The sequence below is a fragment of the Cotesia typhae genome, unplaced genomic scaffold (assembly GCF_013202065.1).
Source record: "Cotesia typhae breed Kobodo isofemale line unplaced genomic scaffold, CoteBio_Ctyphae contig_5, whole genome shotgun sequence".
Classification (NCBI taxonomy): domain Eukaryota; kingdom Metazoa; phylum Arthropoda; class Insecta; order Hymenoptera; family Braconidae; genus Cotesia; species Cotesia typhae.
This window is the reverse complement of record NW_027423757.1, coordinates 1,231,145-1,292,092: the sequence shown is the minus strand read 5'-3', so window position 1 is coordinate 1,292,092 and position 60,948 is coordinate 1,231,145. Positions and strand designations below refer to the sequence as shown.

Genomic DNA, 60,948 nt, shown 5'->3' with positions numbered 1-60,948 from the left:
CTAGATATAATTCAAAAACAATGTCCCGTATAATTTGAATTATACTCATTAGAATCTTGAATTATATAATTTTTTCGAAAATTGTGCTATTCAACTTTTTTCTTCTTTAATTTATAAATTTATAAATTATTTTGAAAATTTGTAAAATTTATGAAAATTGTGATAATCAATTTTTTTTTAAATTGGTCATTTTTTTTTTATGTATTTTTCAAAAAGAAATGTATCAATAAAACTAAATAGAAATTTCGTTCAAAAAAATAAAAATTAAAATGGTGACAAAAAAAAATTTTTTATCTGAAAAATTTTAAAGAAATTGAGAAAAAACATAAAAAAAATTTTTTTTTTTCGTTCATGATATCTCACGAACGAATCAACCGATTTTGACCGAACTGGTGGCTATTGACATGGTTTTTCAAGGTTAAGAGCTGATTAGTTTTTGAAATTAATCGGTGAAGCCGTTTCAAAGTTATTTCAAAAAAACCAATCCTCAAAAAATTTTTTTTTCGTAGTTTTTTTCCTTGAAATCTACCTTTTCGAATAGGTTCAAATTTTCAGAAAATCTAAATTTGGGGGAACTATTTGGAACGCTAAAGTTTGGTTCCAATCGATCCAGCCGTTCAAAAGTTATAGGAGATTTACATGCTTTTACACACACACACGCGCGCGCGCAAGAGTAGTCAGGGAAGCTTTGTTTGACCTTAAAACGTCGAGATCTGATGAAAACTCGATTTTTCTCAAACAAAGAAAAAACAAGAAATAAAAAAAATTGTTTTTTTTTAATTAAAATAAAAAAAATAAAGTTAATAAAAATTTGATTTATATAAAACTTTTAATCGAGTTATAATTATTTATTTGTTCTTACTCAATAAGAAAAAAATGATTCATAGGCGAAATTCAGTTAATATCATAAAATAAACCTCTTTGGAGTGAATTTCACTCCCGGAGCAAGTACATTAATTGAAAATCATCAACTCCACATTCACTCTTGTGTTAAATACGGTTCGGACAAAATTGGTGTTAAAATTCAACAAACTTTGTATTATTTTAACCCCAAGTTTGTGTCATTTTAACACAATGTGTGTTGAATTTTAACTCTAATTTTGTGTGGACTCTAATTCGTATTTAAAACAGAAATTGTGTTGATTTTACACAATATTTTTTACTGTGTCGTTTTGCCCAATGTACTGGCTTCTTACTTTGTTATCAGTTATAAAATATACCCTTGACCTTAAAATGTTTTGTCTCAATTGAGTCTCGACGTTAAAACTAAACGCTTTGTTATAAGTGATATGAAAAATATAGAGTACGACGTAGGGTGAAATTCGATTTCGGACTATGAGTCGTTTACTTCGCTCGAATTAACACTCATTCTTGGCTAAGATTGTCTTGAATAATGAAATTATTCAATCAATAGTTAATATTTGTAACCAGTAAACTATGACAGCAAATAAAAAAAATTATTAGCTGCTGTGAATAAAAAATTTATGCTTCAAGCAAATGAGGTGGGAAGGGGATAAAATGGAACTTTCAAAAAATGTTATTATTTCTCACTCGTTGACTTTCATTTAGATCTTTGCCATGCATTTGGTATAAATGTGTATATTCAAAAGAAAATACAAATTTTAAAATGTGAGCCAAGATGACCTCTCGAAAACATTTAAGTTTTTTTAATTCGTTTTACTTAATTTGAGTCTTTTGTTGCAATGATTTGAAATAATCATGATTTAAGACAATATTTTAAACCAAAATTATCATTTTCAATAGGTGAATTATTTTAAATCAAGTATAAAAATTCTTGAATCAAGAAAATGCTCCTTTTGGTTTAAGTAAATTTTACTTGTTTTCAAAATTTTTTTTCTGAATTCAAGCTGATCTTATTCTACAAACTGATTGTCTTGTTTCAAAATTTCCATTTTTGAAACAATTAAATTTTTTATTAGTGTATGTACTTATTATCAATATGCTCCAGAAGTTAAAAATAAAAATTTTAGTCAAAATGGGCTTTGGAAAAAATGGAATAATATCGCTTTATTATACATAGTTTCATTTTAATTAATAACAACAATAGTTAATAAATGTATTAAGATATTGTTTTTTTTGCGCCTAAATATCTTACTCTGAATTGATTATGTAAATTCTTTTTTTTTTTTTTTCACCCAATATACAATTATATTTATTGTCTTTTGTGTAAAAAATAATATGTATATTATTAATCAATGGTTACAGATAGTTACAGGATGCGAGTGGAAAGCTTGGTATACGAGTCAATAAGCTAGTGATTTATAATTTACTCAGCTGTCTTATGATTACTCGTACCATACAATTACGATATTAATAGAGAATACTGAAAGAAAACTCTATAACTTGTCGGAAAAATCTATCATGTTCGCGGTTATTGAATTAAAAAATTAAAAGTTTTACAGTTATACATTTAGATGATGAATAAAAAGTTTGATGATTAAGAACTTTACTCTTATGATATGAAAAATACTTTAAAAAATTGTTTTTATCGAAAGATAAGTTAAAAAAAATTGATAATTCATCTATTATAGTAAAATGAACATTTTTGAGCATGAAAATTTTTTTTTAGTAAATTGCACGCCTCATAGGGCGAAGCCTATACACCCGACTCGTCAAGGTTAAGCAATTTTGTAATCGTCAAATGCCTCTATCACAACCATATTGCACTAATCTAAGTATATAACACGAAAAACGGGCGTCGATATTAAAAAAAAAAAAAAAAAAAAAAAAAAAAAAAAAAAAACTGTAAGAAATTAATTATTATTTTTTTTTATAACCAATTACACAATTTATCTTTTTCTTAAAAAATGACTGAGCGTTAAGAAGCGTCCTTTTTTGGACTTTCTAAACTTTTTTTGTCAACATGTTAAACAAATTGTTAAAAAAACAATTTCAACTATTGATAAGTCTAACTTTACAGCCAGACACCCCACAACAATCCGATTCAAGTTAATCATAAAGGCTAAATATATACTATAAGTTTGATCCCTTATCATGGTAAAATAGAAATTATTCTTTTCATATTATATCTTCAAATTATCAATTATTATGAAAAATTAATCGAGCTTAAGTTAATTAATTTCTTTCACAGCAACTATAAGTTTTTTGATTATATTCTTGATGAACGTTTTTGTTTATTATGCTATTTAGATATAATAGCCATATATAATAGCTAAATTTGTCATTAAAGACAAATTTTTGGGAACTGGGGGAAATAAAGGATAAAGGGGGAAGGGGAGGACCTTTACTCAGTAGGAATTTTCGGTAACTGAAAAAGTATTTATAATTATAACAAAAAAATTAAAGAACAATAAATTGTGACAGGGAAAACTGAACTTCTCATGGTCGTTATCGACCACTTTATTGACGCCTCGATAAATGAGGGTTTTCCCTTACCGTTCGATTTTGACAAGTAGTTCAGACTTGTCACCGGGCGTGCAAATCGAAAGTCCCCACTGCTGTCCCCAAAAAACGAAGCGGGGTTGACAATAGGAAAGTTCGAGAACTCGGAGTCAAGGGTTATAAAAGATCCGACAAAAGAAACATCAAGGCTTTTTGAGCCAGGCCCTGGAACAAGTAACACTTTTTGACCCAGCCCCTGGGGCAAGTAACACCTTTTGAGCCAGGCTTTTGAGCCAGTGACGCCTTGAGACAGTGAGGCTTTTGGCAAAACAGTGAGTCAGTGTAGTGCTGTGTAGTAAATTCTGTCATCAAGATTTGGGACCATCAAGAAGGAAGTCAATGGACGATCCGGGATTGGGAACCCTTTACTTGGAGTCAGATAGTTCATTGAAGACGAGAGAGAGAGACCAATCAGCCGCTGATTTCGCCCGTTTCCACCTGGACTTCACTTAACGTTTGGAGAGTTGTAAAAGTTAAGTCAGGTATTATTATTACAATTATTTCAGGCCGAGCTTGAATTTGGAAATTGAGAGGCCGAATTAACTGTAATAAAATTTGTCAATTAATGATCGCTATTGTCTCAGATGTCACTTTTAATTTAGTAGATTCTTTTATAAGTAAATTATTCATAAATGTCAATTAATTAGTTGTTACAAGCCTTTTAGTTATGGGAAATTATTTAGTTAAAATTATTTGATTAAGTTGAAATAGTAGAAGCAATTGTGTAATTTAGATAGTCAAGGTCACTTTGGAATATATGCAGTTTGAATATTTAATGAGGCTTGTTAAACTTGTAGAATTTGAAATTTGAAATTTTGTAAAATTAATTCTAGGCCGTTGGGCTGAATTTAATTAATTTAGTAAATTTAGTGAATTAATTTTTTGAGAAAATTGTTAAAGAATTTAGTTGAGAAATTTTGGTAATGAATTAAATTAGTGAATTTGGTATTTTGTATTAAAGAAATGTTAAGCGTAAAACTCAAGGAATTTAGTTAATTAGTAATTCGAAGAAATTTGAGTAATTAGAGAAAGTGTGTATTAAGTTAGCGTCCGGTGGACGATTTTTGTATGGAATTTAGTGAGTATTTAGAAACGTTGTATAGACGCCCGAGTCGGGGGTACAACGGATTAAGTTAGGAAACCGCTGCGTAGACGCCCGAGTCGGGGGCGCAGTCGGGAATAGGTTTTAACTGGTATTCCGTCAGGTTGACGAGGTAAATTATGTTAATTGGTATTCCGTCAGGTTGACGAGGTAATTAGTTGGTATTGTATGGTATTCCGTCAGGTTGACGAGGAAATTAAGATATTGGGATATTCCGTCGGAGTGACGAGGTTGAAGAAATTGGTTAATTAGTTATAGGAAAAATTGGCAAGGGCCATTTAACGTAGGTGAGAGGTTCTCACAATTAAGTTAGTTTTAAGGAAATTGTTAAGTTTGTAGATTGATTGAATAAATCATTTATATTTTCTAATAATTTTCTCAGTCTTATTTACAGCCTTTCTCGGACTTCTCACGACCCTGTCCTTTCCTTCTCATGCTCCTCCGGTTTCTGGGACACCGTGTCTAAAATCCCAGTGGCGCCCTTTCTAAAGAGGAAAGGGGTAGCTAACTGGACCTGGGAAAACCCCACGGTTACATTGGCGCCCAACTACTCTAACAACCCCTGAGAAGTTTGGGAAGGGTTACAAATTTTCTGAGAAAAATTTTTGAAAAAAATCTAGTTAGTTGAAAATTAAAGAAAATAAGTAGAAAGAAGAGATTAGAAAATTTTAGTTGTGAATAAAAATAGAAGAGAAAAACCGAATAAGTTAGGGATTAAAGAAAGTAATATTGGTAAAAGTAAAAGTGAAAAATAAAATATTAGAGATTAAAATTCTTGAAATAAATTTTGCCGACAGTTATGAGTCATTTCGTAAAATATATTAAATGGACACAAATCCTCTGAAAAATCTCTTTTAGAAATTAATTTTGTAAAATTTTTATTTTCAAGGTAGATAATTTATCTCTATTTAAAATATTTGGGGATTAATTTTGAATACAAAATATTTAATTAGAGTCATTATAACACTTACTTAAAATTAAAATTTGATAATAATTAGTCTCAAACAATTTTAAGAATTTTTATTATTATCTTTTAAAAGATTGAAAAGAGACATCAGATAATGATCAATTCAAACATGCCAAAGACACAGTGGGATGGATGTAGAATGTTTGCAGGCCATGGGCAAGGCCGGCATACTGCCATGGCTAACCCAGGCTCGACAGACATGTATCCACTAACTCCAACGTTGATAACAGCGACAACTACGACTTCAACAGTCAAACCTACGATGAGTAGTAAAGTTTCTGATAGTTCAATGGTCCAACACACCTCACAGGCCAATAATGAGTCACTTCCACAGAGTACTCTGGCTGGAGGCGCTGTCCATAACTACAATCAATACCTTGAACCTCCAGTGGATCATCGCTCAGAGGAAACGGTTGTACCTCCGGATATGCAGAGAATTTTCGACCGTATGGATCGAGCATCAGATGCGGTACGACAAATGGGCACGGACCAAAGGACAATAAATGAAGAAAATCATCTTGTCATAGGTCGTTTGTCGCGAATGCTGGAAGAGATGTTTCATTCCCAACGGGAGCTGATGAACAAGCTCAGCAGTTGTGACAATTCTGTGTGGTCACATTCACCGGTTGATTTCAACGCTACTGATTTTCAGCTACGTGGTACAACCCTGGCCCCTCCGGGTCAAGGTTTGGCAGGGGGGAAGGAACGGTTCCACCGCCTAGTTTAAGAAATCAATCGGAGAATAACAGGGTCAGGATTGAGGATGACCAAACGATTCCTTTAGCAGAGAGGATCAATTACCTGCAACAGCAACTAAATCAGCTTCAACTGTCCTGGAATCAACAACAAACAGATACACGAGGCGACTCTTCGGTTAATAATCAAGACCACTCTGGACGAGGTTCAGGCAAAGACTCCCAAGGCCAAAACACAGGGCCGGGGATGACTCCATCTCCGTTCCAAAGTCAATACCAAAGCCCAAACATGGGTACCAGGTATTTCCTGCACGAAAGAAGGCGGAAGGACATCTTATCAAGCTTGAAGGTGGGTAACTTGATCTTCCCACAAGATGGAATTTCGGCCGAAGAATTTCTCCGAGCAGTGGAGAGCAGAGCACACCGCGAGGGTTGGACAGAGGATGAAATCCTGGGCTCCATGGGATATATGCTACGTGGAACTCCGGCACGCTGGTTTGATAACAACTACGAGCGATGGGGATCTTATATGCAATTCAAAACAGAATTTCGTAAGGCCTTAGGAAGTGCGTCAACAGATTATCAAATCATACATGACATTGGTAAACTGTGGATGAAACCTGGAGAGAACGTCACAGAGTTTGTGTTTAAGTTTCAAGAAAAATATTTGACCATGATAAGACCTCCACCTGTAGAGGATCAGGTGGCAAATATTATAAACCACCTAACGGACGAACTACGAACTCTGGTCTTTTCCAGGCCGGTCTTTTCCTATAAAGATCTTTTGTACGCTCTACACGAAGCCACGAGGTGTCTTGAAGAGGCTGCACAGCCTTTTCAGAATCAAAAATCAGTAAAACTCCAGGACAAATCCAGATTTGGAATAATGGGGCAGGATGTTGATAAAGATAATTACCAGGAGAAAGAGCTGGAACTGCTAGGTTGCAACGCTTCGGCATCACCGACCACATCATACAATAATAAGTATGGGGTTCGAGTCAGAGCTAACCAGAACGATTATCGCCAGCCTTATAGGCCTCAGTCCCTAAAATTTCCTAGACCATGTCACAACTGCGGTCTCCTGGGACATACTTTTGATACCTGCACTAATTCCAGACAAGATATATGCAATAACTGTTTCGAGATTGGTCATACTAGACAGAATTGTCCGTTGTTCTCGAATGATATTCGCTCAAGGAGTCCTCAGACTAGTCCAAAATCAAGTGAGCATAAGAATGAACCTAGGATTGAAGAGGAGAAAGAAAAACTAACTCCACCTGTCCCGAATTCCCCGTCGGTCCAGGTCATTAAAAGAGCAACATTGGGGTCTAGTAATGATAAAATACAGAATGAGATATCTGGCTGCTCAGAACCAGGACAAGCCTTTGAGCAACATTGCTCTGAAGTAGGCCCATTAATATCGACCGCGACTTTGTCTACGGACACAGGAAACTTTAATCAACGTATCTCTTGGGTCGAAAATGATCAGCACAGCTATCATTCTGCGACCAGAACATCACCTGAGCCAGAAAATCAACCAGCATTTCTCCAACAGGGTATTAGGGTATCTGATGATCCTAGTTGTACTATGATTAACACTGATAGTAAGACTTATACTAATTGCAATTTATTTTCTTCAGGAGTGAATCAGGAGAATAATGAATCCGGAACTTCATGGGAAGATGAACCGGACCGAGGTTTTGAAGTTAAAGAGGACAAGACCCGGCTGTGGTCCCAAAACACAGGCCTCGAAGGCTGGTTTCCGGATCAACAGGCCCCGAATAACACACCGGAAACGACAGCGAGGGCAGTTTTCATTCCTGAAACACTCCAGAGTGAATTTTTGTCAACGAGGGTCAACTCCAAGCTAACTGAAAGAAAGTTTTTTATTCCAGGAACAGGTCCCAAGCCTCCAAGCATTACGGCTAGGGTCCCTGTGTCCGTGTGGATATGTGGAGTTACTCTGAGTGGTATTTTAGATACTGGCAGTGAGAGATCGTATATTAATAGCAAGATATATGAGGCTATAAAAGAACTTGCTTCGGGTGAACTTAGGATGGATCTATCCCAGGAACGATGGATTTTATTGGCAAATCAGACTGAATGTAAAAGTCGGGGTGGTGCGTCATTTATTATCCAGATCGGCTCTGTTGCTGGAGAACAGTATCTAAGTGTACTGGATGATCTTGGTCATCCAATGGTCTTGGGCATGGATTTCGCTCTCCAATTTGGAGTGATAATTGACAGCAAAAACAGGACTTGGCGATTCAGTGGAAGTTCAGAGTTCTACCCATTTGAGTTGATTTCCTGTAAAGAGAGGCTCTCAGACTGTGTCGAAATTATCCCAGAGCAAGACCAAGACTTTCAGAAATATTTCAGACATGAGTTAGAAAAGTCCAAAGATTTGTCAAGGCAGGGACTCACGAATATTATTGAACATAAGATAGCATTGGAACCCGAGGCTATTCCGATAAGGATCAGGCCAGATCGGGGGAATCCAAGTGAGGAACTTGATAAACAGATCGACAAGCTCCAGGAGGAAAAGTTTATTCAACCGAGCGATAAAGTATGGACGTGTTTTCCAGTCATAGCGTCCAAGGACAACAATACTTGGAGATTTTGTGAAGATTGGAGACCAATCTATCAGACAACGACACTTCCAGCGGATTCACCACCAAATGTGCTACGAATAACGAGTGCTCTTCACGAAGCAAGCTGGATGTACACAAGGAACCGAAAGGAAGCATACCACCAAGTCCGTGTGGGCCCCGAGTCCATCCCCTTACCGCTATTTCTGGAGAAGGACGAGGGCTAGTTGAGTGGCTTCGAATGCGTTATAGATTGGTTAAAGCTCCAAGTACATTTAAAGAGCCGTGGATGAGCCGAAGGAGCGGTCTCATCAGAAGCTGGTTAGACGGTAATAAACCCTTGAACGAACTGGCCGCACCCTGACCACCTGAAGTGGGTGTCAGGCCTTTCTGTTGCATACACCCGGGCGAAAGTCTGGCAGGGGGAGTGTGACAGGGAAAACTGAACTTCTCATGGTCGTTATCGACCACTTTATTGACGCCTCGATAAATGAGGGTTTTCCCTTACCGTTCGATTTTGACAAGTAGTTCAGACTTGTCACCGGGCGTGCAAATCGAAAGTCCCCACTGCTGTCCCCAAAAACGAAGCGGGGTTGACAATAGGAAAGTTCGAGAACTCGGAGTCAAGGGTTATAAAAGATCCGACAAAAGAAACATCAAGGCTTTTTGAGCCAGGCCCTGGAACAAGTAACACTTTTTGACCCAGCCCCTGGGGCAAGTAACACCTTTTGAGCCAGGCTTTTGAGCCAGTGACGCCTTGAGACAGTGAGGCTTTTGGCAAAACAGTGAGTCAGTGTAGTGCTGTGTAGTAAATTCTGTCATCAAGATTTGGGACCATCAAGAAGGAAGTCAATGGACGATCCGGGATTGGGAACCCTTTACTTGGAGTCAGATAGTTCATTGAAGACGAGAGAGAGAGACCAATCAGCCGCTGATTTCGCCCGTTTCCACCTGGACTTCACTTAACGTTTGGAGAGTTGTAAAAGTTAAGTCAGGTATTATTATTACAATTATTTCAGGCCGAGCTTGAATTTGGAAATTGAGAGGCCGAATTAACTGTAATAAAATTTGTCAATTAATGATCGCTATTGTCTCAGATGTCACTTTTAATTTAGTAGATTCTTTTATAAGTAAATTATTCATAAATGTCAATTAATTAGTTGTTACAAGCCTTTTAGTTATGGGAAATTATTTAGTTAAAATTATTTGATTAAGTTGAAATAGTAGAAGCAATTGTGTAATTTAGATAGTCAAGGTCACTTTGGAATATATGCAGTTTGAATATTTAATGAGGCTTGTTAAACTTGTAGAATTTGAAATTTGAAATTTTGTAAAATTAATTCTAGGCCGTTGGGCTGAATTTAATTAATTTAGTAAATTTAGTGAATTAATTTTTTGAGAAAATTGTTAAAGAATTTAGTTGAGAAATTTTGGTAATGAATTAAATTAGTGAATTTGGTATTTTGTATTAAAGAAATGTTAAGCGTAAAACTCAAGGAATTTAGTTAATTAGTAATTCGAAGAAATTTGAGTAATTAGAGAAAGTGTGTATTAAGTTAGCGTCCGGTGGACGATTTTTGTATGGAATTTAGTGAGTATTTAGAAACGTTGTATAGACGCCCGAGTCGGGGGTACAACGGATTAAGTTAGGAAACCGCTGCGTAGACGCCCGAGTCGGGGGCGCAGTCGGGAATAGGTTTTAACTGGTATTCCGTCAGGTTGACGAGGTAAATTATGTTAATTGGTATTCCGTCAGGTTGACGAGGTAATTAGTTGGTATTGTATGGTATTCCGTCAGGTTGACGAGGAAATTAAGATATTGGGATATTCCGTCGGAGTGACGAGGTTGAAGAAATTGGTTAATTAGTTATAGGAAAAATTGGCAAGGGCCATTTAACGTAGGTGAGAGGTTCTCACAATTAAGTTAGTTTTAAGGAAATTGTTAAGTTTGTAGATTGATTGAATAAATCATTTATATTTTCTAATAATTTTCTCAGTCTTATTTACAGCCTTTCTCGGACTTCTCACGACCCTGTCCTTTCCTTCTCATGCTCCTCCGGTTTCTGGGACACCGTGTCTAAAATCCCAGTGGCGCCCTTTCTAAAGAGGAAAGGGGTAGCTAACTGGACCTGGGAAAACCCCACGGTTACAAAATAATTTTTTTGTTCTAAACAATCTGAGTGAACAAACAAAATAGGATTTTCATTCCTTGAAAACATCTCAAAGATGGTTGATACTTCCTAATAATCAGTAAGGAAGGCTTTATTCAAATGAGGTTTTATTTATTGTTAAAAATTACTATAAATAATAAATGTTAAAAATGAACAATAGACTAAATTAACAATCGAATAAAAAAGTTCTGCTTTTAAGAAGCTTTATACAATTTCGAAGAATTTCATTAAATTCTAATGCAAATCTAATCTTTCTTGTCTTTGAATTCAAATGAATTAAAAAATATCGATCAGGTATTGAGCGTGATTTGGACTGTTAGGCAGCATATACAGAATTAATCGCTAAGAGGACCAGTTTCCAAACTCAGCAGACACTCAGGATTTTTTCATCGGACAATCAGTTTTCGAATACTATCTCATATCCAAATTCTCATGAGTCTTAGTTAAAAAGAAAAAAAAAATAATTTTTTTGAAAAAAAAATTTCATATAATTGTATAAAATTACATATGCACATTTGGCCATGGCCTAAACTGTTAGATAATTTTCTATACAAGTTTTTATTGGTAGTTATTGTTTCAAATTTAAAGAGTAGACATAACTTTTCAAGTACTTTGTTAAATAAAGACGTAATAACTTTCAGTAAAAAATTGTTTCAATAATTTAGTTAAGGAATATATCTCAATCATATGTATTCATAATACCAACAGTCGGTCATTCAACTTTGGTAGTTTTATGTTTTTGGAGTATAGATATATATTATATAATTTTTAAAATTTAAGTTCATAATTTATCATCAAAATAATGTTGTATTATCTATGTACATAGACTTAGATCTATTGTGGAGCGCAATGAGATTGAATGGTGAATAGATATCATTAAACGTAAATTATAATAATAATAATGAAGGAATTATAATAATACATTGAATTGCTGAGTTAGTGTTTTTTTGTAAAACTTATAAACTGTAGAGCAGGTTGGTTGGCGAGTGGTAGTGAGGCTACAGTACGCATCCTTTCTGGGCCACTACGCGCTGAGAGTATCTCACAGGGATAAAATGGGTACATAGACAAGCGCGACTACATCAGTAGCGAGGTGCTCGATTTCTAGGGATAGGAGAGGATGTGAGTGAGAGCCTGAAAAGATAAGTGGAGGAAAGAGACTGAGGAAGACAAAAACAAATAGCTTGGACGCCGACGCGGACCTACGCTGAGTGAGTTGCAGTGTCGCGACGCATCTCTCATTGATTACGTGAGAAAGAGAGAAAATTCCGAGCTTGAAAGCGCGTAACATGGAAAGATGGCGTAGGCGTGGCGATGTATCGTTGTGGAGATGCCTTATTCGTTGAAAACTTTGCGCAAAATCCCGCCCTCGTTGTTAAAGCTCTCGCTGGTTCTCTCTCTTCTCTCTTTGTGAATGTGTTCTTCACTCCCTGCGGGCTCCTACGACAACGTAACAAGCACACGGGTCTCTATGCCAGCCTCATGTATCACCGGATGTGTGTGCGTTATCCAGAAAGGGTTGCATTACACGTATGAGCTTATTCGTCCGTACTGGTACACTAATACATCTGGGCAAATCAAACCTCGAGGTGGTAGCTCGAGAAAAAGTTTTTAGTGTGTGCACGAGGATCCGCCATCATTCCCGTTGCTGGCTGGAAAATTTTTTTCCCAGTGTCACCTCCATTCCCAAGAGATTTCTACGAGGGCGAACAACCCTTCGCCGTCAGTTTTCCGTGAAGGGTTTAGTGAAGACAGAGGGTTGGATACGATCTTTGCATACAGGGAAGGGCCAAGTAAAATGGGGACGTTAAACTAAAATTAAATACACCCTTTTTAAAAAATTTTATGTATGCTTTTTAAATTAATTTTTAGATGGTAATACTGATGATGAAAAAAAAAAATTTTTTTTTTTTATTTTTCCATACTCTAGATGGTTCCAACACAAAATTTTGATAAAATAATTTTCTGATGAACTCGAAAATTTCTCGATACATTTTTGTAAAGTAATATAAAAATAGAGATAAATATTTATAGTATATACTATGACTTGGTAGTATATAAATATGTAGTATAGAGTATAGAGGATAGAGCGTATGGTATATAGAGAGTGGTAGCGGTAGCCCTCTCTACGTATGTGCTTCTCGGCCATCTCCAATACCTCCAGCCATCGATATCTCGATGCCTGAACACTTTATCGCAACAGGTGTCAATGTCAATATCCGATTCAAGGTCCGCGCCGTCCTGACCTGGTTTTCCGGCATTCCATTCGCCCCTTGAAGGTCACTTCGATACTATGTGACTATTATTGGATTCATGAAATAGTAACCTAGTTTATGTGATCAATTAATTAGATATTTATGTAATTGATTTTTCTGGCGGTACTTTGTATTCTTTGGATGCGATACGAAAGTAAATTTTTAATTAAAAAGAAAATTGATAATTTGGAATTAAAAATTATAATTCGGTGTGCAGGAATAGTATAAGCATACGAGTAGGCTGACCATTCTCGAGGGGGTGTGTATGTGAAGGAAATAAGAGCGGCTTGGGATGACAAGAGTGAGCTAAAGGGGCTGGATATACCAGGCGGAAAAGCGTGCTGCGTAAACAGAGCACATTGCTATGGCTTCCAAGCACTTGCTAGTGCTTTTGCTTTTTACAAAGGGTGATTCCGAAAAGTATGCTCAGGAGGGGGTGGTGTGTATTGCTCTCATGTAAAAAGGACTGGAATGAATAAATTAGTCTCCAGGCAAGGGAGAGCTAGTCTCTATACAAAAAGAAGGGGTTACCCAGCCCAGACCAAGGGTGATATAGGAGATAGGGAGATAGGGATTGGGCGGCGAGGGTGCTTAAAGATCCAAGGGGATTGGTCGGTTTGCCATTTTGGTGAACCTTATATGTTCTGTCATGCTTAACTCCGACGAAAGCGACAGCCAGAAGAAATTTAATTCGTTGAAATATGTTTTTCAAAGAAGTAATTGGGATTTTAAAAGAAAATAAAAAATATATGCGCTCACAGAGAACGCTGATTAGCCTAGGGAGACTTTATTTATTTATGATTAAATGTTAAAGCTAAATGAAAATAATAATTACTGTCAAAGGGACCTACAGCTAGCTTTGTAATTATAGAAAATATAATTAACATCTACAGTTCAAAAACATCTCGTCTTCATCAGTTGTCTCAACTTTTATTTATTTAAGTACGATTCTAGTATTTTTTATTTTTCAGCTAATTATTTACCGACAATCTTAATTTAATACCGCTAGGTCAAATCAGAAATATTTTTTACTCTGATCTAAATTGACCTTTTTTGTATTAAATAATTTTCATTTCAACAGAGTTTCTTCCTAAAAGTTTGTCTGTTGGTTAAAAATTTAATGAATAACTTCTTTTTTTACTTTTTAAGAAACTTCTGAAAACGTAAAAATTAATTATTCAAAGTAAATTTATTCTCTCTCATTATTCACTTTTTTTTTAACAATAATTTTTTAATATTAATATTTCTTTACTTTTTCTTCCAATAATTTAGTAAAATAATATTAAACCTAAAAAATCTTTGGTCCTGCAATAACGATTACGATGTGTTAATGAACATTGTTAAATAATTTTCCAATTAAGAAAAATTTCTTAGTTCAAGAATCTTCCTGCTTCATTTAAGACAATCAACTTCTTCATAATAATGTAATTGGTTCAAAATTTTTTTCATCAGAATCAAGTTAATTTTTTTATCAATACAAAAATAATATTACACTGTAATCGATAGTTTTTGTTTTCCTTAATATTTTATTAAGTCAAAATAGTTAGTACTTTAATAGAGAATTTTTTCTATTCTCTGTAAGTAAAGAAACACATTCGGCATGGTAAAACGTTTTATACGAATGAACGAATTAGAAAGATATTGATTAATATTATATAAGCATCAAATTTTACATTAAAATAGATATGTTTTCAGTATATGTCAAGAAAATTTTTGAAAATATTTCAAGGTTTGGAGGTGTAGAATTTATTGTATTCTACATTATATTGTATACATAATATAAATTAAAAAAAATAATAATAATAATAATAATATCATTATTATATTATAATATATATAATATAAATATAATATAAATAAAAATAATTTTTTATTTATATTATATGTAAATATAAATATAAAAAAAAATATATAGAATATAATGTAGAATTAAGAACATAATTTAATTATTCAGTGTTTGTATAATTACAAAATCAACAAAATTCATTAAAACAGGATTTCTGACTCGATTTATCAATAATATTTTGAATGCATATTAATTCTTATAAAATTGTATTATCCGTTATTTTTTAGAGTTTTTTTAGAAAAAAATAAAATTAATTAACGTAAATGGGAAATTTTTTTTTTTTTTTTTTTTTTAATAAACACAATGTTTGATTTGAGGCTAAAAGTGTTGAGAAAATTGTACACTTTTTTTTAGTGTAGTAAACAAATGAAGTCAATCAATATTAGTTGACTTCGGAAAATATTACTGAATAAATAAACTATAATCTAATGCGTAGTCAAACAGGGATGACAGAGACAATAAATTTTATTAATACTCGATAAATAAAACAGCCGTGCCTACATGAATCAATCTTATTTTTTTAGTTGATTCCTTTCCATATTAATATAATAATATGATTCTTTTAAATACGTACTGTTAGCATCAATACTTGTGGAATTTCATTCATTGCGGTTCACATTCATGTTGTCGAAGGAGAAGTGAGAGGAATTATTGAGTGCAGAGAATGTAGTTCATTGCACATAGTGCGAATACTCAAAATTGATCGATGCAGCAATTACAATAAACTATCGTCTTGGTGGTTTCACAGTATAAGGAACTTTTAATACCTATTACTCGTATATACGTACATTTCAATTAACATTTATTATTCCTTTTAACCTGTACGTTCTAGGTATCATAACTGTGATATGTATGCTGGTGAATAGAAGTTTCGAAACTTTTGACACTCAATAAGCCGTAAACATAATTATGGGTAACGTAACAAAGTACCTTACCAATATTTCAGCAACTACAACAAATTGTTTACGAGAATCTGCTATGATTTAAAAAAAAAAATTTTTTTTCCTCCTTTACCTGATCACGGGTATTTTTTCTGCAGGTCTTATGTCGTGATACCTATTTATGTTAACAAGTTTTTGACCTGTTCGATGTTAAAAATACAATTTCTTGGATGACAAATTGGGACCGATGAAAACTGTGTTGTGTGAAAAAATATATTAGTTAAATCATTTCATCGTAAATAAAATAATAATTCGATACTTTTCGCTGTAAAATTAAAGATATCTTGTGTAAAGATAAAAATGAATGGATACAATCTTATTGTATTTGTAACTGTGATTATCAAAAGACCAGTATAGTTTTCAGAGCAATCCGAGTTTAGTTTGCGATCTATACTCTTTGCAATAATACTACAGTAAATTCCGAGTTTTCCCGCGTATGCTGTGTTGTTTATATTGATGTATAGTGTATATGTACTTATGATATATAGTCAGAAAATAAATTCAAACAATTGTAAGTAATATAATTTTTTATGTAACTTAAAAATTAATATTATTCATTATACTTAAAATTTAAATTTTTATTCATTTCAATACTACTAAAAAATTATATTATGTCAGTAAAGTAAGGCTATGATTATGTCACTTTACATTCGATATTCTGACCTTGTAAATTGAAATATTGTGATAATCAGTGATCAAAATACTACGTATTGTTAGTAGAACAATACAAAGTTTTTTTCTTAGCATAAGAAATATTGTGAGTGGCAAAAAATTTTTTTTTTTTTTTCAGTGAAGCAAATAGAGTGACCCGACTCTCCAATAATTATCAATCTAGTCAATATTTTTTTTGCAAATAAAAAAGATATGATTGTGTTTAATACTTTGACCAGTAATCAGAATTTCGGGTAATCGAATTATTCCCGGAAGTTCACTCAGTTATTCTCTTTTTCAAGCCTCGTCATTTCATGTTTAACGTTTCTATCTACATGTACAATACATATATGCACGGGATATGTCTGACGATGCGGGTAGATGAAAGAGCTAGTTCACATTCACGTTCAAAGAGTTTAAAATTTTATAATGAGATAAAATATTTTAGTTAATTTTTTTGTATTAATATTGCTTGAAAAATTGCATGTACAATGAATTAATATCGTACAACTTTATGAATTCCGGGAAAATGAAAATTTTAAAATTAAACAAATTAAAGTAAATTTATTTTATGTGACGTTAATTTAATTCTGGCAATTTATAATATTCTTGACGTGATGACTGTGAAATTCGTTCCTGCTTAAATCCTTATGAAGATAAAAACGAACTAGGTAGAAAGGTCTGATTAATGGTTGAGAAATGTAAATGGAGTTTGCGGGGCGGATGTCGTATAGTCCCAACCGGATAATACCGTCTCCATAGTTGCTATGGTGGACTAAAAACTCGTCCTCGTGGCAAAAAACCCTTAGAAATATATCGTAGATCATTTCCCTTGCTAAATTCGAGGCATAAAAATGACCAAGCGTACTGGTCTCGTACCTACCAAAAACTCGAGTAGACCCTCTATATTGTGTCACGCCCACACACCAGTACGCCGATGAGTATAAATGAGGGAATCTACAAAACTATACTACTATCCTGTTTTATGTACCCGCACTCTAGTCATAGGGTTGTACGGGAACAAGCAACGGCTAATACTCGCGACTAAAAAATGCCCGCAAATTTGTTTGAGGGCAAACGCTGGAGGGTGAATGGGTGGAGTGTGAGTTAAAAAAATAAAAATTGAAGAATTCGAGTGAAAACCACTACATAAAAAATAACATTATATAAAATAGAGAAAAAAATATTGTTATTGTTTATTTCTCGATTCTCCAGGATAAACAGAAAGAACCAGAACTAATCTACAATTTTAATCGATAGCTAATATTCTTTAGCGTTGTTCAAGAACAATAGAGCTTTTTTTTATCGACTCATTTTCTTATAATTTCAATGTTCTCCATTATTATGTAACAAAGATTTAATATTTTTCCAACTCGACGGCGGAGACGTCGAGCAAAATAGAGCCTTGTCCAGATCACCCAAAATGAATTAAAATACGCATAGAGGACTTAGGAGGTGCTCTCAGCCTCCTAAGCAACGCTTTAGCTGCAACTCAGGCTAGGTTAGTTTTCAGGGAAATAACAAACCCTTTATGTTCAGGGCCGATCTGCAGGCATCCGTGGGGAAAGAAAAATATAATAGTAGTAGGAAAGAGAAAGAGAAAAAATAAAATATAGAATTCAGAAATATTAGTAAATAAAATAGCAAAGATAAATAATTGGTAAAAATCAAACTATTTATTACAAATTCAAGCTACTTAACTCTAAGTCCAGAGTCGAACTCCTTTGTCGGATAGACTGTATAATAATGATAATAATACTGTTTAAAATTATTTACAAAATATTGGCCTCAATCTCCAGAAGACCGTTTACTGTCGGATAACGATATTCCTAAATCACTAGAAATCGTATCTTACAGTTATTTCATTGAGATAAGTCCAAATTCCTTCGTTGGGTTACCTCAAACAAATATAATTATAAATGTAAAACTATACTGGCCGGGACAGGTACTTAAGACACCCTTTACTTGCTACACGGGAAAAACAAGATTTAACTGGTTTCCATGTCAGATGGAACCTAGTTCTATCTATAGTGAAAGATTGTACAGATGGTAACTACTTCTATGTAGATTGTAGTGGGGACAATCTCAGATTGAACTGAATCATCAGGAAAACTCGAACAAGGACACCAGATGCACACTTGACTTACATGAATGCAGATTCCTGCGTGTCTCGCAATTTTCTTCGCCGTGAAAATGTCTGAAGCCACGAGGGCCTCTCAAACCATTTGCCAAAATTAATCGTCTCTTTACTCGCGATCGATAGTACAGGGCATCGCGATCGATAGTACCCGTACGAACAAGAGCTACGATCTATTATCGATTACCAATATTATGCTTTTGCATTTATTTTGTTACCTGTCCCGATACTCATCGTGGGACCTTGAAACTTGAATGATGTAACAAGCTTATAATATGGCAAAGACTTACGGGGACATATACATACAATATTAATAAACAGTTCAATATATAAACCTCTGAAATCAATACAAGCTTAACACCTAAGAACTAATAACAATAATATAATAATTGTTAAATTCAAATTAATGATCAATACGATCTAATGAATAAATTAATACAAAATAATAAAAGTGAGAGACACACCGAGTGTGAATCTGTTACCAAATCTAGGTGCAGCGAGGGATGCACACGGAGAATAAAAATCCTCGTGACAATTGAAAGTTCACCAAGAAAATAAGTCTTAATAATCTGTATCTCAGGGCTCGTTACTTTTTTGGCTGCAGAGAAATAATCTTGAAACAATAAATTTATTTCGAAGAATACTAGTTATCTTGCTTAAGGAATTTTTTTTTTATTCTAAACTATTAAACTAAGATGTTCATTCTCTCGAGCTAAAAATAATTTTTCTCTCTTTTAAAAACTTAATATTTTTGTTTCAACTTGTACTTTCTCTGTTTAAAATGTTATCGGTTCAACTTGAAAAAATAAAATTTCCATTGCAAACATTTTTGATCCAACAAAACCCAAAACTTGTCTCAGATTTTATTGATGTTGTAGAAAGTAAAAAAATCTGACAATCAAAAAAGCCGGTGTTGATTTAAACTAATGATACTGCCTCATTTCATTTAAAAAAAAGTGTGCGTACTTATATACACGTGTCAGAAGTTATACTTCTTTGGCGTCAGAAAAAGAATTAAAAAAAAAAAAAAAGCAAAAATGATCAAAGAAAAATGTTAAAAACAATCAAAAAGGTTTTCTTACAGTAAACATAATCTATACTGTATAATTATAAAATCATTAATTATCATATGAATTTAATTCAATGTTATTTAAGATTTTTTTGAATCGACTAATTTTGAAATCGCAAAGTTCGAATAGTTTACAATTGATAATTATAAAATATTCTAATTATTTATTGAAAATATATATTTCTTATAAGATAGTTTATTATTTATTATTTAACCTCGTGGTAATATATTTTTAATTTATGTTTCTTCAAAAATAATATTAATTACATGTATTAAAAGACTTACAAATATTGTAGTACAAAACTAGATTTTATTTCTAAGAAAATTTCGGAAAGTTATTAAAATGGTCTATAATATAAATTTAAAAAAATATGAGTAGAATTACTAGATTCGATAAACAAAATGATCAAGTCTGTATTAAAAATTATGAACTCAATGGAAAGATGCCAAAATATAATAGGTACTACAATATTTATATTTTAGTTTAAATATTTTAATTCATGAAATTATTATTATTTTTGAAAAAACATTAATAAAAAGAAATTACCAAGTTAAAAAAAAAAAAATAAAATATTTCATTGACCATTTCTTAGAATTTATTATCAATATGAATAATATATTTAATATAAAATAATATTTCTGTTGAATTTGAAAATAACAACGTTTCTTTTTTGTGACAATACTTGATGACTAGCCTGTATATGAGAACTTCGTCAGTAAAAGAAATTTACATTTTTAATCATATTTGATGGCCAATTTCTTCATGTTGCTTTTTTGGGACATCATGCGCGCGCAGCTCACAAATTTCACTCTCATCCAAATGCGCTAAAAGAAGTATAACTTCTAAAAAAATTTTTTTTGGGAAAAATATAAATTTATTTTATTTAAAAGTATACGGAGAAAATTGAATGTTTGTAATTATTTTCGTTCTCTTATAACAGTTACTATTGTTTTAGTCTTAGAATATTATTGACTAAAATTTCATTATAGTAGGAGTTACCAGCATAATAATAATTGTTACCAACTATAACGATATTATATTAGTCAATAACATTGCAAAACTAGTAACTAATACAGAAAGTTCTGACTTCTAATGGAGAATTCTATCCTCTTCATTTGAAAGTTATAATTTCAAGTTTTAATCTTTTAAATCAAAGTAAAGTTTTTTTTTTCAATGTAGAGTTATAAAAAATCTAAGCTTACAGTTGCCAATCTTTTGTTTCGCTAAGTTTAAACTGATATTTTTTTGTTCTTTTAAAATGATTCAATCAAATTTCACAGATTTATTTTAAAAAGTTTATTTTTTAATAAAAAAAAATTTTTAATTTCACATTATCATTTATTTTCAATAAATGTTCTCAAGAACTGTAAGTGCTTATAATTTTTGTTTTGCAAGGATAAATGGTCGCAAAATTATCGAAATGTCTTAGAACTTGATGCTTGATCATGAAAAATAAAAATAGTTTTAGTTTTAAATATTAAGATCTCTACAATCGTAATTAAAATTCTATTGAACATAATAAATTAATTAATATTAAATTAATCAATTAACAATAGCATTAGGACATGTCTATTCATACAAAGAAAGTCCTGATAAATCTACGTCGCGTGAATGTAAGGCCCTTAAATCTACGCTGCGTGGATTTATCAGGACTTTTTTACGAGTGAATAGACACTTCTATAGCATTATTGCGTTTTATTTACTTGAATAGAATAACAAAAAAAAAAAAGAAAAAAACAATTAGTAGTAAATAAAAACTTTTTACTTTCTCAACTAACAAATTATCGACAAAATATTATCAACTTAAAACATTCGCTGAAAAAAGTATCGTCTCTTTAGTTGTTAGTATAGATTTAACAGATGAAGTAGATTAAGAATTTCCAGTAAATCCACTTTGAGAATCGTAACTAATTTACACACAGTTTACTGTTAATAACGGCCTCGGTACTATTTTGCAATTAGAGTATTCCTTAATCCAAGTAAACCTGTATGGCATTAAATACCCATATATTCATAAAAGTATATTTCTGTGGAACTAGAAAATTCATTCGTAAACAATTTTAATTTTGCAAACAATACAACTTCTTCTTGATTTTTGAAACGATTGTAGATTTTTGATAAATTAAAACTTAAGTTTTTAAAAATTTTTTTTTGGAAACTACTCTTAAACTATGCAGTCGATAAAAATGAAAATCGAGGTAAAAGGAAGAATGTGATCCAAGTGAATGCTCCTTCATATAAAAACGAAAAAGGTAATTTTCTTGTGGAAGGACGTGAAACGTAAATCTGGCTTGCCACATTGAGAATTCCCCACAGAATAAACATTGTGAACATAGAGAACTTTACAGGATAAAAAATAAGCAAATAAACATAAACTGTACATTGTATTCTACAGAAAAAAAAAAAGATATATATGAGCAAGAGACAGAGAGGTGTACTGGTAACTTACACTTATTTTAATTCACGGTACCTCTGTCGAAAGAGACTCCTCTGGGAGAAAACTTGCATTAGTCTCATTTGTTTCTCTTAATGTTCTCAAGCTTGCTTCCTTTTTATGCTATCGTTTCCTCCTCATGGATGCTGCAGTTGAAAATCTGAATCTTATTCGCAAAAAATATATTGTTCCTCATTAGAAATAATTTTTTTTTAAATATTGAATTTATTTAATCGAAAGTAGGCAGCTGTTTTCCACAATCACGTTTCATCGTGTCATATTTCGAAAGTAATTATGAAAAATTAATTGCCGCACTTTTTTACGGGAGTAGTGAGCCATGCGATCGATTCGTAATATACTATATATGCCACATATATCTATACGGGTATTATCGATACCATTTACTTATTTATTATCATTACGAATTCTTTGAAAGTAATGACATAGAATGGAAATTTAGTGTGAATGATTCATGCATTCAATAAAGATTTACATTTATTAAAAATTTCTTTTATTTTGCGGTCCTGAGCTACAATTCATAAATGAAACTGAAGAAAATTTTTTTATTCTAAAAAAGCACTTTATTGTTTTCAAACAAGACGTAATCGTCTCACGATCTAATTAGTTATAATCAGCTGTTTTTCTTTTTCATTTGATGAAAAGTTTTCTTAGAATACAACTCATTACAACGTGAGTATCGGTTTATAATTTTTTTTTCTTGGCTTGATGAACTGAGATGATATTGACTTGTTTACAATATCTTAATCACTCAAACCAAAAAATTATGAGATTCTTACAATTTTCTTCATCACCAAAAAAAAACAGTCTGACATCATTTTCGAAACTTGTTGAAGCAAAAACTTCGTTTTTCTTATGAATGCAGATTTTATTCCTATGTGATATTAGCTGATAACATTTTGAACCAAGAAACTATTACTTTAAATAAAAACATAAGGTTTTTCCCCGAAAAGAAAATTATACTTTTAGTTTTATGAAATAATTTATAATCCAAGATAATAGCTTTTCTTAGAAAGACAATTGATTTTCTTTAAAAATAAATTATTTTTCGAAGTTTTTTCTTTCGTAACAAGTTTGTTTCTCTATCAGCTTACTAAATTGTTATAAAGATTATTGAACAATAAGTATTTGAAATCTTATTTCTGTAGAAAAAAAATTCATAAGATTTTTTTCGTAAAGGAAATGGTTTTGTAGTAAACAAACGCAGATAATCATTGGACTTTATTCTATTTCCGATTTATTGGGATAACTGAAAACTTTGGGTCTGAAAAAATTCGATAAGGTCAGAAGACAATAAGAGACTAACAAGAAGTCGCGAATAAAATATATAGAAAGAAAAAGAATGGGTGGAAATATGGTGGTTAATAAAATGAATGTTCTGTCAGTAACAGCGGCTTCTTGCCAAGAACGTACCGCTTACTAATATGCCTGGTTGAAGGGAATATTTACGAGACCGGAAGAGAGTGAAAACATTTATGTGTATATAGTAACCTCGTGTGAGGGAGAAAACCGGTGGTGCTTCATCGTTCGAGGTTGCAATTGATTTTCATCTTTTTCCAGTCCTTCCATCCGATTTTAATTGGCTTTACTCTTGTTATTGTATTGGTTCTCCGGTAAAGCTTGATTATGCAATCCTTCAACTTCTTTCTTCGGTAAAAAAGGACGATGAGTATTTAGATCTATCGTCATCCTAATAAATAAATTTGTCATTTAAAAATTATTCTGAATGTAGTCTCAAGTCATATCAAATATAATATTATGAGACAAAAAAGATCTCAAGGAAAATAATTGTTTGTAATAAATTTATATCTTAAAAAAAAAAAAAAAAAAAAAAACGAGGCCATCAACTTTCTATCTGCCAATGAACTTTAATAACCAGATAAAAATACCTTTAATACTTTAAGTTTAAAAAATTTTTTACTCAGTATTGCTGGGTACCGTATTTAAAAGTAGCCTAGCCTCTTGTACCTCATACTTTTTCTCTTTAAGTTGTTTTTTTTTGTGTAAGGGCGGTGGCAAAGTGTCACGTTTGCGTCCGCCATTTTGCGCGCTTCGAAGGGTTGTCCGCGCTCTCAGCCCAGGCAACCCCTGAATTTACTCTAATTACTTTTCCCCAGCACTGTACGTCGCGAAAATGTTATTGGTAGCAACAAAGAGAACGAGATACAAAAATTCAAAATGTACGTGTTATTTTTAAATTATCTTATCCTTCATAAGTTTTAACTTTTAACAAAAAACACTATTCGTGTACTGATGAATATATATAATGCATATCAAAATATTTCATCGCTAATATACTTTTTATTTTTGACCAATAAATTTTTTTCAATAAACGTTGAATTTTTATTTGATCAAATTAATAGTTAAACCGAATATTCAAACTGCCAAAAGCTATTTGTTTTGTTTTTTATTATTTTTTTTAATATTTCAGTGCCACGCATTTATTTGAATATTCTATTTTCTTACATTAAATAATTTTCATATTAAATGCGATAATTTTTTTAAAATAATATTGATATCATGTATCATGATATTATTTCTGTAGAGATAATTTTTAAATATGAAATACTTTGTAGCAATCAATCATGGTAACACAAGAACTGTATTGAACTTAAGATATAATATTTTTAGAGTGTTGTATATTCTTGTATTTAGATGGTGTTCCAGTAGAAAAATCAATAAACTCATCCAGCAGTAGAAAAATCGACGCTCGGTCTGCCGTCGGACGCCATGATTTAAAATGGTACCACTAATACCGTCGTTCAAAGTAAAATTCAACTTTTGATTATTAATTATTTTGTCGGAAAAATTATTTACATTTAATGTCATTACATGTGATATTCTCAATTCTACGATATTATATATAAATTAGTTACAATTTTTGTGTCTGGCTGTAAGCAATCTTAAAAAGAAGATTTAATGTATCAGATCATTTTGAAGGATGAACAATTTTACACAGAAAAAAAATGTTTATTTAATCCAAGAAAACTCTCAGGAAAACCTAAGCTATTTTGGAGATCGAAGAAATTTTCTTGAAACAAAAAAATTCGATTTCAACTAAAATAATTGCGGTTTTACTATATATTTTTGTACAGAATCCAGAAAATCGATTCTTCAATAATAACACTTTTCTTTCAAAGTAGAATTTTTCAAATTATCTAGTTTTTTATGAACCGATAATACTTAATTATTTTCATCGTCAATACTTGACGTAATTTAAAACAAATAGTTTTAATACCATTTAGAAGTATTTTTAAAAAAGACCTTCAAGTTTTATAAAATAATCAACGTGTATATATCATTTAAAATCATAAAGCAATGCAGAAAATGTACAGCTTTTTGTTAGAAGTAAAATCTTGCTTGTAAAAGCCCTAATATAGAGATTTAAATCATAAGAACCTTGCTGAATACACAAAATTCTCTTCTGTTTACAGAGAAGCTTTCCCATTTGGTTAGAACTCAATACAAATTCAGAGGGAGAAAAAGAAGAGCCAGATGCCAGAGGAGACGTGGTTTTGTACGCGGGTGGCCATAAATGCTAAAATGCTAAATGATCTGGGTTCGTTAATGCTACAGCGAATGTTGATAGGTTGGCGCTTTAGAAGCCTTTGCAGAAAGATGGCCGGTCTCCCAATTCAAACCCTTTCCATTGTTCTTTGTCGACATTGGGCATTTTGAAATATTATACGACCTATGGTATCGTTGAAATTATGTCCAGCAAACAATGAGATATCATGCTGACTGCCTTTGTTGACGCTGAATTTTACGGATAATTTTTAATTAATTCGTTTTCCCGGGTTTGCCAAGTAACGCGTCGCTACCACCTTCCCCTGCGACCCCTTTATCAGAGTTAATGTTACCGTTACTACTTCAAGAGTATGTATGAGTACACGCTTTACCCAGAACATGCTCTTTTATCTAATTATTAATTTGTATTATATATTTTTTTTTATTTCATTTTAATGCTTATTTAGTTTACTAATACGAGCTAATTTTACGTTTATGCGAATTTATAATACACTGAAAAAAAAAGTTCTTGACTGGAGTGTAAATTTTCTTGGCTCAAGAAAATATCAAGGAAGATTGAAAATTTCTTGAATGAAGTCAAAGTCTCTTGAGACAAGATAAATTTCTTGAGCCAAAAAAATTTCTTCTTGCTCCAAAATAACTTTTGTTTTCCTTAAAATTTTCTTGGCGCAAGAAATTTATTTTTTGTGTGTAGTGATTTTGTAAGCTTCAATAATTTATATTTTTTATTTTATCGCTTTACTTGTTTTTAAATCTATCTCAACGTTATTAAAAGCATACTTGTTCAATGTGAACTTTGAAATGTACACAGAAAGAAAAACTTTTCTGAAAAGAACCAATTTTTATGACTTGAAACAATAATTAGGAAAACAAAAATCACCTTGATTTAAAGCAGAATTTTCTTGCATCAAGATCTTTTTTTTTTTACTTCAAAACAATTTGGATTATCTTAAAAACTTTCTTCATAATGGTAATACTGTTAACTATTTATGTTTATTTAAAACAAGGCGATTGATCAGAGATCAATTTGTAGAGATTGTTCTACATTGATTGTAATTTTTAATGTAGGTATATCAAGCATATACCTACACTGATAAAAAAATTGACTTGACTCAAGAGCCAAACTCTTGAACCAAGAATTCCATTTTGAAGAAAATCATTTTCTTGAGTCAAGAGAAGAAATTCTTGCAACAAGAAAATTTTCTTAAACCAAGAATAATTTTTTAGCTCAAGAATTTATTCTTTTGACTCAAGAAAATTGTTTTCTTCAAAATGGAATTCTTGGTTCAAGAGTTTGGCTCTTGAGTCAAGTCAATTTTTTTATCAGTGTACATTGTGTGTTACACAAATTACAGCATGATTACGATCTTTGACACAGACACTTTGCTTAATTCTCATCTGAAATTATCCTATTTTATCCTTTATCACTGCTCAATAAATTACAATAACTACAAGCAAAGAACAATTTTTTTTTTAATTCTTTAGTAGAACATATCAATTATTTAGTATTACATATATTTCTTTTAACCAGAAATATTTTTCATCACGTAAATTATCATAACAAACTTTGAAGGTACAATTTGCAGTGATACTCTGTACATTTTTTTTTAATATCAATACCCAGATTGAAATACAGTCGAGTTTCGTTATGAGTCCTATTAGTTTCTCTCTCATATTAACGCGAGTCTGGTTAAAAAAAGAAGAAAAAGTCAGATTAAAATTCTGAAAAAATATCTGTCGAATAAGCTGGTCCACAGATTGAAGAATGAAGTTTAATCATAAAAAAATCGATAATTTAATTCAAATAGGAATTCCGTTGAGTCAAACTGTGGTTGCGGAATAACCAGCCGACGGGTATCGTATTTTCATTATAAAACTATTTACTTTATTCTCTTTTCAACTTCAAATTTTGAAAAAAAAAAAAATTATTATTCATTGATGAACGAATAGTTTTAAAACTTTTCATAAAATATCATCACGATGTTAATCATAATTAATAACTTGTCATTCACTATGCAATAGTACTCATTTTCTGCGGTAGAAGATAAATTATAAAACCTTTAATTTCAGTCTTATTTGTTGAATAAATTGTTTAATTTCAAAGATCAATTTTTATCTTATACTGTTTAAGCCAATTGATTGATTGAAATTACACTGATAGAAAAACAATCTTGATTCAAGAAACTTTTTTTCTTCAAAATTTGAACTCTTGAAACTAGATATAGATATATTTCTTTCAAGAATTTTTGTCTCTTGGTTCAAGATAGGCGATAACATTGATTCAATATGTTACCGACTTGTGTTAAAAATTGCTTTTTTTGTGAGTCATTAATTTACTTATTTCCAAGAAATAATTTTTTTTGGGTACAACAATTAAAGACGATTTAGTTTTTTAAATATACTTTGATGAATTATTTTAAGTTTTTTAAACGATAATGTTATTTTGGTTGAAAAACTAAATGTATCAATTGAAGATAATATAGCTCTTAAGCCAAGAAAATCTAAATCAAGACAAGAAATTCTTAAAGCAAAATAATCATTTGTCTTTCAAAATAAATTCTTTGATTAAGAAAATATCTCTTGAGTCAACATAAATTTTCTATCAGTGTATGTATTTAGAAATTTAATTAATCAGTTGAGAAAAAACTGAGATACTGTTTTGATTAAATAATTCTTAATTGGTTTAAAAATGATTTTTTAAAAAATTAATACTTTACTAATATTGGTTCACGTTAATTAAATCGAGTATTGTAAGAGTGGTTATTTTTCAAATAAATTGTTAGAATTTTATAGATTCTTTGTATAAAAAAAAATAAACATCAGCAATTTGAATATTTACACCATTTTAATATATATTTGAAGAAGTTCTAATATTGAATGTTAAATAGGTTTATAAAATATTTTATTATGTTGAATCCAGTAGAAGAGTTCTTTATCCAATTAATTTTTCTTGGTTTAAGTAAATTTTCCTCGATTCAGTAGATAAAATAACATCATTTAAGAAAAAAAAAATTTTTTTTCCAAAAAACCTTACTGAGAGACTTATTAATGATTGTTATATTTTAATCTCAGAAAGAATCAGTGTTCATCGAAAAGAGTTTTAGAGATAAAAAAATGTACTTTTTTGATTTGGCTGACAACAAGTAAGTAAACATGTATAAATATTTTTAAATCGAAATATAAGTGTGATTTCAAAAAATTGTTAAATATATATTTTTAGTTTAGTAGGAATGACTGACAAACTATTTATTTCAAACAAAAATTTATATAAAAAATGTATGCTTTGTGAAATGAATATTGATGTAAATTCTGCTCAGAATAAATAAAAAATATCACATCAATTAATAATCAATGAAAAAATGTGAGTATTTGTTTTTTTAATAATGATTTTTAAACTTGATTAAAAAAAATATCGTAAATAAAATACTTGTATAAAGGGACGATAGATTTTAAAAAATAATCCGTAAAATAATTATGTAATGGATTAAATATTTTATTGACTAAAATTTATTGTCAATAATTTATAAGAGTGTAAGAGAAAAAAATGTTTTTTTATACATTGTACGATGTTAACAGATGAGCTGTAATTATAATTATTGACTATAATGATAATATTTATAATGTACGCAATTGTAAATAAGAGTGAATTACACTTTCAGTTTTGCAGAGCATGTAGAAAAATGTATGAAAGTCGGTATTGTTTTTTGGCACTGACGCGGGACACAACAAACGATCACATTGTCTAACACTAGTACATGAATGCTTCAGTACAATAGAAGTTTTCATTCAACCCAATTGAAATTGAAAGTATGGATTTTAATGAAAACAAGGTAGATGAACTGCCGAAAAATTAACTAATGATGATAGACTTGTGGTTATTTACTTTTTGTAGTTTAAACACGATTATCGGTAATTTAATTTTGTTATACATTTTATACAATTTTAACGCCGAATAACACTAACAAGTTATACAATTATATAATAACAAACTTTTTAATACTTGATAAATTTTTAAAACTTTGATCCACTGTTAACACTTTAACGTCTGAAAATCAAATGTTCCAACAAGAACGAGTGCACTGTAAAATATGACACTCGGGTCAATCTGAGGGTCGTCGAGCAGGTTGAGAGGTCGAATCGTGGGACCCAAGGGGTATGATCTGTACGACGGTGGGCCTATCCCTTTCAAAACTTCCAAGAGTAGGAACCTGTTCATTTCTGCATACTAATGAGAAAAGATTCTTCAAACTTGTATCGTCAAATCGGTAAATTTGTGGTACGTGTAACATTTACTTCATTTCTGAATTTCTCAAAATGCTTTTCAAGATAATATATTTTAAATAATTTAATTTCATATGTGATTTTTTTTAACTTCAAAAAAATAGAAAATAATGCAAATTTTGACATAAATATAGGTTTTCTACAATGAATACAAAGTCTATAAAAAGCAATGGATAATCTTACAAAGCCGATAAAAATATTCAGAAAATGTTTCACGTCATACAAATTAATTTTTTAATTAATCTACAGCTCTCTTTTTATGGATAAAAATGAAACATTATTTAATTATCATACATTAAATGATTAAAATTATAATGCGGAAAATTATTTATTTACCTAAAAGAGTCTTTGGTTCATTTTACTTAATAATCGGGATATTATCGGGATATACATTTTTTATTAATTACACAGAAAAATTAAATAGTAAAATTTACTCAGATTCTGGTGATTTTATAGTATTTTAAATGGTGTATTAGACTCTGAGATGGCATTTTATTAAATATTACGACATATAATGTGAAAAAGTATAAAAGCCAACACTCTGAATTTTTATGTTAAAAGAAGTAATTTGTACACTGAAAAAAAAAAAAAAAAAAAAAAAAAAAAAAAATTAACTTGATTTAAATTAAGATCTTTTTGTTTCGATTCACGACATTGAAATTCTTTAAAATTTAAGTTAATTTTTTTTTTTGATTTTTCAGAGTAGCGGTTACTAAATGGTGGTAAGTAAATAACGGCTCTCACTCTTTAAGATTAGAAATTTAGCAAAATGATAAACATTAAAATTGGAATGATTAATTATTACACTTCAACTTTTTCGACATTTACAATTTTTTATCACTTTTTGAAACGCTATTTATTTATTTTTTTTTTTTTTATAAATATTTGATTGTAACATGTGAATGATAAATATCATAAATGATTAAAATCATGATTTTTCTGTTACAAATTTTTTAGAAATCCATTAGTATTTATTTTAGTTTAGTTTTTTTCGGAGTAACTTTTTTACCAAGAATAACTATTAATTTTTATGCCAGTTATTGTTGTTATTAAAAGTAAAAGATGTGTATTATAAATTTGACAAAAACTATATATTAAAATAATATTTCTATTGTATAAATTTTATTTTTGATACTATTTGAAAGCTTGATGACTTATTTAATGCAAAAGGCTTTTTTCAAACATTTTGAGACCGATTCAACAAGTTTTCGGTCATCTATCTATCAAAATTTATCAGTGATTTATTCAATATATCTCAACTGATAGTCGTTTCTTACGTACATGTTTTGAAAGTTTTAAGTTTCTAAGGAAAAAAAGAAAAAAAAATTATTGGTTCTATTCTGAATTTTTGTCTGTAGTTTTTAATATTAATTAATAAATTAATATTAATTGATTAATTAATTGACTCTGTAATTAAATTAGTATTTTTTCTATTAAAAATGTATTTACTAGTCAAAATTTTTCCAAAAACTCATACTTCAATACTTTTGACTGTTGTATTATGCATAGCTAATGATATTGTGTCTCTAACAAATAGAATTGTTGAATCTTAATTTCTACTAGAGTGGGTAAATAAATTTAAAGACTTAGAGTAATAAAAAGCCTTTTATGACCGTATATTTTTTTTAAACCGATTAAATATAGATTTATAATAATATTTTGATAAAGTTTGATTTTAATTTCATTTACTCGACGGACCCTCTATTCTGTTGTATTGAATATCACAGACGGTAGTGATCCATTGGTGTAATTCAGTAAAAAAAGACTGGATGGATACACATTTATCCATTGATCGAGCAATATGTATAGATAGAGAAAGTAAAATGAGTAGAAAAAACACAAGAGAAATGCTGGTTCAACTCGTATATGCCCTACAAAAATACAGATTTCCAATAACCGATAGACTGTTTCTTTTGGATAGGATACAAAAACAATGGGATATGCGCGAGAGAATCTTTATTTTTTTATTTTTTATACTCTCCCTTCTGACCTTCTATCTATCCCTCAATCATTCTTTGTCGCGCGATCATCTTTTCTTTCTTTTTCTGTAGCTCCCTCTGTGTAAGCCGATCACTTTCTTGTTATATGTTTTTTTTTCTATTTTTTTTTGTTTTTTATTTTTTATTCCAGCTGATGCATGTGTACTGATCGAGACCACATATTTAAGTTTCTCTCTGTCCAAACAAACCACCAACGTACTTGCAGCTATTCTTTTTCTTTTTCACCTAGCTTGGTCTCCAATGTTATCCTGTCCCTCTTGTTCATTTTCAATCTTTTTTCTCCACTTCTTTTTCTTTTCCATACTCATACTGATATTTACCTCTAATAAAAGCGAGAAAGAGAGATCCTACGATACTCTATAACCATTTCTATTTAATCAAGGGTAGTTCTGACTCTCTCGTTCACACGCCAGTTAATAAACCATTGATTGGATTGACACCGATATAGGGAAGCCGGTCGACCTGAATGAGTATTTCTATCCTGGGTTTCATATGGGAAGCACAGAGGTAACAATCACTTTCTGTTTTTTTCTCTCATATTCTTTTGGTTTATCGTTCATGCATAAAAAATTAATGACTGAATATCGGCCTGTGTAAGTAAGATTTAAAAACAAGTTGAGGATTATTATTTTGTAATTATCACAGCTAAATATAATCAAATAACTATCTGTGTTATGAATAATTTTTAATTTCCTTTTTTTGTGATAACTCTAATATATCTGATAAATTATCGAAATGTAATTAGTTAATGAGTTTCATATGGTGTTATTGTTATAAATTATAATTGTTTCACACCAATGCTTTATTGTTCGAAGAAATAAAAAATAACAAGAGAGTGTTGCAATAGAAACTGAACCAATAATGCATAATTCATTAGATATCGGTTATAATATCTACAGCAAATACGTGTAAGCACTTTTGAAAATAAATCCGGCGTTATTAAATTACATAGTTTGCTTGCATTCGGATCATTTTTTTTTCTACAATTAGAAAAAAGATGATAAGTTTGGAGTATAGAGAAAAAAACTTTTTTGAAGAGCACGCCTTTATTTGGTAATTATTGTTAATTTACATTATATTAAAATTGATTTCATGCTATAATTGAGCAAATGATTAATCATATTTTTTTGTTATACTTTCAAATGTTCTCTGAATAAAAACTGCTTTTTAGATTTAAGCGTCATGTATAAAAGTACTTCTATTATTTTAATATACTTCTTTTGTTACCTTTAGAAAGGTTTTAAGAGAACTCTCATTAAAGTATTTCAAGAAACCTCTTTTAAAAAAAAATAAGTGATAAAAAAAATAAAAAATAAGATATAATGGAAAGTAAGATTGATAAATAATATCTGTATAAAAAAAAAGGTTATTTTTATTCACGAATAATTCTTTCGATGTAAGAATATTTTTATAAAAACGATTAATATTTTGATTCAAGGAAATTATTTTCTTTATATTGGACATTTTGACTCCAAATTTTTAAATAATTTAAAAGGTAAAATTATATTCCAATAAATTTTTTTGTTTTTTTATTTAAACGTAAAATATTTTTTGCTATACTCAATCAGTATGTTCAGAGTACTGGATGGCATTCACAAAGGTACTGATTTCTTGAGACCTTACTTCACCGCCTATTTTTTTTTATTTAGTCCGCAATATGAATCTTCCTTTTTTTTCTCTGTACTTTTCTTACGCAACCAGTCAATACTTAGACGAACTATGAAAAAATGCACATTCTAGTTTAGAGATCAAAAATTTTGATTAGTTAATCACTTTATTTACCATTCAGCGGCGCTAAATTTTTCTCGACTACCAGTTCATTGCCATGAAAACCAAATGCGAGTAGAAAAAGAACGACGCCATTTCGCTAATAGTTAAAACCCACTGCATTTAGGTTATCATTGAGCCTTTAATAAAAGTATCATGAAATATTCATTAAATATCTTATATTATTCTACAAGTGATACAAGTAAATTAATAACTTCTACAAAACTGAGCTCCTTTCTCTGTTAAAAAATTTTCGAAAACAATTAAATCATTACATGCGGAAATTTGATTGAGATGAAAGCATATGCTATAATAATTTAATTTTAAAAATATAAGTTACGATTAATTATTGAGCTCTGCCGAACTGACTGGTCTGATCTCTCTACTAACTATAATCCTAATTCTCTATGCAAACTATTTTATGAAATGGTTAATTTATGTCTAATTGCTCAGATTTTCTTCATACAAATTTGTTATTTTTTTTTTTTTATGTTCACTTACTCGAGTAGTTATGAAACGATTGCTGCAATCTCAATTTATTATTTAACTTTCTTGGTTATCTTGTTATTACTGAAATAATTTAAGAATAATTACTTTATGAAGATTATAAACTCTGTTAATGGCTACGGCTGTTGAGTTTGGTTGTAAATAAATAAATAAATAAATAAATAATAGTTTTCATCAGTTATTCAAAGACGTTAAAGATGAGTGATGTTACTAAAGTCTTTCATTTTGTGAAACTAAAGCAAAGCCTCTTTGGTGGCATGAAATTATTTTCGTCAAGACTGATGATTCTCTACTTTTAAGTATATATTTGAATACATTTGCCGAAAAAAAAAAAAAAAATAGATAAAATTATAACAAAAGAATTTGCCTTTCATTAAACTCAATAAAAACAAACAACGCTTGCGGGTTTTGCTTTCATCATAACGTATAGATATGTTATTTTGCTCTCGTATTTTATTTCACTGTATTGTTAATGAAAATTTGGTTTGATAATTTTTGTAATTGATCGAACTGATGGTATATAATATAATATGTATCACATGTATCCAAAGGGTCATGCATAATATCGGTCATTGTCAGCAATCATATTTCGAGAGCGGTTCAGAGGATCCGCTTTCAAGGTCGATCATATACATTCAATTTTCTATATTCATTATGTTCAGATACATATGTATTAAATTATGTCAATATAAATATGTACATATGTTTGCTTTAACCTATTTATACGTGCACCAAGTGATATTTTAATACAATAGCTGAACGGTTGAGTTTTTAATTTTATTAACGCTTTTGCGTGTGAATTATTGTCGATTGAAATGTTTAATAATCAATAATATAATGCATAGCATTTTTTTAAAGCAAAAATATGATATTTATCTGTTTGTTTTACACAAATCTATATTTAATATCATGCAGTAGTAAAATGTAAATTATGAAATCCATGCGATTTAATGGTTAACTTGAAAATCTCAGAGTCAATTATTTTTTTTATTTATATAATGCTTACTTTGTTTAAAACTAAGGAAAGATAACATAGTCTATATTGACATAAATTATAACTTTTTGCTTTACTTTCAAAATTAATCATTTTCAAATTAGAAAGTTGTTGATTTCAGTCCGATCTCAAGAACGCGAGTTTTCATCCGATCTCTTTATGTTCTGAGGCCCTATAGGAAGCTATTCTAGATTTTTAACTTAAAAATTATTTAGTTGCCTTAAACTTGACTTTTTTAGGCTTAAACAAACAACTCGCTATCGAGTCGTTTATTTAACTCAAAATCTAGTTAATTGCTTGACTTATTTTTGCCTTTTTTTTTACTTAAACTTAACGAGAAACTAATAACAAAATCTTTTTATTTTTTTGATTGTAGAGCGGATGCTTTCAATGCTGACATTCAAGAGGTCCAGTGTTCAAATCTCACGGAAACCAGAAATTTTATATTAATAATTTGTGATTCTTTCAGCTATTTAGGGGTTGTGTATTACTCCTCGTCATATCAATAAGTAACATGATCAATTACAGCTATGATTGAAATAATTACATGTAACTATAACGAAATAGATGACCGCTAAAATATTCCTGTAAAAAAATCGCTGATTGCTTGATTATTTATTTATAGATAGATAGATAAGAGTTTTATTTGTATCACAATTATGTGTTTTACAAAAATATTTTAAATATTACATAATACATACATAAATATTTTACTAACTAAATTCCTCACATGATTATTTATTTATAATTTTTTTAACTTTATATACATGGTCATTCCTTATTAAAAATAGTATATTACACCCCTAGGGAAGTAAAGTAAGAAATGTCTCAGATCACATGTAATCGTTGGCCGAAGTGAAGCTGAGGTCAACAAACATGTGATCTAAGGCTTTCTTATTTACTTGCCGAGGAGTTTATATTATTTTTTTCTCCGACGAAGGCGGAAAGGGGCAATTTTGTTTAGCGCAGCGGGGCTAAAGTTGACGATTTACGCCCGGAAGGGAAAAAAAGATTTAAAACGATTCGAAATGGCTCAAAGTGATTAAAAACGATTCAAAATGGCTCAAAGTGATTAAAAACGATTCAACTTAACAAATACATAGATATTTTGTATGGGTTGAATCGTTTTAAATCTTTTTTTTTTTTTAATAAGGGATATTATAAATGATTCTATGCAATATTTCTTTTTTGATTCAATTTTGTCACATTTATTTATAATTCAATAAACTATGTTGAAATTAATTTTATTTTAAGTTATTTATGACTTTTTTTGTCTTAAAAAAACTAACTTTAAAACGAATCCAAGTTATGTTGACTTAGTTTTAACTTTTTTCGTCCTAAATCAAACTTAATACTCTGATACAAAACCAAGAGATATTGACTTAATTTTGACTTTTTTTGTCTTAAATCAATCCTAATTAAGTCTAACAAGTCAAACCTAAGTCAAATTTTATGAAAATTTTACATTTATAGAAGAAAATAAATAGTCAATTTAACATTATGTTTTCTGTAACTTTGACATTGTTCAAAGATTGAAGACCTAAAAAATGATTATCATAAAATTTAAATGGTAAAATCGAGAATATTAAAGACAGGAAAACTCTTTACGCGACACAGTTTCGAATTAAGGATTTTTTATATGTGTTTGCAAGTGTTGATTTATGTCATTTAATAGTAGCTTATACTATACATATGTATTAATACTACTATACTACTACACAGTGTACACACAATTACTACGTGGATTTGGGGGTTGTTTTGCGATAATTGCTCCAATGTCAAGGTCCAAGCTCACTGGCAGATAATTGAATTATCATCGGCTATTCGTGCATATCACAATAACACAATACCACAATTCGACCACGTAATTATATTAATTATTCTTGTTATTGTTTATTTGTTATTTTATTATATTTTATGAAAAATAATAACCGAATCAACACGTTCAACTCGTTTCAATTTATTCTACATTTAAATTTAATAATATAATTCAGTTGATCGATGCATTGCTGTCTACAATTTAATGCGAGGTTCAAATGTAAAATTTAAGAGCTTCTAAATTTAAGAGATGTCTATTTGGTTTAAAAAATCAATCATTCACAATGATTTTATCACTGATCACCACATAACAGCAGTTATATTTTTATTAAAAAATTTGATCACTTTTTTCTTTTTAGAATGTCGTGTAAAAACTAATTGGATACAATATTAAACTATAAAGTTAAATTAAATTTACTTAGTTATACTCAGTATTAACAGCTATTAGTTTTGATTATTTATGGAAAACCAATTGGACGCTGATGGCCTATAAGTCTACAGACGAAGGGTTAAAGATGTTTAAGAGTCTTACAAGAAAAAACACTTTTTCGATAAACTTAAAAGAAATTTATCATCTGCACTTGTCGTGATGAAGAAATTTTCTATAAGTTTTGTCAAACTATATCTTAACTCTAGTCTGGCTACCATTCACAACTTAACGACTTTGGCTGGGTAGTCAGTTATTTGTCGTAATACGTTAAGTACGAGGAAGTGATCACCTGTTGTTGTACCAGCTATCTCTTCAGTTATACATGGTTCACTCGGAGATCCAGAACCAGAGGTACGTAGCACGTTCCTGCACGCGGAGATATTGATGGTAATGATTGTCATCAAATTATGGTAAAATTTCGAATTTTGGCATAATGGTAATTATTACTATCAAAATTGTAATATTTATAATATTGATATTAATATTTACAATACAAGATAGTAATAGTTACCATCATGCGTAGTTCAACATGCGTAAAAAAGTAGAATTTGGAAGATAATTTGACCTAAAGTAGAGGTATGTGTACCTATATTTCACTTTGCAGCTAAAACTGCACATCACAGACGCATAGTGTTTGTATGTCGCAATAGGTACAAGGCTCCCATTGTGCACTATGGTGGTTGTAAGTTGATACCTATAAGCGTGTAAAAGATACAGGGGTTAAAACATGTTAACTTTGAAAATATAACACTAGCATTGGTCTAAAATAATTTGGATTGTTCTGAAAATTTCTGGAATGATCTAGGAAGTTCTAAAATAGATGTTTAGATTCTGATTAAATGAGAGTGATTAAGAAAATTCTAGAATGATCTAGAATAACCCCGAATGATCTAGAAAGCTTTAAAATGTATGTCAACATTCTAAACGGTCGATAATGTTCTAGATTGTTCTAAAAACTTTTAAAACATTATATAAAATTTAAAATCTGAAATTTTTAAAGCGATCCAGAAAATTCATTATTTAGTGGAGATAAATTTTACGACTGTATTAGGCGAAATGTCAAGCCCATGTATCAGTCGATTTTTTACAAAAATTATTTATATTACAAATAACTGTATTATTGACAATGACCCAGTGAAGCGGGTATTCACACATAGAAAAAAAAAATTAACTTGAATCAAATAAATAGTTTTGAAGAACTTCATCTTCTTGATTTGAGCAAAAAAATTCTTAGACTAAGAAATTTTTCTTGGTTTAAGTAAATTTTATTTGATTCAAGAATTTTTCGTTTTGATCCAAAACAATGAAACTCTTCAATATTATTTTCTTGGTTCAAAAATTTTTCTCTAGATTCAAGTGAATTTTTTTTTCTGTGCCGCTAGTCATGTATAAATATATATGAATACATACATGAATAAATTTTTCAATGACTGCATTTTTCAAATCTTTCTCATCTATTTAAAAGATAATATAACAAAATTCTAAGTAAATTCCGACGTGAGGATCAATGAAATAGATCGATTTCTATGAAATCTACCTAAAAATTAGTAAAACGGTCAACTCTGCAGGCCATCTTTGCAACTTTTCCCTAATTTCAAATGCAAAGCACTCTACATTTCACCTATTATGACATTGGTGAGCGCTCTTTAAGGTCAAAAGTCTACTTTGTACATCGTGAGAGTTTTTTAAAAATATATGAATTGCAATAACTTTCGGACAAATCAATCAATTTTAATATACTTGGCAGAATTTAGTGCTTGTTTACTTCGACATAATTTAATACCAAGTATGGAAATTTGTTTATTAATCATAATACAATGATTTTGAGTGCCTTTGTATGTATACATATTTAATTATAAACTGTATATTTTTAATTCATCTTTAAAATTATAAGCTTCCAAATCTTTGTAAGTTTCTTATTTTTTTCGCAAAAATTTGAAAATCTATTTTGTGTAAGGAGTATTAAATAGACTTATGTCCCATTGTAAAGTATACAAAAGGGGACAGTAGTGAAACTGTATAGTAGTCAGACAATGACCAATCATGTGCAATTAACCTATGACAGTATAACACCCTAATAGTCTACTAGTTATAGGTGGTGGTTATGTTTCCATTATATGACCATATCGACATGTGTTTCGCTCGCGTGCCACACGTTCATTCACACATTCCACCAACGTCACACGCTTAACGTTATATGGATACATAATATGTTTATATAAAATATATTATCGGTATTATTATTATACACTAAATATTGTATTGGTGGTATTCAAAATTATATTGAAAATCATTTTATTGTTATATTCTTGACACCTCACTAAACTGTTATTTTTACAAAGTATTATTCAAATAATATAAAAAAATTGAAATTTTGAATAAGTCAATGATTCATTTTTATTCTAACTATGGGGTAAGTTATGGGTGAAGATTTTATTCTTGAAGGTGAAAAAGCTTTTTGATTGAAAGCGTGACTGATTAACCTTAAATTGAAAATGAAATCACATGAATTTTACTTGATATCTTCAGATGGACTTTATAAGGTATTTTGTTAAACAATATTTTTTATTAGTCTGAAATTACGAATCTTGTAAAAAAAAAAAATTCTGAAAAGCGGTTGATCTGCAAACTATCTCTGGAGTTTCCATTTTTTTTTTTTTGAGCACGAAAATCTTTCAATTGGTTGCTCTTTGAGCTAAAAAATTAAAAAATCCTATAATATAAAATTAAGGACTAAAACGAAATTAGTTTAGTATCAAAATTCTCGATACTAAGCGAAAAAGTGGAACTTGATTTCTTATTAGTTCAGGATTAAAGCGCGCGCGTACAGCACGCAATTTAAATTTCTAGCTATATAAGAAAAAAGGATTATTTAGAAATTTTTTAATGGCTATAACTTTTGAGCGCACAGTTCGATTTTGATTTGCTTGGCAGTATTCGATGCAGTTTGTTAAGTAAAAAACAAGTGTCTCAGATGTCTGAAGTTGATTAGTCAAATATTTTAAAAACTAAAAAGAAGAAAATTTTTGTTAAATTTTATTTTTTGAATATCTTTGAAACGGCTCGACCGATTATTTTTAAAGTATAGCCAGCTACAAGTCTCAATGAGTACTTTTGAACGCCGTATCACTCATCTCAATCGGTGAATTTGTTCTCAAGATATCGTCCGACAAAATTTTATTTACATACATACATACATCCATACACACACGCACATACACACACACGCGCGGGCAGTCGGACGTCCTGCTGGGAATGGCTTCCTATAGGATCTCAAAACGTAGAGATTAGATGAATACTTGCATTTTCAAAACCGAACGGAAATGAATAACGTCCTACTGTGAAAATTCTTAATTTTCAAAGCATGAAGTAAATTAGTAATTACGATTCAATATTTTAGAAATTGTTCCTGTGAAATTTATATTTCGAACTTCAACTACTTTCAAGAAAAGGTTAAAATATTAAATATCAAGGTAGTAAAACGTTAAATACCAAAATAGGACAAGAAAACCAAAGCTATTCATACACTCAAAAAAAAAAAAAGTATTTTTCTACTCAGAATATTTTTATTGATAATCAAAAAACTTGAAATTGTGCTACTTACACACAAAAAAAAAAAATTTCTTGCGCCAAGAAAATTTTAAGGAAAACAAAAGTTCTTTGGAGCAAGAAGAAATTTTCTTGGCTCAAGAAATTTATCTTGTCTCAAGAGACTTTGGCTTCATTCAAGAAATTTTAAATCTTCCTTGATATTTTCTTGAGCCGAGAAAATTTACACTCCAGTCAAGAATTTTTTTTTTTAGTGTAGAAAACGTGATATTTTGAAGATCACAATAAGTTTACTGATTAATACAAAACCTACACAGAAAAAAATTTATTGTTGCTGCAACCGGAGACAACCATGTTGCAGTAACAGGATTTTCCTGCAGCTGCAATAAATCGGTCATGTTGCAGCAACAGGATTACTACTGTTGTCTCCTCTTAATAGTAAAATATAATTACTATACAATATACTTTTTAGATCTATACTTGAAATTTAATTGGAGTATTGTTTTGAATAGCACAGATTTCAAATGAGCATTGAAAGTTTTAGTTAAAGTCATTGCAAGTCTCATAAGTAAAGTTGAAATCTGTCTCGCTTCAAGTGCGAAGAATTCTTCTGTTATTTAATATTTTCTCAGTGACATCAATTCTATATAGAAAATAAATTTAACATTTTTTTCACGAATTCTATTTAAATAAATAGCCAAATTTATTTTTTACATATCTAGTGTTTGGAAAATGTATTCATTTTAATCTGTTACATTCCCGCGATCCTTCAATAAGAACAATTTATAAGTTATTTTATACCAGAAAATGTACTTCAATATACTTCATTAATAACAAAAAAATATACGATACACGTATTATTTTACATCTTAAATTGGGTTATGATAACAATAGAATATAGAATATCAGTAATAAAAAAAATGTCAGACAATAAAAAAAAAAAAAAATGCTCCGATCACCGCCAAACTTTACAGGATTACTTGCCGGGCCAATCTGAAGATTGTACGGAAATTTAATTAAAATCTGTCCAGCCATTTTGGAGTCTATAAGGAACATACATACAAATTTTCTCTTTTTTATAGAAAGATTTAATGAGTAATCATAAAGTACATGTATAAATTTTATTTTAATTTTGAAAGGGCATCCAAACGTGTACTAACCCTGCCTGAGTGGCAACTGCGGTGTTGCTGAGGAGACTGAGAGCAGCTCAAGTCTTCTATTCGTTTTTATTCATTTTGGGCGACCTGGACAAATTTCTATTTTGTTCGACGTATCCACCGTCGAGTTTTGTATAAAATAGTAAATTTTTGTTACAGTCGAAAAAAGCACCTTATTGCTCAAACGTGAAAGTTTTATTCGTTTGAAAGAAATCACGACTCAAAGCTCTCAGAATGTGCATTTTAGAATCTATGACATTTTTTTGACAAAAACCACTTTTGATCATTATCAAAAGTATGTGATTTATTATACACCTTTTTTATGGAAAATTTCAGGGTGCCCACTTTGCCACTAAAATTTTGAGTCCTTCTAAATTTTAAGAGAGCTCACTTTGCCTTCCTCCCCCTAATTAATTATTTGATAATTGTTGTCAATAATTATTAGTTATAAGAATTACAATAAAATTTATATAAGTACTTTATGATTAATCGTTAAATTACTTTATAAAAACTTTGTTATATGTCCGCGATAGTATATTGTATAGTAACTATATTTTACTATTAAGTCGCAACAACAGTAGTAATCCTGTTGCTGCTACAGGATTTTATCACGTTGCTGGAACATGACCGATTTGTTGCAGCTGCAGGAAAATCCTGTTGCGGCAACAGGGCTGCCTCCTGTTGCAGCAACAATAAATTTTTTTCCGTGTACGTATACTGATTATCACTAATCTTTAATTTACTATAGTCAGATGAATAAACAGACATTTAGATGTTTATAACTTTAATATACTGGCACAAATCAATTTATAATATGTTGTCTATCTATGTTCAAAATTTTCTGTTACCGTGCTAAAATCAATAATATGCTAATTGAAATATTTCATTGCAATAACTTTTTATTAATAAATTTCATCAAAACGGTCCAAATTGTAATAATTCATTAAAAAAAGCTTAAGATTTTTAAATTTAAGACATGTGTACATGACAACACTTGTCAGGTCCATTAGTTTACTTATAAAACCAACAAAACAAATTAAAATTAAAATTGAAAGTGTAGCAATAAATCTTTTTCAAGTAAGCACCAATAATAATAGTTGAATTCGATTTTCACCTACGCGTAAATCAAATACTCTCTTAAAAGAAATCTGTGGAATTCCATTGATTCACCCACTAAATGACCATTTCATTGATGAATCAGTGAATTTTCACTGATTTAATCAGTGGGCATAACAGTGCGCATGCGCGCAGATATTTCGTTCACTGATTTAACTAGTGAACTACATTGACTCACCTGTGAAATTGCATTCACTGGTTGGAATCAGTGGAATCCCACTGATTTCTTTCAAGAGAGTAAAGTTGATTCTACTGTAATATCTCCATTAAAATTTTTTCCAGGGTTCGTGTCAACTAAGTAAATTTTGGTTTTTTACAACTTAAATTCCGTGTCTATTGTGTTTTCGAATATTATAATTAATTTCGATAATAATATTAATAATTTGACGTTCTGCTATACGATACCCTCGGGAAATATAATTAACCACCTAATTGCTACGTGATAATTGTTACAAGAGTAAACACAAAGAAATGTAAACATAAGCAACGAATAATAACTTGTTGTCGAGTCGACTGGAACGCGCATGAGTGAAAACTAATACAAAATTGGTCCCACAAAGATAAAAAATCGGTAGCATAGTGAGTATTATTTACAAATTCTTCTTCAGAATCCAAATTTTTATTAATTAAATCGAGAACACAAACTGTTCAATAATAACGTAATTGACACTAATTGTTTATAAATCACAACCAGGAAAAGAGAGAAGTATAACGAGTCTTGGTTACAACCCGTTCTTACCCCCTCCCTCTTAAATTTTTATTGCTCAACGATAAAGTAAAACATAGCGATCAGTAAACCTTCTTTTTTTGTAAGTTATCTGGAATTGCTCATGATGTTCAGTTGAGTCCATGAAATAAAAAAAAAAAATGCATATCGTGTTAAAACACCGATTTATAAATTTTTATCGGTATCCCAATTTGTGACGAGATATACCTGTGTTAAGATCAAAGGTGAAGTCTCGACCCATAACCTTTTCAATCAATAGAAGAACAACCTGCTGGGCCTCGTTTTAGTCACCCTACATGCATTCAAAAGTAACCCCTGATATTCTCCCTGCTGTAATATTGCAAACATGCATACCTGAGATTTGCACAATCTACCAAAACCAGTTTTTTGCAGCGAAGTACCAAGTTTTAGTTTTGCAAGATCTCTTGGCTGCTATTTTGTTTTACTTTGATCTTTAAAGGGACCAGCTTTATTCAGTGGCATTCTTACTCGATGATAATTCAATCTGCAAAGAAGTATTTTTCGTGAGATAATAAATTCATCGCACTACTACAAAACCGTGAGACAATTTTGCAGAATATTTTTAATTTCTTACCTTTATGCAGAAGCTGAGTTTGAATGAAATAAACTGAATTTATATGTTATTAATGCATTATACATACAATGCATATCAACGATATGAAACCCCTCTGTAAAATCGAATATCCATACAAATTGTGGGAAAGAATCTTTATCCAAGTGTTTTGACGAGAGTTAGTCGATGGTAAAATAGAACACTGCTATTAGAGAATAATATATAATTTATTGAATACATTTTTCGAACATCTTTCGTCACAGTTTATATTGATTTTTACTAAATTTTGAACTAACAAATAAAATAAAAGTAATGGTTGTGATCATTTTGTACACGGAAAAAAATTTCTAGGAAAATTTACGATACAACTATTGTAAAGCTGGACTATACTTTCATTACTATTAATTGTCAAATACTTTGGAAGAAAATTTACTATTTATTCATGAAAAAATACGATATTACTATTGTAAAAAGTGAGATATAAAAATTTCCAGTGCTGCCTCTGTATCTTTCCAATAGAAGTATAACAAATTTTACAATAGTTGAATTGGAATGTTTCTGAATCAGTGTGAGTGATAACCGTGCACAGCGCTTAGACTCCAAGCTTATGTAAATGTTAAAGGATATCAATGTTAGTTTACCTTGAGTAGCGTAGAGGATGAGTCTTTGGCTGCCAACAAACCGCTCTGAGATCGGTTCCCAGATAGAGTGGAAATTCCGTTTTCTTTTTTCGGTTACTGTCCAAGTACCAATTAGTCCAACCTCCTATCTCTCTCCCTCCCTAAAATTTGTTTTACAATAACCGACTATCAATTTTTACAATAGTTAAATTGTAAAGTTTACAAACACATACAGTATAAATTGCTCTATGGTATTCAGTTTTTTAAGTTTCTTGCTAGTCTTGTTTGTTGGATAAAATTTACAATAGTATAGATCGTAAAAATTACAAAATGAGAAGTATAGTCCACCGCTACTATTTGATTTAATAAAAATTACGATAGTAAAATAGTAAAAATTTCTTCAATTTTCTCTTCGTATATCCCAATTAGTATATAAATATTTTCTATAAGCGTTAAAAAATCATATTAATTTAAATTTTATGTCATGTTCACGAAAAAATGAATTTCTTGAGTTTGAACTACGGCTGCTTCTAATTTTATAGGTGGCTTAAAAAAATTTCATCTTATCTAAATGAAATAGTTTATTCAACTATAAGAAATACTTATTTGCTGGTAAAATCATCAATTTTTCGCTGTGACAATTAATTACTCTCAAGCCGTAACTGTCCTTGTTTTGAGTTAATAACAGTATACCTTCTGAGAATGCAAAACATTTTCTTGTCCGACAGGGAAACACTCTCGACTTTGAATATGGATTTGTACGTTCGGTTTCCTGTATGATCGGAATTCTCTTTTAATTTCTATCTTTAATGCAAAAAAAATTCTTAAGACAATAAGTAGAATTGTCTCAGCTCAAGAATACACGTGAAACTTGAAATAAGTCAATATAGTCTTTAATAGATACATATACTTTTTAAATAAAGATGACTCAAGCTTTGAGTTCAATACACGATTCTTCCGAAAAAACATATCTGTATCTTGAATCGATATAATAACTCACGTTCGAAATTGAAAATATATGTGAGTCAAAATATTGAAATTATCTGAATTTAAATTGGATATTTTCGAAAAAAAAAAACTGAAAAATGGACTCAAGAATTTTCTGTTTCTTCATGAAAGAGTTTTTTTAATTAATTCAAAAGTACATTTAAAAGTTTTGAAATATCATTTAATTCTTAAATTAAATCATGTGATTATTTGTAATTGCAATAGATTAAGATTAAATCATGATATATCAAAAGGCTATTGGTAAAAAAAAAAATAGCCAAGTAATAATTATGAAAAGATTATTATTATTATTATTATTATTAAATTTCGATAACTCATAGAATTTTACAATATAAAAATAATATTGTGAATTTATAAAATTCTTTCTATTTTAGCGAGAATTTAAAGAAGCTAAAAAAATAATATATTGGTCATTCGATGTGAATTTGACGATTTTTTCCACAATATTGAAAACATTATTCAGGAAATCTTCAAGTTTTCTTACCGAATTCAAAAAAGTAATGAATATAAAATTTTTTTCTCATTTTAAATAGTTGTAATTTTTTTAAAAATTGGCCAATTGAGAGGTTTTTTTTTTTTGGTTTTGAGTGTTATCAAAGAAAAAAAAATTGGGCTTATTATTATATTATTCTACTAAAAAACTACTTAGGGCTGGAGAAATTAAGAAGAAAGAGAATATTAAATCTGATAATCACGAAAAATTTTGTTTTTTTCGGAAAGTAAAAAAAAAACTTTGGATAATTTTTTTACTTTGTTTTTAGACACCATATGATGAAAAATGGAAATTAGCGATATTCTTAATACAAATTTTGCATAGATTTTTTAAATAAAAAATATGAGTTGAATGTAATTAAATATTATTAACAATCTTTTGTTTAAAAGATAAAAAACTTTTTTCTAAATTTTTTTAAGAAATCTTTAATATTGATAATTTTTTATTGCAAACTTTTTTTCAATACTGATGTTACCAATAAATTAAAAAATAAAAATTTGTACGTGTTTAATATTATTTATCAAAAATATGTTAATTCATTTTTGCAGAACTTGTAGTTTCTTCTGCAAAAAGTGAAAGGGTGGAGGGACTAGCTCGATGCAGCTCTGCTGGGGGTTACAACAATGAAGTAGGTACTTTTTGAATAGAAACAGGAGCGGCTTTTCAAGCAATCTGTCCTGCCTCTTATATATCTAGCTTTATGCAAATTATCAGCTAAAACGAGTACAACCGTCATTCTTTCTTGGTTTTTTAGGAGTTCATCAGTTATTTTCTAGTCATGACTATGTCGAGGAGTGCGCGCTGGTATTCGTCGTTGGTTTGTGAATCTGTTCTGAGTTTGATCGTTTGGATAAGTGACGGAATCTATTGTATAGGAGCGAAGGTAAAGAAGTAAGCACCATAAGCGAACGATAGCGGGTGAGAAAAACTCTTGGGATTTTGTGGAGCACAACTTTTCGCCCTCAGTCGGCAAAGTGGAAGGGAAGAGAAAAAATGGCGATAAAACCGAGAATCATACTATGCGTAGGCGCAAGATCGATCAGGGCTACAAAATGGCGACTAAAATAATTTAGAAAAAAAACAAAAGTGAGTGAAATGAGACAGAGTTATTCGCCAGATCTCTGGGTAGGAGAAGGATAGTAAGTTGATTCACACCGGATGAGTAAAAATACACTGGAAAAAATTCTTGTATTGTTTTGCTTGTTGACATTTTTGGGTCAAGGGTGATTGACTATTAGTTGAAATTTATTATTTTTCTTTTTTTCTTGCTTTTGTTTGCTTGTTCATTAGTTTGATTATATTTGAATCCATTTTAGTATTTTCTTTATACACTTTTTGTTATATATTTTAGTGTTATACCCGCAAACATTATAGTATTTTACTAATTTTTTTACTATATGAGAAAAATTATTCGTGCTCACTAAAAAAAAAAAATTTTTGTTGTCATAACACAAATCAAAATTATGTATAAATGTGCTATGACTACGAAATCATATTGGCTAATGCAATGAAACGACATTTGTTACGGTAAGTAATGTGAATATGTCGCTAAAACAAATGACGTTACTTGTTAAGAAATGAATACCTGCTTCATCCAACAAATCAACCTTTTAAATATACCATCATTTTTTTGCTTCCGGAAAGGAAGTTTTCATAATCAAAAGAAGGTACAGTTTTTTTCTTTAATCAATTGATTAATCGTAAAAAATTCTATTGAACTCAATTGTAAAAAATGTTCAAGACAAAAGCCTTTCTAGAATCAGATTTTTTTTCTTTCATCTAGTGAAATGAATCATCGAATATATTTATTAATCATTTTTTCAATGGATTTTCCACATGTGGCAAAGATTTTGAAATTGATTGGAGAAAAAGAGATTTTTTTATGATGTTTTGAGATCAATCATGTAATACTTAAATAAACGCATAAAAAATTTCTATTTGATACAAAAAACTACTCAATAGTATATCATCTATTTTATTTAAAAATATTTAGCTTTGAATTTTTCAGTGTGAAAAAAAACGAAAAACGTCATTATTTACCGATTAACAGTTATCAATCACAATAAAAGAGTGAGTCAGTTTTTCGAGTCAACTTAATAAAGATTTCAGCAAATTTTCATAAACAAGGAAGTTATTAACAGAGTTATCAATTTAAATTTGAGTTAGCTATCGTTGCAATAACTAGCTCATAACTTGAGTACAAAAATTAAAAAAATATTTACTTGAAATATTTTTAATTTTCGAAATTGGGAGAATAATTTTTTCTTATTACTCTTACTAAAATTTTTTTAGAATGTTGAAAAAACCTTAAAATTGAAAAAAAGTTGGAAATTTTTCATTTGCAATTAAATACATCCGAAGATTTTTTCGAGTTTTTGTAATTTAATTTCTTTCCTTAATTACACAACTTCCTTTTAAATTCCGTTTTGAAAATGAATAATTTTTTAAAGTAGTAAGTCATTTGTTCCGGTCTGATAATAAAAAGTCGATTTTCCATCAGATCTCTACATTTTGAGGGCTTATACAGTGCAAAATTTTCCGTCATTGAGAACACAAATCGTGTATAGTGATACATGACTATTATATTTTTAGATGCAGTCGACTCAATACCATACAAACACTTTTTGTACTTGGAAAACTGCGTTTAATGCTGCCGGAAAAATCAAATTCAAATGATGCGCTCAATAGATAATGTTTGAGTATCTCTAAAAAATTCATGACTCAAACGATTCCCAGATTTTTTATCTCTTCGAACTTTTTGATTTTTGTCACATACCAGTTAAATTTTCTTTAACATCGTTACACTGATAATGGCATATTTTTTCAATGTGGTTGTTAACTTTAATAAAAAATGATCATGTAATTTACGGTATTAAAACATTTAAATAATACTTAGATCAATAAACTTTCCAAGCACCAACAAAAATAGCGGTAAAAAGAGAGAGATGGTGAAGGAGAGAGTTCAAGCAAGAGAGGGATGATGTAAACATTTACCACAATGTCTAGCGTCTGTCCTTGCGTAATGGTGAAGTTTACTTTGGTCATTTGTATCGCTAGAGGTAGCAAAGTAAGCGGAGTAAATGAAGAGGTCGCCGCACCGTTTTCAACGTTCGTTCTCTCTTGCTGAGTGTCTGCGGCTAGGAGCTGCGATGGAGGTGGAGAAGAAGGGGGAAGAGGAGGACGTATGCTCGAGACTTTCAGCAATAGAGGTGGCAAAAGAGTTAGGTATAATAACTCACGATATAAAGCTAAACTACCTCGATGGTGAAACTTTTTGGTCTAAAGCAGGGTGTGAGTCGTCGATAAATTAGCTTACATTTTTCTCAGAGTCTCTGCTCGCGTGTATATGCACAGATGAGGTCCCTGGTCTCTCTTGGGTTCTGGGTTCTGGGCAGCTCTGGGCTCTGGGTTTGCGCCTTTTGCAAATGTCCGCGATATATATTTATTCCGTCACAGCATAATAAACAGTGGTAGTCTCTTCTCTTCCGTAGGCAGAACATTAATATGAGTGTATCTGTAGCTATCCTATCAAGGTAGTTCTAGCTCTCTCGCTCATTCTGGTTCCTCGGGTCAAATTAATTCTGGTATTAAAATTTGGCTTGCAAATACCTCGGCCCGCGGCCACGGCTAACAAATACTGGACTATAGTCACGTGCGTGTATACGTGAAGAGAACTCTCATTCGTTTCCTCTTCTCTTGCTCTTGAATTCTCCATACTCTACGTATGTAGTGTAGTACTGGGCATGTTACGCAAATATTCGAGACCCAGGTGCGTGTGGGTGCGTCTATTCGTTCATCTACGTTTACCAAGCACGCACGTAATTTACATCTGTTATTACGGTAGTCAAGAGAGATAGAACACTTTGTTTCATCTCTCCATAGTGCAAAAACTCGCTTGCTTTAGCTTCAGCTTCCCAGGTTTATGCGCAAAAACTACCCTCTGCTTAATGTTATCGTCATTCCCGACCAATCTCCAGGCTATGTGCCTAACTTTTTATTTCATTTCATTTTACGTCCAATGTTTTCATAATCTATGAGTTCATCTATATATATATATATATATATATATATATATATATATATATATATATATATATATATATATATATATATATATTTTTTATAACTTTTCCTATATTATTATTTAGTTACAATTTTCATAATTTCCTCAATAAAAAACTGTATATTTTCGTATAATAACATACGGAGAACTATGATTGGAGTTCTGGAAAATGTTGTAAAAAAAATTATCTTGTCACACGCTTGTATAGCATCGATTCTAATGCTCAATGACTTCCGGGTATGTGTACATCGTCTACTATACTACTATACACGCCTATCTGCTTATGCATGCTCATGCAAAAGAACGACAGCAATTTTCATATTCATAGATTCATCGTTAATCGGCACATTCTATATTCTCGGCATTTTCAAGACTCGATGACCATTAATGTTAACTTGATAGGATAGATAGTAATTATAACATAAACATATTGAAAAGTTAAAAAAAAATATGAACAGTGGTCGGAAATGTATTTAATTCTAACTTGAACAATATTAACACAATTAAATTGAATGACTTGTAAGTACTCACTATATTATTATATTTTTATAGTCTTATTAATATCATTAATGTTACATAGCAATCCGCGATAATTATACTAGAAATTGTATATTATATATTGCTTTAAATGATTTTTTTTTTTAAATTAAATACTTTGTAATTAAACTAATTAATATTCTCTACAATATAGAACAAAAATAAAGCAACAATTTTAAAGTAATTATGGTATAGTATGCGGAAAATAATTGAAAAAAAAGCTCCATATTAAAAAAAATTTTAATTGCTTTTCTTTTCTTCATAAATAATAAATGTATAACTTTTACAAACTATTTTCATGCTTTTAAATTAAAGAAAAAATTAAATTAATTGCAGTTTTTTTATGTAAAAGTTTATTTCTATATTTTGAAATTAATAAATGAAAAATAATAAAAGTATTTTTTTCTGTAAGTAGGATAAGTTGATTAGTACAGAAACTTTAAAAAATATTTTTACATTAGTTTTCCCTTTTTTATTTAAAAAAATGAAATAAAATGAAAAAAAAAAAAAAACCCAAAGGGTTTAAAGATTATACCTACACCATTAAACTCTGATTTGGCACAAAACACCTAACATGAAAATAAGCATAGAGTTTATTTCACAGTTACATTTATAACCAGAGAAAAAGCTTTAAAAGGAAAGAAAATTGTGGTTTAAAAAGGATTATATGTCCTAGGATGTATTTGAAGTTGTGTCACTCTCTTTTTCGGTAATTTTCGATAACCCTCATGTGATACGGAGCTTTGTCGACTCAAGATAGCTGTATTACCCTCATTCTCTTTATTTAGTTTTTATCATTATTATAACTTTATCCAAGTAGATGCTACCCGTATATTTGAAAAGTTTCATCTAAGTAAAGTTAGGAGTCGTCTCGGGAATAGTTTAATTTTTCGCTCACTAATTTTTAATTTCACCACCATAATTTTCCACTTTTCTATGCATCGTAAAAATTTTTGAATAAAACTAAAAGTAAAAAAAAAAATTAATCAAATCCCGAAAGATTTAAAAATAAACACAGTAAAAAGGAAATGGGGGTGAAAAACGGATGGTAGCCTAATGTCCGTTCACATTTTATGTTTAATACGAAGCATTGCGTAAAGAGAGAAACTTTGCCTTCGTCGAACTCATGAAAATAAAGCGAGCTATTCTCTAATTTCTTTCCATCACTCTCTTTCTCTTTCTCTTTCTCTTTCTCTCTATACCACCCTTGGAAACTAACAGATTATCTTTGTCTTGATTATCTACCCTCAGTATGTTTTTTCTCTGTCTGGCGTACAGCATTGGAAATTTACTTCTCCTGTTATTTTCTATTTCGGGGCGTGTGTTTTTTGTGGCTCACAAAATGGCCGCTGCCTCCCACTGTGAACTCTCTGATGTGAGAATGTGAAAGTGCGAGTTTTGGCATTAGGATATAATCACACACATGTACAGTTGAGCTATCGTGGCCTCGAATTTTCTACGACTAGCGTTCTCTTTCTGGAGCCATCCTATTCGTTCGTTCGTTCATTCGTTGGTTCTACCAACTGAGAGTGATTTTCCAACACCCCATTGCCCAAGCCCCTCCACTTTTCATACTCTTGCTCTGCAGGCTCTGCTTCTGATTCCCAGCGTTTTCCGCCCCTTATCCACCACCACGTATTTCCACGTATTTCCCTATCTGCCGGTCTTTCTCACACTACCTTTTACCTACCTCTTCTACTACTCTCCTCACCATAACCAATTCGGATCCCACGGAAAACCACTGGGATTCCTGTTTGCCTCTTTCCCTTTGTCCTGCCGCCCACAGAAAACGTTCTCTCTACTTTCTATGACCGTTACCAACCAGTCCGATGGAATATTATTACGTTGAGAACGCAAATGAAATTTATAACTAATTACGGACAAAAGTTTAGATGACCATCGGGTACCCTTTCGGCTGTTGAGAAACGACACAACGGCTGCTGCTTGTGTTCATTACAAATATAAAATATAAAAAAAAAATTATTTAATTTATAAAAAAATCGTAATTATACCCCAGCAGTTACCAAATTGTATGTATGTATAGTTAGAATTAGCAAAACACGTTGAACATGTCGTTTATGCAGCACATTGCCCCAAGCATAGTTGCCAAACGTGAATTGACAAATTTATGATAATGGAGACATTAAACGAATCTTTGAAAAAAATAAATAAATAAATAAATAAATAAATAAATAAAACAAAAACGATATTTTAAATGGCTAAGTTTATAATTATTATTAAGCAATTTACTTGTATGGTAAATTATATAATTATATAAATTATAAATTATATATATAATATATATTGATATTACTACTCGCATTCATTGTTAATCATGTATACGAAAAATGATCAATTTTGGTTTACTATTCTTAAAGTATATTTTCTTCCAGTAAAAATTCATTTTTCTTATAATTTATAATAAACATATCGTTCGAGCTTTTAAAATTCGTTAAAGTAACAATTTGCATTTATGGAAACAGCAATTCAATTATATGATTATTACATGATAAATAATGACACATTCTACTTTATGATTGATGAAATAAATGACTTTTTGTCATGAAGAAAAACAATCATCACAAAATTTATTTCATTTTTTTTTTCTTACTTGAATGATGTAAAAATATCTGAAATGATTTTTTTCCTGTTTTGAAATTTTTTATTATTAAATGGAAATTAAAGATTTCTCAATAACTGAGTAAAATTAAATTAAAAAGTTTACTTCTATACTTTTTTTTCAATGACCTTATATTTTCCGAATAAAACATGTACTTATCAACTTGAATTCGAAAAAAAGGATTTTTTCTATTTAAAAAATTACTATTATCAAAGATTTTCAAATTATTCTTGCTTCTTAGCTTTACTAGCAGTTTCGTAAAATATTTGTGTGAATATTTGAATAAAAAATAAATATTGTTTCATTACTAAGTTAGTTTATTGAGTCTTCAAAATATTTTCAATTGAATTAATGAAGTAAAAATAAATATAGGAACTAACACCTCCAAAATCAGTCACTCGTAGAAAACTTTATTTAAAATTTCCAGTAACAAAATAGCGACTCAGGTGCAATAAGAACTTGTTAATAAACAGGAGCTTTTTGTAACAAATAACGGTTGTCTGAAATACTTTTTACATTCAAGGAAAATTTCTCTTTCTAATCCATAGTCTATCGTGAGAAACTCCAGAGATGCTCGATAGATTTTTATCCTCTCACTCACTATTTTTATGTTACCCTTTCCGTTCGCTAGAGACTATATTCTGGAATGAAAGCTCCGCCCAACTAATCGATTTTTTTTCGGATGATTCCCCACCAGAAACTTTATCCTCCTTGTTTTTTAACTCTTTTTACTATGTTGCTGTCTAGCACTGACCTCTATCTCATTTCAATTCATACATATACCAATTTACTACCTTCTCCTATCATTTTTTTTTCTCTTATAAACGACATTTGAAAAATTACCCTCCCTAGAATTTATCCCTCTTGCGGATTGTGTTATGTCGAAGCAACACTCGAAAAGATGAGGACAGTATAGGGGAAACTCATTTTCTCCCTATGACATTACATAAAATCACTTGGAGAACGGTAGATAGGAGTGGGAATATCAAATAAAAAGAGCTATGGAAAAAGATAATACAAGGGGAAAATTTTTAAGAAGTAGGAAATGAGAAAAATTATAGGTTCTAGGGAGATTATCATTTTTTAAATAAATTATAGGGAAATACATTATCAGTTTTTTTAAACTTTTTTCTTTCGTTTGTAAATGTTTTGGTTTTTATCGTTTTAATTTCAAGATATTTACCCAAGTATGAGGTGAGGCTTTATAAATTATTTTCCAATGAAAATCTGAAGACCCGGATATTTTAATAAGGAATTATTTTTTCCCAAAAAATAAACATAATTTTCTGATATCTCGAGCCAATTTATAAAAAATAAAGAATGATAATATCGACTTTATATTATGCCACTAAAACCAAACAATAGTCAGATTTCGTAATTTTCTATGTCATAAGTGAAAAGTCTTATTACTTTTCAAAATTTGTTGAAGAAAAAATTTTGTGTTTTTGAATAGAGATTTAATTTTTTTGGCTGAAATTGATAATATTTTAGACGAAAAAACTACATTCAAAATAAAAATATCACCTTTATTTAATGAACAATAAAAGTATTTTTGGTAAATGAAAGATTTTCTTTGAGCTTAAAGTTAATTTATAATAAAAGGAAATATTTCAAAATAACAGAACTAAAGTACTTGAATCATAAAGTACTTTGATCTAATTATTTGCTATAACTATAAGAAACGAACTTGACATTCATTTTTGTTAAAATTTTGGAAAACATTAAATCTTTGATGATGATATTATTATTATTGTTGTTGTTGTTGTTGTTATTATTGTTGTCATTGAATAAATGCAGATTAAAATCTTTAGCATATATTTAAATTATACGAAAGATAAATTTTTTCAGAAATATCCCCGTTACATTTTACCCTTTTTTCCACTATTATATATTATTATTTTTATAATTCTCATTTGGAATTTTTTTTTCGCGACCTCATACAGAAAATGTTCAGTTGAATCACGCAGTGGATTCCTTTCGCTGACTCGTTTTCTATGTGCATTTGCATTAAAAGCGCCGAGACATGATTAACCGTGTATAAATTAATATTTAATTTAGCTCTTATTGCATCTAAAGGCTGCTAAAATAACTACATACACATATATATTTATATGTATATTGTACATATATATTCAAACTGTAATAAAATTTACTTTTTGTTTATTTTTAGAAATACTGACAAAAGATTGTTGTCATATCCAACTAATGTCAGGCCTTGGACATAACATATCAAAGAAAGACAGAAGTGGGCGTCTTTCTCGAGAGCAGATTTTTCTAATTAAACAACTTTAAGGACAAGTGATAATTAAAATAGTTTCAAAACGGATGCTGTCATCTACGACAACGGAGAGATAAGCCATGAGTACATGTCAGTTGCATAAAATTGTTCTGTAAATGGTGATTGTACCTTGATCATGTATAGTTATCATTATAATAACAATAACAATGTTGATAAAAATTGTACAAGTAGAATTACGATTACGAAATTAATGTTAAATTTTTTTAGTTAAAATTTGAAAATTTTTTAAAGGAAAATAATTAATTTCCAAAGTTAAGTAATAGCTCCCGTTCAAGTTCGTAAAATTTTGCTTTCTCAAATTTTCCTCGCAATCTAAAATTTTTGTCATAGAGCACTGGGTTCTATTACATTTTCTAAGAAAAAGAATAAAATAATCTTAACCGATATTTTTTTTCAATGAGTAAAGTAAACGCTAACAAAACATTTTTTTTTGTCTAATATGTTAAAGCTTATTATTATTACCATTTCCTTAATACTGATTAATTAATGTGAGACTTAAGTTATCTAAGGATGATTATTAATCAATTTTCAACAGTAGTGAAAAATAAAAGAAAAAATCAACACTATTTTCAAGCAGTCCGAGAGAAATACTTTTGCTTGATATTGTATAACTTTACTGATCACATTATACTCTCAAAAAGTTTAGTTTATTGCCTTAGTAACTAAGAATCTGGTATTAGTCAAAAAATTTAAGATATGGCCTGGTATGTCTAAATATAGCAATATCAGAAAGTTTGGTATGTTCACAAATAGCTTGATATGGTTTAATATTTTCTGATACGCCCAAATATGGCCTGATATAGAAATTGGTTATTTTAATGCGTAAATACGTCCCATTTTTAATTCTTTTCAATCAATATTTTTAAACAGGGGTCAGTGGAACATAGTTTATCATAACCCTAGTAGAACTGAAATCGAGGCTCCGAGTAGGGCCTAACTAGTTTTACTAGATCGAAGGTTATAATGCCAGTCTAATATCGAGGCGCTGTTTTGCGCCTCGATTATTTCTACTAGGAAACAATATTCCTGTAAAAAAATCATTTTTTCATATAATTTATTTCTGAAAGGAACTTATTTATTAATATTTCTTACGATGAAAATAAAGCTTATTGTTTACAAAAATACGAATGCAATACTGCTTGATTTTGTTTTATTTTATATAATGTTTCCCATGGAGAGGTATATTTAAGGTCTCTGTACTGAGCTTTAACTGGACCTCTTCGAATAATTTTGGCAAGGAAAAAAGCGGAGAGAAGGGTGAATTTTCAGTAGGGTGGTGTATAACGTCAGAGGGAGAAAGAGTGAGCGGGAAAAAGAGAGAGAGAGAGAATTTGAAATTGAAGTATATGGAAGGTGGTGTGACTAGAGGATGAAGGGGATGAAGGGAGCAAAGTCGACGGTTTTTACCCCACCTTGGTAGGACGTACGCGCCAATCCGGACTCTCACGTACTTTTTTACCTCCTTTCGTTCGTTCATTTGTATACTCGCTGCTGCTCACTGACGTATTTTTCCCCTCTGAGGACGCGAGGGTGGTCCACCCTCGGCAACGGCTCTAGGGGGTTCGTCAAGGGGAGAGAGTAGATATGAAGCTAAGCGAGAAAGAAAATGTGATGTGCGCAGTACGCAACTTTTAGGCAGACCATGGCGTCGAATACGGAGAGATCAATTTCGGAGTAACATCCCTGAGACTTCAAGAGTCCTTAAAAATCGATATGTACGCTCTCTACGTTTAATATTCGCTTCCAGACAAGCTTCATTTTTTATTTAATTTCATCGCTATTATTATTATTTAATTAAATTTATTATCAGATAAACTTTGTCATTAAATTATCTACTTATAATCAAACTTATGTAAAGGCTCATTTTTTTAACTATTGGGTTCATAAAAACTTACACTGATAAAAAAAACATTAACTAGATTCAAGAGAAATAATTTTTAACCAAGAACGTAGTTTTTTATAAATATAAATGGTTCTTCGACAACTCAACCAAAAAATTTTTCTCCCTAAAAATCGAGGAAGGTTCATGAAAAAAAATTTCTTGAAATTTCTGAAACATTCTTTCATTTTATCTGATTATTGATTCCTGAGATATTGATTATTGAGATATTGTCACGGTTAAATTTTTAGATTCTTTCAAAGAACTATAATGTCTTGAATCGAGCAGAAAAAAATATTGTTTTTAGTTGTAGGAAATTTTTCTAGATTCAAAAATTTTTCTGCTTGATTCAAAGTAATCGAATTCTTTAAAATAATGATTTTGGCTAAAAATTCTTGCTCTTAAATCAAGTGACTTTTATCATCAGTAAAATTAACTGCGTGATTAAAAAAAACGAACTACGGAAATTTTTTAATGAATCCAATTACAGCTAATAATTATTGTTTGGCAAAAAAATGTAACGCTAAAATACCGGAAGTAAAGCTTATTCATGTAGAAATTGATTTATGTTTAACGCAAGTGGAAATCAATGATTGCAGAACGCGGTTACGGGGCTGCGTCGCTCTCCTTTGACGCGAAACTCATCCCCTTCGTTGATATCTCTCCTCTAGCAAACCGGTTATCGGATTCTGCCACTTTTAATACTCACCATTAATCGCGTATTGAGTCTTTATAGGTACATCAAAATGAGATAATCACTTGAGTGTTCTAATGTGCAAGTGTCTTTAGGATATTTATTCGTTAGTATATAATGTTGTGTCTGGGTATAAACAAAGAAAAATATTTCATCTTTTCGTTAATTTATATTATCATAATTTTTGTTTTGACGAAAGAATTAAAAATACTTTTTAGTATGTGTATATGAAGGACTTTACCCACTTCGACCGGGAGGTTCTCCACTCTATTCCATCCGGTTTTACGTCTCACTCCCTTGATGTGAGTTCTCTTCTGGCGACGACCCCACATTTCGTCTCGTTTCCCTTACCAACATCCTCTTTCCCCCATCAGTACTCTTCTGCGTCCTCCACCTCCACCTCTGACTCTGGCTCTGGTTCTAGCTCTGGCTTTGGCTCTGCCCTTGCCTCTGCCTCTGCCTCCGGCACCTCACCCTTTTCGTTCTATCGTGGTACTCGGCATGCTTTCGCGAAAATCCTCGCGATAAATTATGCCGGGCGAAGGGGGGAAATAAATGACCAGCCCTCCCTGCCCCTGGCCTTTCTCACGAGCCCTGAGCCGCACCGAACATCAACCCCTATGTGTGGAAGCTCACAGTGAGCTCCCGTAGCCGTTGCCGTTGCTGGTCACCTCCTATGCCACCCTCATTTTCTCTCTTTATTTTTCTCTCTGTCGGTGGTACTTGTACTTCCTCTCCTGGCGTCCCCCGGGCTGACCAACGATGCGGCGTTGCCGTGCTGAGGAGCGAGGAAAGCCGGCTTTAAAATTATAATGGTACGCGTAATTTTGATAACCGTCGTCCGGGAACCCCCTTTTGATATTTCACTCCTGCCTTCAGCTACTACCAACGACATCCCTTTTTTATCTTTCTCTATTCTACTGTTATAACCATCCTACTTTTAAGCACACTCTATACTTCTCTACCTCGATGCTTGGATTCTAGGTACCGGTACACGTTTCGTCCAACGGAGTGACCTTTCTGGTGGGTGCAGTAGTTATGCTCGCTAAAATTACGTGACTTTGGTATGCGCATTTTGAAACTCTCTTTTTACTCTTTTATAGAAGTATTCTTCTATTCACTGACATTTTCAAATAAAACAATATTTTTTAAAAAAGTATTATTACCACTAGTTTCACATTCTCCGAAATTTACAACGTGCCAGATATTATATGCTATCACTTGAAAGGATATATTGAAATTATATCAAAACGCCAGTTAGTATAATACTCTATAGTGAATGGCACATGAAGAGAGTAATAGCCGATTTTTATTTTCAGTGAAAAAGCGATAATTATAAATGCTTTATACTACTTACGTTTCAACAGATGTTTCATTTTCTCCATTAAAGTTATTTTATGCTCAACCAATAATAATTGTCTGTTGTTAGATGTTACTTTCACGATTTAAAAAAAGGTATCCAGTTCAATAAATAAATAAATTTTGAAATAATATGTGAACTTATAATTACTTTTGCTTTATGTTCTAACCCGTTAATCTTATTATTGTAATTGGTGATTTAAGATAATTAAAATGTGAAATATTTTCTAAGAAATTATATTATAGTTTAAATAGTAGGCTTTACTACCTTCATTATTGCAGTTATCATTTTTTACGAATAAAATAAAATTTCAGGAAAGTTTTAGTTAGACATTAAAAAAATCCTTAATAATCCTTAACAAATTATGTTTTAGAAAGGTACTATGAAGCACTGTAAAATTGAAAAATTTAAGTTTCAGTTAAAAATATTGTTAATCGATATTATTATATATACTCTGTTTTATAATGTAGAAATATTCTTTGAAGAATAAAAAAATATCAAACTTTATAAGTTTTGATTATCTTCATTTATAATTGTACTCTGAGAGAAATCCCAATAGTTGCCACAACTAAAAGGGGAAAACTATTTTTATTGAGTTGGTATAACTAATTGAAATAGTTCTTACAACT

General features: G+C 30.5%; 1 long non-coding RNA gene across 1 annotated transcript; it reads left to right on the top strand.

Moving 5' to 3' along the window:
- The first annotated feature begins 3,211 nt into the window (after positions 1-3,211).
- LOC141530941 (uncharacterized) lies at positions 3,212-10,357 on the top strand. Its single transcript, XR_012479833.1, has 2 exons — positions 3,212-3,905; positions 9,668-10,357. It is a non-coding gene; the product is annotated as an uncharacterized LOC141530941 (long non-coding RNA).
- Positions 10,358-60,948: the final 50,591 nt, after the last annotated feature.